This window comes from Coturnix japonica, chromosome 3 (assembly GCF_054131305.1).
Source record: "Coturnix japonica strain WE chromosome 3, WE-NBRP24, whole genome shotgun sequence".
Taxonomy (NCBI): domain Eukaryota; kingdom Metazoa; phylum Chordata; class Aves; order Galliformes; family Phasianidae; genus Coturnix; species Coturnix japonica.
In genome coordinates, this window is record NC_140665.1 from 46,277,573 (window position 1) to 46,329,241 (window position 51,669).

Sequence of the window (51,669 nt, forward strand, 5' to 3'; positions counted from 1 at the left end):
CGTTTCTTGAACACTCCCATGGTCGGTGACTCCACCACCTCCCTGGGCAGTGCATTCCAATGCCTGACTACCCTTTATGAGAAGTAATACTTCCTAATGTCCAGCCTGAATCTCCCCTGGCGCAGCTTAAAACCATTCCCTCTAGTTCTATCACTGATTACACGAGAGAAGAGGCCAACCCCCAGCTCACTACAACCCCCCTTCAGGAAGTTATAGAGAGAGTTATAGGTTGTTCTCATTGTGACTAAAGTTAGGAGTGTGCTAACTTAGGGAAGTGCCCGCTTCAATCTCCTAAACAAGCACAGCTGCCAATGCAGGGCACTGCAGAGCAGATGTAGGAGCAGAGAGCTGGGGCTGTGAGCTCACCCATAGCTCTTGCTTGCCCTGACCTATGGAGGCAGAGTGCAAAATGACCTTCGATGCAAACATCTGAAATGGAAATAGAAAATTAAGGCTGATTTGGGACAACAGGAAGAGAGAAGATGAAGGAGAACTATTCAGTTAAAAACAGAACAGGGGCAGGGAGAGGAATGAGTGTAAGTGTAGAAGCCAATTAGTGTGTGGTTTGGGACATAGCTGCGGAAATGCTCAGCAGCACCATTTCATAAAGAAATCGCTGCTTGCCGTATGTATATGCAGAAGCAGATGGGACCAGACAGTGATGAACAACTTTTCATATGCTTTTGAAATTCAAAGGCTTTCAAAATTCTAATGGGAGCATGAGGTGGGAGGGAAGGGATAAAACAGAAATAGTAGCACGGAAGGGTTTATATATAAATGTACAAGAGACTGAGATGTGGGTGAATGTGCAGAAAAGGAGTGAGAAGTAATGGGCTGCATGCTAAAAACTACTGGGATCTCCACATCAGAGCAATCACATAATGGCCCGCTACTGGCATCTCCCTGCCCCTTCCTTGGCAGGGCATGGAGGCATTGGGGAGGTAGTTGTACCTCTGGAAGGCAGAGAGGCCTGAAACTGGACATCTGGGGACTGAGGTGTCGATGCTGGTTTGGACAAGTGTATGGGAAATCACAGCTTGAACCTCTGATTAATCAGCTGAGGCAAGTGCTGGGTCAGCTGTGGGAGCACAGGTGAGAGTAATTTAGCTGTGCTCCAGGAAGGGGTGGACCTTGACCACCTCCTCTAAGACCTCATTTAAGGGCTGACCACCACTGAGGCAGCATCTCTGGGAGATTGGTCCTCAGTGGAGACTGCCTCAGCTTTCTAGTCAAGACATTGATGTTGGTGAGTTTTCCTTTGCTAATAACCTTTGACTATCTACCATCATCTTTGTTAGCATCTTTATATTAGCCACCCTTACAACAAGCGAGGAGGAAGAAGGAATCTTAAGTGTCAGAGCAGATGAAAATGTGCTGATGGCCAGAAAACACTTTAAAAAATTATATATATTTTTTATTATTATTCTAGCATAGAACACAGGCATTCTTTCATGGGTTTTTATTGCCAAGCATGCTCTTAATAGGTTTTAATAACAAACTCATGGCCTGGAGCTATACAGCAAAAAGTGCAAGTGACTCTCACGGCTGTTTAATGCACAGAAGGGTGCATCATTGATGCACTGTAGTTTTTGTGTCGTTTGAGCCCAATTGGCTTGTCTTAAAGTTCCTGGAAATCTGCACAGCCAAACCATTTCCTTCACACCCGCCTGTTACCACCCCAGATATCACTTCCATTCTTGTCACTATCTGAGAAACCACGCCAAGCACCGTGCCAATAAATGGCCAAGCTCAGCCCAAAAGCTGCAGGGTAGGTTTGTGTGTTGCTCTGAGATAAGGTTATGCTCTTTCTCTATTCTCTGACAAGCATAAGCCTAATTCAAGCCTGGTGCTGGGAGGAACAATCAGGCTGTAAGAAAATGGCTTCTCTGGTATTTCTGGTCTCCCAGGGGGGTAAGTATCTCTGGAATGCTTTTAAGCATGGGTCAGCTAGTTTGTTGCTAACAGCCTCTCTATGTGAAAGCAACGCAGCTTGCTCGCATCTGACAACAGAAAATGCCTTTTGCATTTAAAACAATGAAGGATTTTTGTTTGCGTGTGTTTACAATGTCTGTTTGTTCTTTGTACTTGCTGCCCTTTGGGAATTCTTATAACTCCACAGCTTTTCGCCTTCCTTCCTGACCCACTGGACACAAGGAGTCCCTGCATGCTGTGGGATGGGTTGCAGAGCAGTTTCCAGACCGTGCCTCAGAGAAAATGGATGCAGAACACAAAATGAAGCAGCAGATCCATCTCTAATATTACAAGGACCAGATGGGGAGGTGTGTGGGGATTCAATGGATGTGTGCAATGGGCAACTACCAGCTTTGCTCTGCAGGGAATGGTAGCCATTAAAGGCAATTCCTGCACTCACCTGAATGAACAGCCATGGGATGCAGAGCAGTGTGACGTGGAGATGGCGCTGTCTCATTGCTCCCAAGGTGGATTTTAACACAGAAGGATGTTATCCGCATCTCCTGTGGTGGCATAAAGGCGGTGTGTGTCCTTGTGCCTGGAGAGCTTTCAGACAACATGATATCTCAATTAATGACTGGCAGCTCATGTTCTCTAACGTTCATACCTCAAATTGCTGACAGGACCTGTCAGTTCCTAGTCTCATTTCCAAAGCAAACAACTGCTGCCTCACTGTGCACGTGCAAGATCAGAGCAAACCTTGTGGTATTTATTCCACTCCAAGCTAGCGATTTTGTAAGCCGGACACCTTTTAAAGGGAATCTAACGCGTGCAGCTTTGCCCTGTAGCAGCACAGCACGGTACGGCGGCAGCGCCTAGCCGCCACAGCAGCACGGTGTCCCGTCAGCCCACAGCCGCAGTGCCGCGCCACGATGGCTCAGCGGATCTTCCCGCCCGGCCACCGGAGCGCGCGTCAGCCGACCAATAGTAGCCTCCGACACGTAAGCTCGGCCCTCACGGGCTGGCTGCGGCCAATAGGCGCACCGCATGCAAAGCATCGCGCGCTGCGAGGCGGGGGGCGCTTCAGTAGAGCGGGCGCACACGGTGCGGAGCGGCGCAGTCGCAGTGCGTCTTTCGTTAACCCACCTCATAGCACCTGCCGGCTTCCAATCTGGTGTGCCCCGGTGGCGCAGTGGTAGCAATGCCGCTTTCAACACCGCAGGCCCTGGGTTCGAATCCCCTGTGGCGCAAGTGGTAGAAGTGCTGCTCTGCTACACAGGGCTCGAATCCCGGGGGTTGGACTCGATGATCTCTAAGGTCCCTTCCAACCCGCACCACACTGTGACACTGTGATTTTCGTCACCAACTCCCGTTAACCGGGGGTGCCGCAGCGCTGGGTTAGGCCGTTCCCAGCACATCAGCCGTGTCTCTGTGCACGTCCCTCTCCTTCCCCTCCCGTACGGTATCGCAGCGCCCCACCCCGCCGTGCAGCTCCCCCTCCACGAAGCCCCGCGCGCTCCGCCGGCGTTGGCGCATGCGCGGCGCTCGGCGCTCGGCGTTGTATCGGCGTCCCGGTGCGGAGCATGTCGGGCGCGCGGGGCGGTGGGCGCGTGGCCCCTCCTCCCGGCGGGCGCGCGGCAGCCGCGGCGGCGGCGGCGGGGGGAGGAGGAGGCGGCGAGGAGGCGGCGCCTGTGTCCGCGCTGGAGGTTGTGTCCTTCCTGGGGAAGCTGCTGTGCGCAGTCGCGGCGCTGAAGGCGGCTCTCTACCTGCTCCGCAGAGCGTGCCTCGCCATGGCCTGGAAGTCGGGCGGCGCCAGCCACTCCGAGCTCATCCACAACCTCCGCAGTGAGTCTGCGGGGCCGGCTCTGCCGCGGGGCGCCCGGTACCGGCCCCGCTCGGCCGCACGCGCGCGGAGTTCCCGCGGCGCGCCCGGCTGCCAACTGTCAACGCGCCGCGAGGGGGGAGGAGGCGAGGGCGGCGCCCGGCACGGGCTGTGCGGCAACGCGGCAGCGCGCTCACCGCCCGCCGGGCCGGACCGAGGGCGGCGGCCGCCGGCGCTGGGCGGGCCCTGAACGTCGGTGCGGGCAGAGATGCGGCGGGGAGCGGGGCGTCCCGCACGGAGCGTCGGCCGCGTTCTCGGTGCATCGGGGAGGTTCCGGGGGAAGCGGCTGCGTCCGAGCGGCTCTGCCCGAGGGTCAGCCGGGGCCGCCGGGGGGAGGGGGGGGGCACAGCCGCCGCCGCGCCGTCCCGTTGTCGCTCCGCGCCTTTGCGGTCGGTCCGTGCTGTCCCCGTGCTGAAGGCGGGCGGCGCTGTCAGGATGCTCCGCTGTGCGGTGCTTACCATAGGGCGGGAGCTGCAGGGAGGTCACCGCTGCGCTGCCACGGGCTAAGGGCCCGTGTGTTGCCCCGCACTTTGTTAGGTAGATAGTCCTGTGGTGTCCCTCTTCTTCACCCTCGGTCGTTCCCCTCTTGTTTTCAAATGCACAAATTCTAGTCATAAAAGGACGTATATAGACTTGGAGCCTGTGCTGTGGCAGCTGCCTCCTGTTTCAGTGCTGCCGGACCTTATGCAGCTTCGTCTACCGAGCCTCTTTGTTTAGAGATGAGGGAGAACTATCGTTCTGTCTTCTGTTGCTTATGAGAGGTGCTCTGATCCCGAGGGCTTTTCCAGCATTTTCTTTTGCCGCTATTGAGAGCTCTTCTACTTTACAGAGCAGTACTTGCTGAAATGATTTTTCCATTTACTAGGAGAGTGGTTAGGTCCTGGAACAGGCTGCCCAGGGAGGTTGTGGATGCCCCGTCCTTGGAGGTGTTCAAGACCAGGTTGGACGGGGCCCTGGGCAACCTGATCTAGTAAAGGTGTATGTTTGGTGGCCCTGCCAGTCAGGGGGGTTGGAACTACATGATCCTTGAGGTCCCTTCCAACCTGGGTCATTCTGTGATTCTGTGATTTGATGGTAAGAGCTGCCAGTTTAACAAACAGATAGTAAATCCTCTAGTTGGGAGCTGCAATGAACTGCCCCTCATCTCCGTCTCTGAGGGACAGAAATACTGCCTTAATGAAATTCTGGCATGAGGTCCCTTACGCAGCACATAGAATGGATGTCAGGCAAGGTTGTGCTGCTGGCAGGTGCTGTGTTGCCTTCAGTGGGACTGCAGTGATGATGTAGGGCTGTACCAGCGCAGAGCAGTTGTGGGACTGAGACCAGGAACTTGAACTAGGAGCTCTCCAGGTGAGGTGAGAACTTGTTGCTGGAAGCTGGGGAAAAGTTTAGAAGAAAGTACCTTTTTATATGGTATGTCCCTCAGTTAGGCATGTTTTTGCCAAGCTTAATAAGCATTGGTTGCTGAAAGGCTGAAGTGGTCTGGAACATTCTATTTGAATAGTAGATCCCTCGGCATATTTAACCATTTGCTCTAAAAACAGCTGAGCAGCGTAGCATTTCTGTGTAGAAATAATAGGAATCAGATAGTCAGCTTGATGTTCTGTGAGTGTGTGGGGTGTCGCGTGTGTGTCACTTAGTAACTGTGTCATTTGCGTCCATTAAATAACTCCAGTTGTAGTGACACGGGATGTTTTCTTCTGCAGCAAACACTGAGTAGTTCTTGCTCCTGCCCTTTTGCCACTAGTTGTCTCCTCCTCCTGCCTATAGAGCCACGTGTGGGGGAGGATACATAGTAAGACTGCATCTCTTTCGTACCCTTTTGTAAGGGTGAGCTTTTGTGATGTTCTCTTCTGTGAGGCAAAAAAAGAAAGAACAAAAGTGTTTTAAACTCCTCGATATTTGGAAGCTGCTGTAATGCAGTGCTTGGAGTAGTAAACTTTGCTGTGGGTGTAAGTGGGCCGGGGAGAGTGGGAACTTCTTGTTTTACTTCTATATAAAAGCATCAATGGGATACTCCCATGAGCTACATATTCTTGTCCTTTAAGCCAACTGTAAGGATTACTCTTTCATACAGGTTGTTAGTGATGGTTACTTATCTTCTATTTTGTGGCAAAAGAAGTCTAATTTAAGGAAGATACATCAATATATACTCATTCCAGTGTTGCCTCCACTATAAAATTAGGTTCTTCTATAGAGGTAACAAGAATTATATTAGAGCAGTGCTAAGTGGGTTTATAAATACCTGAGGTGTGGGAGCCACAGTGGTGAGGCTGGTCTCTTTTCAGTAGTGCATGGGGACAGGACTAGGGGTAATGGGATGAAAGTACAGCATGGGAAGTTCTGCACGAATGTGCGGAAGAACTTCTTTACAGTGAGGGTTACAGAGCACTGGAACAGGCTGCCCAGGGAGGTGGTGGAGTCTCCTTGTCTGGAGATATTCAAGACCCGCCTGGACGCCTACCTGTGTGAGGTGGTGTAGGGAGCCTGCTTTGGCAGGGGGGTTGGAATCAATGATCTCTAGAGGTCCCTTCCAACCCCTACAATTCTGTGATTCTGTGTAACTCGATGATCTTTAAGGTCTTTTCCAACCTGAGTAGTGCTAAGTGCTTGTGGTATTTGCATGCAGATTTAGGCAACTGTTCTTCACAAGCCTTATCTTTGCTTTCGGTCTTAAAAGAAACAAACTAATGAAGAAGGCCCTGGAGCTTGGAGTATTTTTTTAGTGCACAGTTAGAGACAAGTGACTGAAGAACATTCTGTGGCTTTTTGTTGTTTTGCTTTTAGCTGCTGGTTGCATTTTCTTACTCTGTTCATTTGTGGCAATGGGGATGTACAATTTGTGCACTACACAAAATAAACTTTCTTAAAAAGCCCTGACGTATCCAACAAGTGGCTGCCCTTGAATTCATCACCTTGTTCCATTAAGGTGTTGAGCTACTTTGTTTTTGAGTGCTTTTTTGTACTGATTCTTCAAGCATTACAGTTGTTTCAGAAAGCACTATTATTTGAATCTTTGCTTCTTCTTGAGTGGCTTCAAACTTGAGCAAACTTCACCTCAAGAAATATTTAAACCAAGTGTAGGCAGCTCTTTTGGGAAGTTATCTAATGGCACATTTCTGGAGAGCTATAGATCGTATTCAAGGTTGAAATAGTTGGTCGTGTTTCAATTCACAGCTATGCCCAAAGTTCCTTTTTGTTGTGAAGCTGAGCATATATGGATGCTGAGAATTAAGAAAAGACTTAGGAATTGATGGATGGCTAATTTATATTGCTTGGCTGAGAATCTTTGGATTCTAAATCTCTCTGCCCCCACCCCTCATTATCTCCTTTATAGCCGTTGCCCTCTCACTGTTGTGTCATTTTAACCCCCTTTTGTTTTTCATACTCAGGCTCTTGCCAAGTCCTGTTACTTTATGCACCAACATCTTAGAAATCAGCTTTTCTTTCCACCTGCAGAACTCAAAGTTTGGCTCCTGTCCATCTCACAATCCATAAAGTTAATTAGGTTTCCTTATCACACCTTTATTTCTCTCCTCCAGACAATATGGTGTGCTGCCATATGACAGCCTTTCTTTGCTTGCTTTTCTGCTTGTGTTGTGCCACTGCTGTTACAACCAGATATATGTATTTTTGAATCCACATTTTTGAGTTTAAATGTGAAGATTAATTAATTTGAATGTGACTAAGAGCTTCATAATGTTGTTAATCAGATTTGTGCTTGTTTCCTGCTATATTCAGTTCTCTCCTTCATCCAATAGATCCATAGACTTGTTTCAGAAAAGTTAGAAACTGTAATTTATGAGATCACAGAATGACCCGGGTTGGAAGGGACCTCAAGGATCATGACATTCCAACCCCCCTGCCTGGCAGGGCCACCAAACATACACATTTACTAGATCAGGTTGCCCAGGGCCCCGTCCAACCTGGTCTTGAACACCTCCAAGGACGGGGCATCCACAACCTCCCTGGGCAGCCTGTTCCAGGACCTCACCACTCTCCTAGTGAAGAACTTCCCCCTAACATCCAACCTAAAGATACGCTGATTCAACATAATTTGATAATCTGTTTCAGGGAAGTGCTGTGAACACGAAAGCATTGCGTATGGCCTTGCTAGGCCTAAGCTTGGTTCAGCAAGAACTGAGCGTAGTTGTTCCTCAAGTTTGGGTTCTGTGGCTTTGTTTGTTTATTTTCCTGCTGTGTCGTTTCCCTTCGGTCATCCAAACACTTTCCACAACTGACTCATTTTGCTCACAGAAGTGTAATGTAACTTGGATGAGCATGGACAAGGAAAGTGGCAAATAAAATAAATTGTAAATAAACCAATAAATGCACCCCAAATTTAATACACGTGACCTGCAAGCAATTATGCTGCCTATTGTTTGTATTCAGCTAACAGTTTTCCCTTCAGCATGTGCACTGTGTTGAGGCTTGAGTGACTAAGCATTGTAGTTCATGGTAGGAAAGCGGAGTACCTGGAAATCAGTTGGATTCAATGGAGTTATCGTGGACCAGTAGGTGCTATAGTGTAGAGTTATCATGGACCAGTAGGTGCTATAGGAACTTGTCACGGCGCTATCTAGATCAGTCTATGTCCATGACAGGGGCAGTAGGCCTGTGAGGCCCCTGGCTCCCAAAAGTGGGAAGGGAGAAGGGGTAGAAAGGTGGGAGCTGGGCTCAAGGAAACAAACAGAGCTGTAGGAACAATCTAAGGACAAAAACTTATTTTACTAACTATAATATTGGAATGCAAGATAACACAACATAATACAGTCTAATTGAAATTGAGGCTAATAAATCAAATAAAATGAGAGAGAGAGAAAGGTTTCCAAAGACTGAGAAGCCTGCTTTGAATCTGAAGGCGCCATGGCTTGGAAGCACACCCACACCCACCACCAGGCAGTGAGAGAAAGAGCCAGCATCACTTCTGTGACGTATTTTCCTCTCTGACCATGAGGTCCCCTGGGACGTGTAGTTCTTCTCTGAGCTCCACATGCTGTTATGATGTGGATACCAATAGCAAAAATTACAAAACCATGACAGGACTATATTCTGCTGTTCCTTCGCAAGACTTCTAAGGCAGATTTCATCACTGGGGAGCTAGTTAGCTCAGAATGGCAAATGATGCTTGGATGCCCTAGGAGTTCAGATTGTGCTTTACTGTTCTCCCGATTTTCCCTTAGTTTTCACATTGTACTTAGTGCCTGTTTTAATGAGGCTGCTTTCAAAATAAACAACAAGTAATGCATTATAGCTGCTAGTTTTGACAGCATTACTTTTTCTGAAAACAAGTGAGTAAAGATGTTGCATGGAATCTGTTCCATAAGGTACGAGGTATTCAACATCTGCTGTTTGTTCGAGATCTGTTAATGCTACTGCTGAAGCCTTGCTATGTGGAGAGCTCCCTGCCTGTCTGTCCTATACAGCTAAGTTTATCATAATAGTTTTTTGGTATTGCTTATGGTTGCTCCTGCTTTATATTGAACCCTTTAGTTTTGGCATTCCACGTGCATTTTAAATGAAACATAGACTCACACAGGCTTGGAAAGGACCTACAAGATCATCTAGTCCAATTGTCCTCCCTTTACCATATCTACATAGAACCACTAAACCATATCTCCTAGCTCCCTATCCAGAAGCTCAGCCCCCTGAAAGGTGGAGAGATAGAATGTGCTTTCAGGTGAAGTCTCACACTTGGGCTGTCAGAATTTATTGGAAAGTGCTGTTCCATGCTCTTGCAAGCTGAGCCCAACCATAAAATCATTCTTTCATGCATTCTCAATAGCTTCTTCACTTGGATTCTGACACAGATCTAGATGAACTTAGCAGTTCAACAGACCTGACTGTATTAGGGATGTTTCTTGTAGTAAAGATACACTGTAGCGCTACAGTTAAAGAAATAGCCTGCCTTTCTTTGTCGCATCCCAGGAGGAGAAAATTGTTGACATTTACTTTGCAACATTAGATGTATTGTGCCCTCCTACTGAAAACAATAGTTAAATATGCCTAATCTAGTTGTTTGTAGGCTTTCAGGTCCATGAAAATGAATAGGGAGCTGGTTATCTGTGATACCAAAATGGATAGGTTGGTTTGAAAATGATTAAATGGAAATGGAGTACTCCCATAAAATAGAAGTGACATTTTTGTAGGTACGTTTGTGTTTAACAAGATCTCGAGGATTTATTTTTGTTGCATTGAATTTAGCTTTTGCTTCCTATGTGGAATTACCTCTACATATTCTGAGCAACAGTGTTTATTTCTGGATTCCTAAACTCGCTCTGTTTATCCCTTCCTTCCCTCAGTATTTTTGTCACCATTCTCTCTCTGAACTACCCTCAGAATTGATTTCTTCTTGTGAGCTATATATAATATTGTTTGGGTACTGTGTTATCGCTATGACAAGGCTTAGAAATAGCAGAGCAGCAGCTGAACGTTTGAGGCAGATGCTCTGTAAGTTGTCAGCGAAGCACCAAGAGGTTTGTGTGTATGTATGAATGGATTAAAAAATGTTTGTTTCTTTAGCACAAAGAACTTTGTATGTTTTGGGGCTGGTGATCTTTATTGGATCTCAAGGTGCTGATCCAAGTGCATTAGTCTTGTTTGTGCTTTACAGAAAAAGCTTACAATGCTTATTACTGACATAAAATTCTATTAACCGAATTGCTTTCTTTCTCATATTTTTTCCTCCTTCTCCCCACCAAAAGGATTCCAACCTGAAAAGCTCAGTTGATGAGCTGCTTAGAACTAACTAGCTTTGCACTGTTTGAAAATCAAGATGTGATTCTCATCCAGCCTTCTTTCCATTTGGAAGTTGCTGGATGGTTTGTGCGGTTCACGTAGCGATGTCTGAAACTGTTGTCACTTGAGTTATCTTAATCTACTTGATTTCATCTTTTGCCATACAGTACTACGTGTGCGTTGTAGCAAATGTTAAGACTTCTGTATGATTTTAATAACGTCACCGTCAAATGGAAATGTTGTCTCTGCAAGTGAAGTGCTTTGCAGTAGGTGCAGTGAAGGTAATCTGTGGAAAAACTCAAGTGTGTGGATACTGAAAAAAGTCCCACTGTAGCAGTTTTGGCATCTGTGTGATTGTTTTGTTTATGTAAACTAGAAATAGGATGTGTTTGACCAGCTCTTACTCAGCTGTGCCAGACCATTGCAGCAGGACCAGTAAGATTTGTGTTGTAGGTGTGTGTGTGTGAGCCTCACCTTGAGCATTGAGTGCAGGTTTGGGTTCCACAATGTAAAAAGAACATAAAGTTAGCCAAGTCTGTGTGCAGGAAAGCTACGAAGATGGGGAATAGTCTGGAGGACAAGGTGTGTGGGGAATGGCTGAGGTCCCTGCGTTGGTTCAGCCCAGAGCAAAGGAGCTGAGGGGAACCCTCATGGCAGCTGCAGCTCCTCACAGGGAGTGGAGGGGCAGCGCTGAGCTCTGCACACTGTGACAGAGGGATTATATCATGTAGCGAGACTGTAAATCCATCTTGTCTTTCCAAGCTTTCAGCTTTTTCATTGCTTTCCAACACTCAACTGCCTGTTTTCCCAGGTTATGTTCAACAGTGGTAGTATTTACACCTTCAAACCTTAGGACTGCTGTGTGAGCTCTTTTCCTGTTCTCCCCGTGTTATTCATGGAAAAGAAGCAGACTAGAGTTTTCAAAACATGCTCCAATTATGTCAAGCTGTTGGTGCCACAGCTTCTGCGTGACATAACTTTTGAACTCTGCAGGTTGTGCTTTTCTTCTTAGTGGTTAATTTTTGGCTTTGTCCCTTTGGTTCTTGAGTTGTGCCAATATCACTAATAAGTAGAGCTTACATTTTATTTTAAGCAAGCGCACTGGTTTAGAGCTCATTTGCTTACAAGCAGTTAATAATTTAATGTGATTTAGTTTTAGTACTGATTATGAGTACCTCAAAGGTGAGCAGTTTGTTCAGCTAGCAAATCCTCTGTTCATGCTTATCATTGGAAAGGAAAATCGACCTCTATGTACATAAATGTAAATGTTTTTTTCTGTGACGTAGCTCCCTTCTGAGATTCAGAAAACATTTTACTTTGGAATGTTAATAATAAATAATTTAATTCTCTCGTGTTTTGTTTTTTTGCTTGTTTTTTTGTTTTTGTTTTTATATAAATATATATATATAATATAAAGATGGTGTGAAATTAGAATCCAGTCTCTGCATTCTAGTTAAGTAGAAAGATGACAAGAGCAGATGAGGGAACTTGCAGGCACATGGTTTTGTAAAAGGAAAAAGGGAGAGGTGGCATCAGGGCAGATCATGGGGTAGTGTGGAAAAAGAGGTTTTAAAAAAATCAGTGGTTCAGGAATCAGAGAATCACAGAAACACCAAGGTTGGAAAAGACCTAAAAGATCATCCAGTCCAACCGCTCACCTATTACCAATAGCTCCCACTAAACCATGTCCCTCAACACAACATCCAGTTGTTCCTTGAACACCCCCAGGGTCGGTGACTCCACCACCTCCCTGGGTAGTCCATTCCGGTGCCTGACCACCCTTTCTGAGAAGTAATATTTCCTAATGTCCAGCCTGAATCTCACAGCTTGAAGCCATTCCCTCTGGTCCTATCACTAATGACACGAGAGAAGAGGCCAACCCCCGGCTCACTGCAATCTCCCTTCAGGAAGTTATAGAGAGCAATAAGGTCTCCCCTGAGCCTCCTCTTCTCCAGGCTGAACATTCCCAGCTCCTTCAGCCTCTCCTCATACAGCCTGTGCTCCAGACCCCTCACCAGCTTTGTTGCCCTCCTTTGAGCACGTTCCAGGGCCTCAATGTCTTTTTTGCAATGTGGGGCCCAAAACTGGATGCAGTACTCGAGGTGCAGCTTCACCAGAGCTGAGTACAGGGGTAAATTATAGAGCGGGTCCTCTTAAAAACTGGAGGATGTTGTTTGCTCAATCACAAGATGTCCCTTGAGACTTTTATCAGTTCTTTCAGGCTGGAAGCTTCATCTGTTTGTTCTCTGTGCATTGGTTTCCCCAAGGTGCGAAAGGGAAGAACAGATGGTTACCAATGCATCTGTATGCACAGTGTATTATAAAGGAGTAAACAGTTGGTTTAGATTTTTCCTCAATGCTTTTTGGGTGCCTGTTTGTATCTCCCTCATCCCCCCCCCTCCAAACTTTTTACTCCTGTTATAATCAGCTTTCCTGCCTCTCTTTTCATTTTTAGATACACTTATTTTAGAAAAGCTACTTTCTTGGTGATATCTAATGAGATGCTAACTGTGTGTGTGTATTTTTTCTGCTTAGTTTAGTTCCCAGAACTGATATATATTGCTGATTTCAGGTGGTTGGGGGAGCTCTTTTTATTTTGTTTCTCACACTGTAGAAGTACAGAATCACCAACGTAGACCTCCAATATTATCCAGTCCAAACATCCACCTACCACCACTGTTTCCCCACTGAACCATGTCCTTTATTACAACATCCAAGCGTTTCTTGAACACCTCCAGAAATGATGACTCCACGTGTTCCAGTGCTTCCACTCTTTTGGAAAATAAATTTTTCCTAATGTCCAACCTGAATCTCACCTGGTGCAAATTATGGCCATTCCCTCTTGTCTTTTCATTAGTTATGCAGGAGAAGAGGTCAATCCCCACATCACCAACTGTTGAGAGTGAGTGGTAAGGTCTCCCCTGAGCCTCCTCCAGACTAAACAATCCCAGCTCCCTCAGCCACTCCTCGTAAGACTTGTGTTCCAGACCCTCCTCTAGCTTTGTTGCCCTTCTCTGGACATGCTCCAAGGCCTCAGTGTCTTTCTTGTAGTGAGGTGCCCAAAGCCATCTGCAGTGCTTGAGGTGCAGCCTCTCTGGTGCTGGCTACAGGAGAATGATCACCCTTCTGTTCCTGTAAGCTGCACTCTTTCTGATACAAGCCAGGATGCCATTGGCCTTTTTGCCCACCTGGGTCTATACTGCTGGATTGTGTTCTGCCAAACATCAGCCAGCACCTCCCCATCCATTTTTACCATACAGTCTTCCAGCCACTTTGCCGCAAGCCTGTTATGTTTCCTGGGGTTACTGTGGCCAGCGTGCACATCCTAGTTTTTAGTCTTGTTGAACTTCATCATGTTGACTTCAGCCCAGCTATCCAGCCTGTCCTGATCCCCCTGTTGGTCTTTCCTACCCCCAGGCAGATCAACACTTCCCTTCCAAACTTGGTATCATTTTCAGACTTACTGAGAGTGCATTCAATGCCCTCATCCAGGTAATCAATAAAAATATTGAAGGGGACAGGCCCCAGTACTGACCCCTAGGGAACACTGCTTGTGACCGGTCACCAGTTAGGTTTTAACTCCATTCAGCACCCCTTTCTGTGCCAACCATCCATCCAGTTTATTACCTGGCATAGAGTGTACTTGTCCAAGCCATGGGCTGTGAGCTTCTTCAGGGGAGTACTGTGGGAGACGGTGTCAAAGGCTTTGCTGAAGTCTAGATGGACTACAGCAACGGCCTTTTCCTCATCCACCAAGTGAGTCACTCAATTGTAATAGGGGATGAGGATGGTCAAGCAAGACCTGCCTTTCCTGAACCCATGCTGGCTGGGCCTGGTTCTCTAGTTGTCCCACACACACTGCGTGATCTCTCTCAAGACAATCTGTTCCGTAACCTTTCCTGGCACCAAGGTCAGGCTGATGGACCTGTAGTTTCTTGGGTTTTCCTCGTGGCTGTCTTACCCAATAGCACGCGGGCGCAGTGTTGATTTAATTTTTTTTCGTTTATTTTGGGGTATGATTTTACTTAGTATGAAATCACCTACGTTGGAAAAGATGTCAATTTATGAACTACTGCTTCAAGTACCTATTGTCTCAGATTAAAAAAACAAAAATTGAAACGAGGAGTTCCCTCTAAGACTACAGCATGCAATTCTGAATGAAGTCAAAGCACAAGGGATGTATAATGTATGCAAATAGCAGAGAACTACATCTTTGCAAATGGTCTCTGTTATTTCAGAAAAGCATCTGTAACTTCTGGGAGTATCTTGCTTATGATTAAGCTGTGTTTGTCATAGCTTCTAAGGTGATGATTCTTAGAGTACTAGAGAGAGTAAGGTAGCATGTTTTCTCGCAACGGTAGGAGTATATTAATGTATTTTACATGTTCTTGCATCACAGAACAGAATGCCTTCAATGTCATTTGTTTTATTTATAGAAAATGGAATAATCAAATCAGACAAGGTATTTGAAGTAATGCTGGCTACAGACCGTTGCCACTATGCAAAATACAACCCTTATATGGATTCTCCTCAATCTATAGGTAAGTCAGTTTCATAAAATGCTCTGTTCTAATTTGTGTAACAGTGACTGCCTTTGAAATAGTTGTGCAATAGAACTTATTTTTATATTTGGAAGCACCTTAATTCTTTATCAATTTATTCAGTCTCTGCTAACTGTGCATTTTGAATTTATGGAACACAATTGGCATACTTGGATTCATCCAGTAGATTGTTAATCGGCCAATATTAATGTGTAAGTATCTATGTATTTTTTACTACAGCAATTTGTAGTGATATTTAAATACTTATAAACCACTTGTATCCAATTTACTTCAGGAACACAGTCTCTCTTTACAGAAATGGTTCATGAGAGATCAATACAGCGTTCTTAAGATTTTTACATGACATGTTTTTTTTACACAAAAACGGGCTTTAAATAGGAGGATCAGTTGATAGGATGGTTGTTTAGGACACTAACTTCCCATCTGGATCTTAGGTTTATCATTACAGTGCAGGAATTAAATTAATGTCCTATATTCTTTTTTTTTTCTTGATTATTGTTTTTTTTCCTCTCCCATTTGTTCCTTGCTGGATGGTGAGTGTTATGAATAGTAATTGGATTTTATCTGTGTAGGGATACTTAAAAACAAACAAACAAACAAACAGCTTTAAGATATGTACTCAAAAATTTGTATATTTCTAGAGGAACAAATATAACACTGTATTCCTAGATTTATGTGCTGTCTGGGGGGACAAAAAAGTCATTGTTTTCAGAGGTAACCATGAGGTAACCATGTAAAGTCACTAACAACTCTGGGTTTTCATACACAGTCCATGAAGAAAAAGAAAAAAAAGAAATGGGGTTATTCTTGGAAAGATATCTCATCTGAATTCAACATACTTGATAAAATCAAGGAGTCAGAGTCACAAAATGGAAATTGTAACTGAGGTCAAGTATAGAACTGTATGTATTTCCTGTTCAGAGTTATGGAGGCATAGCTTACAGATGATGTACTTAACTCACTTCTGAAATAGAGTGCTTACATAACCATTAGTGTGTGTCTGATGTCCTGAATGAGGCTAACAGAGAAGATACTGCATATCTACAGTCGAGATCAATAGTGATGGTCAGATTTTCTTCTGCTTTCTTGTTTTACAGGCTTCCAAGCAACAATCAGTGCTCCACATATGGTAAGCTCTGAACTTGTGTAGAAGATTATTTATGATGATACAAATGTTCTCAAAATAAAAATATTTATCCCAACAAATTTAACTAGCAGTTGATGGCAGTAATGTGTTGTGAACTACCTAATGGGAGTGTGCAGAGAAGGCTGAGCCAGTCTTTTCCTGCAGGTGCACGGTGGTAGGATGTGGGGCAGTGGACAAGCAATGCAGTGTGAGAAATTCTGATTAAATTCTATCATGATGAAATCACACTGAATGTAGTCAAGCACTGGAACGTTTCCATCGGCCTTTGTGAAAGCCACCTTCTTTTTCCCTTGAGTAACTGTGTGCAGGCAGTATTAACTACAATATCATTTTTCTTTGATCCTCTAAAGCTAGTTTCTGTCTCAGGGTATTCAAGCATATATGGTGTAATGATAAGGTAAATGCTTTTAGGCTTATATCCACCAGAAAACTGAGAACCACCAGACCTGAAGAGAATTGAATTTATTCAATTGTTGCTCTCCACAAACAAGAAAAAAAAAAAAGTTTTCTTGAAGTAAAAGAAGTAATGGTGATTATATCACATAGCTAACTCCACTATCTCTGGAGTTTTTATGCTGTTTTTATGTAATGAAAACATCATTCTGAAATTTCTTGGGCTAATCTTCTATGTGTTGCCTCAAAACACTGAAGAAATGAAGATGTGTAGGATAAAATAAGCACTGTGTCATATTTTGAAATGTTCTGTCTCCTTCCCCTAGCACGCGTATGCTCTTGAACTTCTGTCCGATCAATTACATGAAGGAGCCAAAGCACTTGATGTGGGATCTGGAAGTGGAATCCTTACAGCATGCTTTTCGCGAATGGTGAGAAACCTAGTTTAATCACTGGTCCATCAAAACGGTTTGAACTGGAGCTGACACAGTGGGCTGATGTAGATTACACAGAAAATGGACTACTCTCCTGAGTGTGGCTAGTATGCACTTCTAATCATATTAATACTTGAGGCTTGAGTCCAGTAAATCCTTTAGTGGTAAAGAAACTGCCTTGGTGGGAAGTTTTTTCTCGATATAATGTTAGCTGTGTAACTTGAAGTAAGGTGGTGTTTGTCCCATTTAGCCCAAGTTTTATCTTAATTTGTGTGACTGTGAACGTTCTCTTGTGATAATCATTTTTCTGCTGTGATGAGAGCTTAATGAGACCTAAAAGAATCCTGTCTATGTGCATAAATGGTTATTGAAATTAATTTTATTTTTTTTCTTTTTATTGTATTATGGAAGTACCAGTGCAAGTACCTATTTAATCTCTTTAAAAAATAGTACTAATTTATATTCTTTTTACATCTTTTCCAAGTAACTTCATATCAGATTGTTCAGCATATGCTTGAGGAATTTCAGCAAATCTGTCCTATTTTACGTCACAATGAAAAAAGATGAAAAAATTTGTTTTATTGTTGTCTGTAACTACAGTTTTTCCTGACTGATATATCTGGTGGAATATGAGAAATTCTTCCTTCTCTGTTATAGGACTTTGCTTTATAACAAGCAGAGACCTTCGCTAAACTACCAACCTGGTGCTTTTTTTTGTCTTTCAGGTGTTAATTCGGAATATAGTGATGAACATGACAAATGCTCATTTGTTCTTTTATTTACTTAAATTTTACTGTTTTCAAGTGTTGATCTGCTGAATCTTCATGTCCCATATTAATAACTTATAAGAATGTTTAGCATTATATAATGCATTAGTGAAAGCCTTTGTGCATTTGTTCAAAAATTCTAAATACAATGTTAAAAAGGTAAATAATAAAAAAAAAAAGGTGAAATAAATTCATCAAACTGCTGTCTACAGGAAATACTAAATGCCATTTCTTTAACTTTCTAACTATTGTTTTTAGTCTAACTCTGTAGTCAGTCTAACTTAGATAACCATGTACAGCAAGTGCTAGTACCGTGCATAAGGAACTTGAATCCTGCAAGTGTTAATGTTTTCCTCAAAGATGTGTGTTTATTCGCTAACGATGAATGTATAAAATGTCATGTTAGATAAGATGTGACACATGGTTGTGAACTTTTTTTCTTTTAAAATAATTATATAAGAAAAGCTGAGAAAATATGGAGGAAATGAAAAGTCAGAATTAGCACAAAAAGTAAATCTCTCCAATTCTGCTGAGGTTAACCACACTTTTTATCACGGTGTGAATGTCGTGTTCTTCTCCTGAATTCCGCTGGAACTTACTTCTTGGTGGTACACTGTGGAATGCCTTACAAACACATGTTTTGTGGAGCATACTGAACAAATGCTTTTTTCTGTTCGATAGCATAATTACTGTGTAATACAGATCTCACTTCATCCACTTGAATGGATGTAGGTAGGAGTATATACTGCTCCGATTCAGAATCACAGAATCACAGAATGACCCGGGTTGGAAGGGACCTCAAGGATCATGTAGTTCCAACCCCCCTGCCTGGCAGGGCCACCAAACATACACATTTACTAGATCAGGTTGCCCAGGGCCCCGTCCAACCTGGCCTTGAACACCTCCAAGGACGGGGCATCCACAACCTCCCTCAGTTTTCTTCCTCTTTAAAAATTCTTTCTAACACTACCATTGTTCCAGATAAGGTACTTTCAAGCTTTAGTTAGCCTTTTCCTATCAGAATTCAGTTGGAGGTACACTTATAGGACATGCTCCTCAGTCTGCTTGAGATCTAGAATGAACGACTGGTATTTGTGGCATAAGCTTCTGAGTGCACACTGATGTCATGATAGCTTTACTCCTGTGAGAGTAGTCTCGTTTGTAGCATTCCTAGAGAGCATTTTACTTACTTTAGTGTGGTTAAGATGTTTGGGCTTTTTGTGTTAAACTACTACCACAAACTTAGTAAGTTGTATCCCTTGCAAGTAACTTCATTCACTTTTAAAGGTTGACGGCAACTCTAAATACTGGCATTACTAAAAAACAAAAACAAGTGGGATGTATATCTGTTTTAAAAAGTAACAATAACAAAAACCCCAAATGTTTTGCTAGTTTACTATTGCCTTGATAATACACTCTTTGAGGTTACAGGGCAGTAGGCAGGAGTAATCTAGATTGAGGAATATTCAGAAATTAGCATAATGGTCTATGGCATGCTGCTGGAGATGCTGTTACTTTAATTCAGGCTATTTCATACTATTATCATTTTGCTAAATCTTAATTTCTGTGGCATTATCCTGAAGGACCTATACTGGATGTTTTGCCATCTTTTGGTACATTCCTGCAAACAGCAGCCTCTGGCTGTTGTAGTGAAAACTTGCCCTGCGTTTTGTTCTGTTTCACATGCAAGGCCAGTCTTGTTCAGTTGAAATAGAAGAAGTAGTACTGCTCTTTCTGTGGTTTTTTAATGTAGGACTTGCTCATAAGGAAACATAAAAGCTGACCATTACTGTGATGGGAGTTTTCTCAACTTTTCATGCCTTAGAAAGATTAAGATGAAAGATACAGAAACATTGAACGTGCCAGTAAACGTGGCCATTATAAGATAGAGTTGTGTGACAATATGATCTGGTAGAACATATTTTGCCATTGAGTTCCTTGAACTGGGTCCTGCAAAAGGTTTTCTTACTCCATGATTTAGATTCTTTTTCCCCTCCAAAACTGAAATAAGTTTTCTGGAATAAAGACACAATTTCAGAAGGGAACGTTTTTGTTTTGTTTTTCCAGTGTGATACTCTTAAAGCATATTAATTTTGGAGGCCTGCTTCCCCTCAGGACTGTCTGTGAGTTACAAGCTCTCAAAACTTCTGCTCTCTTAGTGGAAGAGAGCTGTAGATATGAAATCACAGAATGGCCTGGGTTGAAAAGGACCACAATGATCACCTAGTTTTAGCCCCACTTCTATGTGAAGGGCTGCTAACCACCAGATCAGGCTGCCCAGAGCCACATCCAGCCTGGCCTTGGAAGCCTCCAGGGATGGGGCATCCACAACCTCCTTGGGCAACATGTTCTAGTGTGTCACCACCCTCTGTGTGGAAAAACTTTATCCTAATCTCTAACCTAAACCTCCCCTGTCTTAGTTTAAAACCATTCCCCCTTGTCCTGTCACTGTCCACCCTCATAAATTCATAAAATATTAATGAATGCAAGAGGTTAGATCGAAGTTATGTTGTCCCTAACTGTTAACTGTTGAATTTGCCTCTGAAAGAATAGGACCCTTGAGATAACTTAGAACAAAACATGTGACTTAACTATTTTCTCTGAAATAAGATTTTTTTCTTTAAAAGCAAACAAAAAACCAAACCAACCAAACAAACAAACATACAAAAAAACCCAAACAACTTTCAATGTAATTTTTAAGGAAGTTTACCCGGAATGGAAGGAAATTAGTTCCGGTGTTTGTCCTTGAAGTCCTTGCCTCTTATTGGATGTAATACATACACTCATTATATAATATGACTTTTAAAAATTCAGAGGAGAAATCCCCACTGATATTTTAGATTGACTGAATTGATTCTTAAAAAGTTTACTGTAACAAACATAAGTCTTAGCTGGCAGGCTTTAGTTAGTTGTTGCTTCTAGCAGTCAGAATGTGTAATTCTAAGCAGTGTTTTTAGTAGCGTTGTTAAGGTGCTACCACTTTGCTGATTTGTTTTTGTATTAGAGAAATGGGCTGAAGAGATGGGAATTCTGATTCTATAAGTAAACAGTAATTAGCAGAATTTATTCAACTGTACATTTTTATTTCAGGTTGGTCCCAAAGGACAAGTTGTAGGAATTGATCATATCAAAGAACTAGTAGATGATTCAATAAATAATGTCAAAAAAGACGATCCCACATTGCTGTCTTCAGGAAGAGTGAAACTGATTGGTGAGCATCAGACTCTGATATACTTATTAATTAAACTGATATTCTTTCTAACAGCTGGTTGAAAGTGACTAAAATTTGAATGTGAGTAAAAATTCTGATATAAGAAGTTAAACCAAAGAAAGAAGTGCCAATTAACTAAAGGAGGGAAAGCCGATTCTTTTGGCCTTCAAAAAATGTCATCTTTGCACCCTTTTGAGAATATGGCTTCTGGTAATCTTAAGGAACATGTACTCATTCTGTTATGAAACCTCAACATGCAGATGTTTTCTGATGAAAATACTTTTTATGCTGAAGCACTCTCATGTTAGTTTGCTTTTTAAAATAGGGCTTAAGTGCACAACTTTAAATATGCTGTCATCTAAATCTGAAAGCTTTAACCAAGCATTCATGCGTGTGATGTAGTAATTGAGAAAGCAAAGGGTTGAGCCAAAATGATACTGGATTGGTAATATGCATCACTGAAGCTTCCCAGTTGTTTTTAAAATGATTCTGTTTTAGGGAAGTGATTAATGGATGCAAACTAGTTTAAATCAGAGTTACTGGAAGAAATAATGCTGAAATTATGCAAGGAGAGAATTGTTATTTGCTACATGACTAGAAGGAGAAAGATACCTGTTTTTCTCAGTAGAGACAAAGCTGGCAGGGGGAAAGTATTTCCTTTGTTATCATCATTCCTTTGGTTAAGTTTAAAAAAGTTGAAGATCTGGGTTATTTTGGGGCCGTTCTTTCAAAAGTGCTTGGAACTATTATTAAGGTTTGTGATGGTCAGCTCTTACCTTAGTTTCTTCCATTTTGGTTCCTGGTTTTCTTATTTTTTAATTTTTTTTTCATAAATGATGGATTTTCTAAATCTTTGTAGAATAAGCACATCAACACGTGTACTTGGATACTATTTTAAACAATTTGACTTCACTGAAAACACGACTTCTTTTTGAGGAAATTTAAAGCATAACAGACTGAGGATTGAGAGAGAAGGGGATAACTTCTATTGCTGCTGTACAAGAGCAAATTGACCTAAGCTTCTAGTTATGCTTGAGACAAACTCTGATGCTCTCTGGAATCTGCAGTTCTAAGGAAACATCATCATCAATATTATGTTTGACTATGTAGCAGCATAACTAAGAGACTTCTGAATGGTTCTGTTGGGAGGTGCATTAAATACAGGGGAGGAGTAGCAGGTGTGTGAACTAGATGGAGAATAATAATGCTTCAGCTGTGCTGGACTCCTGGGAGTATTATCACGTGGAGCTAGAATCAAAATAGAGCTGTTTAAAACCAACGGACAAAAAAAAAAATTGAAAAGGCAGAGTTATTTGGTGGTAGGAACTGTATGAATTCAAACAAATGAAGTCAATGGTCAGTCTTTGACACGTTTATTTGAACCATTCTCTGTTGTTTTGTTGCACCTCAGATTTACTCTAATGGCATTTCGGAAGCATCAGTGTTACTTATCAACGCATCTGCAATGTAAACTGAGGAATAGGTATCCTTAGGCTATGTCTATGTTAGTTTGTGGTGTGCAGGCTGGGTTTTGTTTTGGGTAAGGAGGTTGCCTTTTGAGGTGAATCTTTCAACCGTTTCCACTTACCATGTTTTGTTCCCATGAAAGCATACATGGAGAGCAAAAACTTTGATTCTTTTTGGATGAAATTATACTGGACCATGACAAGAGAATATGGTCACATGAAGATAACAAGTAAGACTTGAACTAGACCAAAGCAGTCATTCTGAAATGCATATGTTGCACAGATATGAAGTCATGAGCAGAAACTGTTTTGCTGTGTGGATTTACTGCTGTTGAGCTTCAGTGTTTGCTGATGCTTCAGTCCTCTGTGAAACAGGTCTGTATAGAGACACTGAAGGCTTGAGTACCATTATAAGCAGATCAGATCTAGGTTTAAAAAGAGGGTACAAAACCCTTTCATGTCAGAAAGTAATTATTTCCCCTCTGTCCTGCTACGGTGATTATTTTAGCTCATTAACAAGCTGCATGTTAGGGGAAATCTAGGTGGGATGAGTGACATTTTTCAAGCTGTGAGTGCAAGCTCATAATTTGAACCATTTGTCCAAATTGTGAAGGACAGGCTTGTGCTGCTCAGAATTTGTGATGTGAGGAATGAAAGCGCTTCAAGGGGCACCTCAGCAACCAGGAAAATGTGCAGTCTTATTGTCAGTAAGCTTTGGATGTAAAACGTGCATGTGGAGTCTTGCTTCAGGACCTAAAATGACAGACAACAAACCTCTGGTTTTCACCATTTCATAGTGCTGTCCAGATCTTCCTGCCGTGATCACCACATAATTTTTCTCTTGTGATTTGATGGAAGGCAAAAAGTCAAGGTTCCAGCTTCTGGCAGAGGTGCAGAACTTCTTTTGATTCATTCAGCCTTTTTTACTAATCTCTAATGATAGAAGTCAAAGCTCAGTACTAAGACAGGAAACCCCAAACAACTGCCTGTGAAGATATTCCTCTGCTCAGCACTATTCTTCTTGCTTTTTCTTCTTGACTGATAACTAAGACTTTTGTACTCCCTGAATATGAATTTATGAATGGTTTGGTATAATTTGTTTCTTCTGTTCCTAAAGAACTCCAGAGAGAGAGAGCACTGTGTAAGGCCTCGTGTGAACTGAACTTTCTTTTGATTTGGTATAAATGCTATGGATATCATATTCACTTAATTTTACAAGTCTTATTCAGATTCTAGGCTGCCTTGTAACCCACAGTTGGAGATTAAAGACATTCCTTTCAACTTTTTTTTCCTTTTGATTCTGTGATGGTTTGAGATATCACATTGTAATGACTATCAGACTTGGCTGACTGTGCTACTCGCCTGTTCTTTCACTCCCTCTCCACAACAGGATGGGTGGAAAAAATAAGATGAAAAATCTCACAGATCAACCTAAAGACAGATGAATCATTTACTGATTGCTGTGACAGGCAAAGCAAACTACTTGGGGAAAAGTATTGTATTGCCGATTAAAAATAGAATAGGACAGTGAAAAGCTATAGCACCTTTCCCTTCCCAGCATTTGCTACCAAAGTGTTGCAATGTAAACCCAATACGCAGATTTATACCAGACTAACATAAATAAGGTCTTAGGAAGTTTCATTGGCTGTATTTCAAAGGAACCTATGGTTTCAGCTTTCAAGATTTCATAGATTAAGAATCAAGGTGTCTTCGTTTGCCTGATTCTATCAGTTCCAGGCTTATTTCTGACGAGTAGATTTCTGTAGAACTTGCCAGAGGTTAGAATTATTGAAACAATCTTGGGCTCTGATTTTTATATATATGTTTATGTATGTATATGTGGTTTTTTTTCCTCTCCTAAATAGTCTCTTCCATTCCGCTCTTTCAAGAATACTGGGAGTATGGCAAGCTTTATATGTATCAGTGCTAATATTTGTCTCACATATGAGTAACGGTCAATAATGATATTTATATTTATCTTGTGAGTTTTGAATGCAATAATTAGTTTTATTCCACTGACCTTAATGTTTTATCCAATTCATCATAGGCCTCTTGGTCTCTTTTATGGCGCAGGCCTTACTGTGAGAATTAGTACATACAGCACATGAGCAGATTTAGTGTGGTTTTCCACTTTATATTTTATGGCAGTTACTTGATGTGACCAAAGCAGAGGTCATTGGACTTTAAACAAGGAGTTTATTTTTTCAGTCTGAGCTCAGGTGTAACTCTGGCCTAGATCATCTAAAAACTTGTATCTTTCAACTTCCGGAATGGCTAATTTCATATAGGTCTTTACTTTAGATGTTTATATATCCTTAATTTAGATGAGGTTGTCAGCTGAAGCAGTAGAAAGTGAGTGAGAAGGTTTCCCTGTTTCCATATTTGGTTTACAGACAAACGAAAAAATTGAGACTAACTTGTTTGGTCTGTGCTGACCACTTGTATGGCACTATGAAGACAAATCCTGTAATGGTGCTTCCAAACAGAACTTTGTCCTGTACGTGTATGTGGGTGTCTTCAGAAGTGAGATACTCGTTTGTTGTAGTGTGTGTGTCTGTCCAGCACAGACAAAGGGGTGCTTTTCTGTGTCCCATTTGCTTCCAGCTTAATTCTTGCAGAGCTCAGTGGGGTGGTATTAATCACCCTGTACTAGGGTGCTTCTCCATGAACTGCGTCTGTAGCCTTTTGAATAATTTAGTCTTCCAACTGGTAGAGCAGCTACAGGTTTATAGTCCATATGAGTACTTAGTTTGTCCTTTCCTCATTTTAGGAGTCTTATACGTACTTCTGAGATTTAATGGCTGAGGCTTGTGATCTGCTTTATACAGGGACAGCACAAGCAAAAATAAGGCAAAGCATATTTTCTATGAGGATAAATGATGGACAAGTCACATCTATTGGAATGATAGGGCACATAAATGCTTAGGTATCTTTTCTGGATGGACATGTCTCCAAGAGCTTTCAGTATAAATCAGTGCTTTCTGATTTCATGTGCTATGCTACTTATTGTGTGTCTATGTGGTTTTTGTTGCACCTACTTTATAGCTATGTTAATATTTTTAAATGGACTTCGTATTACTTTGACTAAGCAGAATTTGAATTGAAAAACCTTTGAGAAGGTTAAAAAAATAAGTGTTTTCTTGCAGTGGGAGATGGAAGAATGGGATATGCAGAAGAAGCTCCCTATGATGCAATTCATGTAGGAGCTGCAGCACCAGTTGTGCCCCAAGCAGTAAGCCATCTATGTTTTGTGTGTGTTATTCATTAATCTCCTAGCTGTAAAAAACGTTTTATATACTTAAATATGTAAAATACTTCAGAGAGTTGTGCAGCTAGGAGTATCAGTGGGCAGGATGCTGTTAGCGTATGGTCTGTATCGGATTTCTGGTTGGTTTGCTAAAAGATGAATGTTCTAATAACCTTCCTGTAGACATATTTTAAACTGTTGGGTGTGTAAATCTGTGCTACAACAATGGAATATTTTCCTTAATAAATTGTACTTGATTGTTTTAATTGTTGTAATTGAATGGCACAATTTAAATATTTGTTTTACAGGTTCTGTGATGCTGGGCCTGTTGGAAAAATCATGTGCTCAGCTGTAGATGCAAAGCATCTGAACAGCTATAATTAACCATCTTCTTAATTATAAAAACAAAAAGAAGTTTCCAGACAGTTCTCTCACGTTCTGTGTTTCTTGTCACTTACCTTACATTCATATAGAATAGTTTCATTAAATGTTCCATTAACAGAATAAACGAAAAGCTTTTAGGTAATCCATGTTGTGTTGACAATTTCGAATTATTCAAGGAAGATAATGTCACAAATGTAAAATTGTGTCTTAAAGACACGAAGAGTCATTTGCCCCACAAAATGTCAGATGGTGAACCCATAGCAATCAATGAAAACTATCAAACTGTTTTATCTGTCATTTGAAAAAGACTTTACTGTAAAAAAATCATGTATATATTATTTATTTATTTATTTATATAACAACAATTCATGATTTTGATGTTTTTCCCATCTTGTGTAGAAACTAATACGGCATCTGACCCAAGCGATTATTTTACCTTATTTTGGAATTACATGAGATTATTGTGAATGTGTTTTGCAATGTAAATGTTGCCATGTTGTCGTGTTTCTCTCATTTTCAGTGTTTTTTATTAATAGAAGTAGTTGCCTGCTGCATAATAGCAGATAAACAAAATGTGGCAAAGCTGTTGATGTAATGTAAACAATGTTGGATCCAGCTTCTCTAAGTGGCTGGTTACATTCTAATTTCTGTTGTGTTCCAGCTTATAGATCAGTTAAAACCTGGCGGAAGATTGATATTACCAGTTGGTCCTGCAGGGGGAAACCAGATGCTTGAACAGTATGACAAACTAGAAGATGGCAGTGTCAAAATGAAGCCTCTGATGGGAGTGATATATGTGCCTTTAACAGATAAAGAGAAGCAGTGGTCCAGGTGGAAGTGATTTTCTGTTCCACTTACTTCTTCCACACACACGCAAGGTGAAAGGGTGTGAATTTTAAGCAGATAGACTGCAAGGCCTGCGTTTGCTGCTGTCATTGCTTTCTGCTGCTCCATACCATGAAAAGTGACTCACTTTGCGTTACTACGTCACCAAAAGGAGGTTATGCTAAGTTTAAGTTAAATTAAAAGCAGAAAAAAATATTGCATGGGTTGCACTTTGTCTCTTTTGAACTCCTGTTTTCTTTATATCTGGTGTGTTGAAGTTACTTTTTTTTTTTCTTTTTAGTTTTTTAAAATAGAATATTTTCTACATTTAAACTTCTCTTTTAACAAACTTTTTATAAGCAACTTGCCAAACAGAATCACTGAATCACCAAGTAGATTTAGGTGTGAAATACTACTTAAGAATTAATACAGTGTGAGTTAGTGGTAATTAGCTGTTCATTTTCTGTTTTTCTGATATGTCACAAGTTAAGAGAAAGCTGTGTGAAATCCCCTGGGAGCGATATAGATGATCTTCTTAGCACCTTTTCCTCAGCCTCTAAGTGGCAGAAAGTGTAGCAGCTAATCCCTTCTTTTGTGAAGCAAGTAATGCATTCCAGTAGAGTTCAGAACATTTTCTCAGACTTGTTAATAACTCTGTCACCCGTCTCTGGGGATATGTTTGAGCTCTGCAGTGCAGCAGGCTCTGAAGGCCTTTCTAGAGATAGTAGACCTTCCAGTGAGTTGAGCTGAATGAGCAGAAACACAGGCATAGCACAGCTGTCAGCTTAAACCACACTAGGCGTTTGTATGGCAGTGAACAAAGCAGCAGTGCTGTTTTGCTTCCTGCCAGAAAACACTTGTGAATGTGTTATCTGTTTTAATGAAGTGCACGGATCTGTGCTGAGCTCTGGAAACAGCTTTTGAGCTTTACATCTCTTACGTATTGATTATACCACAGGATATCTAGAAAAAAAATAGCTTATGATTTGGATACAAGAACATTTCAACCTTAAGTTATCAAAATGTCCATTAAAAAAGTACAAATAAAGCAGTTTGTATTACTGCTACTTGCCGAAACCCTGCTTTAGTGTTTGTTGGATCACTGTACAGTGGCCATATACAAATTAGAACATGAGTTCTAAATGAGTTGCTGCTTAGATCAGATGTTGTGAAACACGAGTGCTATTCAGATTTTCTGTACGTTATGCAAATTAATACTTTATCCTTGTATCTACTGTGTTCTGTCAGCATGGTACTCAGGGAGTTCTTGCCACAGTGTAAGGATTTGAAAGTCTCATTCTGTGATTACTTTTGTCCTCTGACAAAAGTGACAGACTTTATTCAAATCTGGAGTTCAGGCTTTGAAAAGGAAGAATATTCTTCTTGAGCTGTCTTTTTTTCCAGAGAGTTTAAAAGCATTTTTCTGCTTTACCATCTGGCCTAATTATAGTAGCAGTTGTTTTTCATAGCACCAATGGGTGTTTTTATAAATAGTGTTTCCTGAAGGATTTCTGCAGTGCGTGGCTGTGCCATGCTGCTAGTGATGGTATAGTGTAGTTAGGATCTTAGCATTCTAAAGTCCTTCTATCTCTTGTGCACAGTTCTATACTCTGTTTTCTCTGCTAGTGCAGGAAGAGGTAATGAGTTTTTTGGACTCCATTCAGTCCTGGGTATTGATTATTTGTTTGTTTGTTTTCATTTTTTTTTAAAAAGTCTTTGATCTGTTCTGAAATACTTCATGATTTATTTTATTAAGTGTTAAAGATATATTAGTGTTATCAGAACAGATAAGCTTGGCCTGATGTATGACCTTACAGTGGCATAGAGGTTTGTTCTTCCAATGTATATTTAAATTGCTTCAGACTTGGAAGTCTGTGAAAAGACATCTCTGAAGTCCAGTTATCATAATATCTCCATTCTTTAATTGTCACTTGGTCTGAAGAAAACTTTCATTCCCTTCCTGAGGATAACTGCCATTGTATTGTAGACTTCAAAGGAGGTGGTTACCTGTCTTTTTTTTTTACTGCTTTTCCTGATTGGTTAGACCAAAGTGCTGGTCAGCCAACTGCTGCTAAGGAATCTCCTAATAATTCACTATTTGCCATCTGTGATACCATCAAAGAAAAAAGAGGTGTGCTGTTTTTGTTTTTCATTTCTTTTCTGGGCTTTTTAGATTCCAGTGTATCTTTCCTAAATTGTTGAAGACCTGTGAGTAGAGATCAGTGAAAGACTCATTTACTCTTCTGAAAGAGCTTATTTAGATCTCTCTGTAATAACGAGCTGTAGTGTAAGAGAGGCTCCTGTGGCTGTAAATCCCAAATAAATTGGTTTTGAATGGTTTATATATATATATTTTAAGAGAACCTCAAGAATCCATTATGCTTAGCTTGGTTCTCTTAGTTAATGTCACATCAAGTGGTTTGATTCCTAAAGCAGGCAACTGTTTCATCATCTTCAGGATTGGCGTTCTTTCACAAAACAGCTTGATAGCTTCTGATTCATACAGTTGAGGCCAAAATCAATTGATGCTGTTTTGCAATGTGTATTTCAGTCTGCTAGCTATTTGCATTAGGTGGAAAGATGAGAATGTTTTTCTTTAACATTTATGTACACGCATACACATATACATATAATAGTGCACGCATGAGCTCAGTTTCTCCTAGCTGTAGAAAATAAGCACTGCATGATTTTAACACACATGATGGATTGTTTTGGGCTGGCGTGCTGTTGTTGGATTCAGAAGTAGTAAAGCCTGGGTGAAAAGTCTTGCGAGGGAGGCCGGTCCCCTTACTACCAGTGTATGTTTGAACAAACAGGATATGAAAATCTCTATTTTGAAAGTGATGTCTAAGATGTACTTACCCGTTTTTGTCAGGAACAGCTTAAAGCAATGGAAGATACCAACATTTGACACACTGTCACGTCAATATAGCTTGTTTGAATTCTAAGAACAAATTCCATTTTGTAAAAGAAAAAAACCTTCAAATACATCAAGCTAGCTGGCAAAAAAACTTTGCCAAAATTTGTAGGTGAGTAATGTGCCATCTTTAATACTTCCAGAGCAAGTATAGAGGTTCCCTTAGGCTTTCAGTTTTTTGAGGGTCTAGCTTGGGTATGAAGGATCCAGAAGTGTTTGTCACAGTAAAAACACAAGGCTTTTGCAAAGCTGTGTGAGTATGTGGTAGCATTCAGGATGCACATCACGTCAGCTATGAGGAGTGCTGAGATTAAGCCAGCAGTAACAGTAGTCATTATTTACATGTTTTTGGATGTAAATATCAACAGGTGGCAGAGCTTCTGGAAACATTAAGGGAAAATGGAGTAATTGGCAGAGAGTCACCTGCACTGCATTTTAAACTCTGTATCAGAGGTTCATTTATTTCATCTGTTTAAAGCAAACAAATACCTACTCCATGAAACATGCAAATACAGAGACCTTCCAGACATTTGGAGTGTCTGTATTTTGTCTTACTGCTGCCAAGATTTGTCCTCCCTTTCATTTTTTTACTGCTTTTTCAATTCCTGTGGCACTCTGAAGCTGTATTATCAGTACCTACGCTATAGAAGGCAGTGCAAAGTGCAAACAATGCAAATATTTTTCTAACAAATCATAAGATTTGTATTCCATCTGCATTAGATAGAACTGGTTACAGAAGCCTTATCAGTTGCTTTTAAAATGATGTGCATGTTGCCGTTCCACGCTCTATGACTTGTGAACAGTAACGCCTTTGTAATTTCAAAGCTTTTGCTTGTGTGCACGCTGCACTATATTTTCTGTGGGTTAGTTTGCATGATAGCTGGAAATACTGGTGTGTACTGAGCCAGCAATCACATTAGCGAAGGTTTTGTTAATTCAAACGTTAGCTTTGGCTAATGAGAGTGATGCACTTACTAAAAGAAAAAGTGCAGTAAACTCAGTTTATAGATTGCTTGCGCCTTGTAGGTGAGGGGGGGGGGGGGGGGGGGGGAAAGAATAATTCCTGATTAAATAATCCAACATTCATAGTGCTAGTGCACAGCTTTCAGATTTGATGGACATCTGGCACTAAAGCTAATGCTTTGGGAATATTTAAACAAATCACTGATATAATGTCACAGTTGGAATATGGGTTCTATGGGTTCCCTGTTTCAGCATGTTTTATATAGGATGTGTAGGAACAAAAGCCTGCGTTTTCCTTTGTCCTCACAGTGATTTAGAGACTTCTTTGAAGCATCCTCTCCCCTGCTTGAACCTCCTTCTGATGTAACAGCTCCCAGATGATACAGTATGATTTAGTGCCTAAGTCCTTCAGGAGCTAGTAGAGTTCCTCTGAGAAAGAAAGAAAATAGTTGATGCAGACTTTATGATGTTGATGTGAGGTAGATGGTCTGGATGATCTTTCTTGTCAGCATGGAGCCAGTGAGGTTGGATGACAGGCAGCTGCGTAACTTTTCTTAAGAAGTTACTGATTTTGGTGGTGTGGGAGACGTTCACTTAAGTAAATGGTCTATTTGAAGTAGAGGAGGGACTTGTATTTCACAATAGGTCACATAATTGAGACAATATGGGATTGCTGTTGCCTTTCCTTTTTGATTAAATGCTTGAATGGATTGTTGAAATGCTGCTGGTTTGCTTGAGCCCTTAAATGTGTTCTGATACAGTAAGAAGACTTTTCAAATGTGATTTCTAGAGGGAGTAAAAGCATAACTGTGTGTGCTTTCTTTCTGCAGGGATGAACTGTAAAAGCTACATCATCTTGACCCAAACATAGTGTTACAGTGGACTGCTCATCTCCAGTTCTAAAAGCTTTTTGAAAACCAACAGCATTGCAGCTTGTTTTGGACTTCGTTATACCGTTGTTATCAGCATGGAAAAGCGTGGTGTTTGTTTTATTTTTTTAGATGCTCAAGGCAAATCTGATAAAGACATGGCGGAAAAGTTTTATGTGGGCACTGTTCTATTTAACATGCCTTTATTTTACTTTCATCTGTTCAAAGTGAATTTCTGCAGATGAACTGCGGATGAAGATCTATAGCTTGTGAACTCTAATTTTGATGGGGGTACTTGAACACTCACTTCTCTTGGCTCCTGTGTCCCTTGGTAAAACTGCTTCTGTGCACCTTATGACACTACATAGGCAATACCAGGTTTTCTGTGTTCCGATGTCTGCTAGATGCTACTAAAAGGAGATGAACTTCTTTTTTTAAGCTTTTGACATGGTGTCATAGACTAGCATGTAGTAGATACAATCAGCTGCTTTATTACCTTAAAACCAGGCATTTGTATATATTGAATTTCGAAACATCAAAGTTGGCTGCTCTTACTAAACGTTGCCGTTTGAGTTGGGCATAAAAGACGTGGTTTATCCCATTCCTTCTAAAATTAGTTAATGAAGACTTGAAACTGTTTTGGTTTACAGCTCACTGCTGTTACGGTAAACGTAGATTTACTTCCAAAAATACAGTGCGAGCTGCATCCCAGTCACTGGGGTAATAAAGCTAAAAGTGGGAGGGAGATTGTGCTTGTGTGGAGGACTAGGATCAGTATGTGGCGGGCATACAGATCTTTGCATTATTTAAAGGTAGGAGATAGATCAATGTCTAGCCTGGTTCAAAGCGAAAGCTGCTTTTGACAAGGCCACGTGCTGAATTCATGTTCTTTCTTCCTGACTCTGGGCACTCTGGAAAAATTCCATTCTTAGGAAAAGTAAACTATTGCTATACAAGGGAAACTCGATACACATAGAATGAGTAGCGAATCCTGGACTCTTAGCTACAGTTGTTCAGTTTTCGTATAGAAGAATTGTTGGAAGGCTTTGTATCTCTTTTTCTGCCCCAAGTTGTTTTCTTGTTTTGGTATAGGAAAATGCAAAGCAGCACAGCAAATTGAGCTGCTTTGGAAGAGCGGAGAATCACGTCTGATCCTTCTTGCTCAGATCTGAGCAACTGGGAAATATTGTAGGCAGTGTGTTATTATTTTCTTCTTAATGATAAAAAGAATTATAGAGTAAGATAACCAGTGTAAACACAGCCATCGTGATCACTGCAAAATGCATTTGGATGTCTGTGGCAGAACAGCGATATTTTGTGATAGGATTGATCACTGAAAGCACAAAGGTTATAAAAAAATTCCAAGGCCTCTGGATCTGAAAGAGGTAACATTAGAAATAACCTTCCCTTGGAAGGTCAGCACAGCCTCATTCCTGTGTGAAAGCGATGTGTCAATTCACGCTGATGTTTGGAAGTCGATGTATCACCTCCTGATCAGACCGCAGCCTGGGAGCGCACACACGAGGATTAGCCTTAGAAAGGAATTACTACAGCGTGTATTCTAGAAAACACAGCTCGGAAAAAACCCATCTGCGTCTGACGAATTTGTACTAACCCACAATCAACTGTGAATCTCGTTGTTGGTGTTGAAGTGAACTATCTTAAATGATGCATGCTAATGTTCAGCCTTTTGGTCACTGTATCATCAGTTTGAGTTCAGCTTTATTTACGTCATCTCACTAATTTAATCGATCAAAGGAAAGATAAGAGTTGAGCTGTTTCCAAATTCTTATATCTGGACGCAGTGTAACAAGTGAGGCTGAGGCAGGAGAGGTGACAGAGCTGAGACCTGGCGACGGCTCTGTGGGGAGAACACTTCAGGGACCAAGGCTGCGACGAGGCACCTGTTCTGCAGAAGGAATTGGTGGCAGTCGGGGTGCTTGGGCAGAGCGGAGCATGCAGGGGCAGCATTTAGGAACTGGGGAATGAAGACCCCTCCATGGTGGAGCAATGGTTCTGAAGTACGAGCTTCTTGGGAGGACAAGCTGGTGTGCAGAAGAGTTGAAGAGCTTGAATAAATGCTGTGTGAAATGTCTGAATTGCTACTTTGCCAAATAAATTGAAAGGAAACTGTATGTAGATGTCCGGGTTTCTTTCTTTTATTACTAAAAATCTTTGCCTTCACAGGACTTTGCACATCCAAAAAGAAGGCAAACCTGTATAAGAAATGCTGAATGACCACAAATGTGTCCGTTTTTAGTTTGTTAATGCAGCACATGGCAGCAGTTCCCAAGTCTGGTGTGTAAGTGCAGTTGTGTGGTGCTTCTTGGGAGTTTCTTGCAGTGGAAACCAGCGTGTTTGGAGAGCACGTGAGCAGGTTCTCACTGGGCCTGTGAGTTCTGTGTGTGTGCAGTGTTGTTTCCACCTGCCTTCTGTGGCTGAGGGCAGCTGCCTGGGCCTCCCAGTGGTAGGGTTGTAGGCTTTTCTCTCTAAATACAGGGCTGCTGGTGGTTATGGGCACTGCTGATCCCATGCAGTTGTGGGGAACAACATGGCTGAAGGAAGTTGTTCCGAATTTAAGTGTTGTCAGTGCATCTCCTTTGCGCATTAGGAACTAGAAGGTATGAAAAACTATGTTAACATTTCCTGCTCTATTGCTTAAAAAATGGGTTTACATGTTTTGAAACCTATAAAAGCTCATTTCTGCTATGGCTTTCTGTGGTGGCTCAGTGCTTGCAGGCTGCTCTGTGCTCCAGAGGTCCAGAACAGCATTCAGTGCCCCGCAGGTGTTTCTGTTGTATTGGACATGTACTCATAGCTCTGTGTTCTTGCACCCTACTCGAACTAACTACCAGTTGGAAAAATGTATGGTGAACGTAATTCTACACATCATTCCCTCCCCCAGATATTCCCTGTTTACAGATAATTTTGCCTTTTCTTACTTTGGTCAATGATTGTTTTTTTTCTTTCACATTAATCACCATGTATTAATTGCCTCTGTGATCTGACAGCTCTCTCTGAATCTTTTCTAGTTATTTTCCCATTGCTTGTACTATTTCAGCTTTTGCCACTAGAAAGCAGAACAATGGGTTCCTGATGTGGGGAGGCCTTTGTGTTGTGTTGCATTTGTGGTGCCCTGTTCCCTGCCTCCTGCCTGCCATGTGCAGTTTGGACTGGAACTTTATGCTTTATTTAGGGTTTAAAAACAAGTGGAGCTGTCTGTCTCGGCACTCTTGTTTTGCAAATGTGCTTCTGGAACTTACGTGTATATAAGTTTGTCTGAAAGGCAGTGCTGGGAAATGCACCCAAAGCAGGTGTGCTGTATGGCTCAAGCCTTGCTCTTGATGCTGGCAGTGGCTAAAGAGGGGAGCTCTGTCTCTTCTTCTCAGCCTTCCTGCAACAAAATGTCCCTACAGTTCCCCCGTACCACACATCCCAGTTTCTTTTAAGGCCACTTCATAGAGGCTGTTCTACACGCTTCTGTCTGCCCACAGTATCATACTATTGTGCTATCCTACCTGCTGACAGGAAGGTAAGAACATGTAGCTGGTAGCTGAAGGTAAATTCACTGCAATAAATGTATGAATAAAATAGGTTTATTAGAGCTATTTTCCATAAAGTAATCAGGACTGAGCAACTCAAAGAACTATTTGTATACCATGGCAGTATTCTCGTAGACTTGAAGATACCGAAGTAAAAAGACGACATACAAAAAGATGCATGCCTCGTCTTGCCTCCATTTCTATTGGGACCTATGATGAATGCAACATCCTTGGACAGTCAAACAAAGTAGACAGCATGGTGTCTATATATATATGTGTATATATAACATGTACTGTACACAGTTTACTGTTAACACGTCTGAAGTTCACTCACACATACTGATTACTTGCTCTAATTCTATGAGAATTTTGCTGGGATGGGGACACGTTGCTGAAGCCTTCAAGCTTTGCAGGGAGCTAAGAATTAACCAGCATGAATCCCTCACTGTGGGGGGAGCACAGCCGGGTTTTAATCACTGCCAGAAGCGTCAGTCTCACTGACTGTGCCCATCTGCCTAGAATTAACTTTGGTTTTTACTCAGCAGAATACCAGTGCTGCTAACCTGTTTGTATAGCAAGGCTGGGGCTGGTGCCTTGAAGAACAGCCGCTGCCCAGTGCTTTTTCACGGGGTGGAGCACGTTGAGCTGCGGGTGCAAAAGGCTGAAATCTGCCATATGGGGAAAGATGCAGCTCTGGGATCACATACAACAGGCTGTCGGGCACTGGTAAGTCCCAGCTTTGAGTACTTGCCTTTTTCATTTTAGCATTTAGTAAGCATGACTTTGTAAGCTGCTCAGAGGTTTAAACTACAAATGAAAAATGCGTTCCATTCCTTAGATACCAAATGTCAATACAAATGCTGGTGCTTAGATGGCAATTGCTTTTAGTTAACAAAGCAAAACAATTTGTTTTTTATGGTAACATTCCAAGTGTCAGAGGTGGAAAGTGCATGGATCCATCTCTGCTGGATGGTACACTCATGTTGGTCCACAGCATCCCAGTCCCCAGTGCAGAGCGTGCTGTTTGCAGCAGGGTGGTGACAAGCTGCCCTCTATCCCTGCTAATGCTACGGGGACCTGCTGGCCTTGGCTGCCCCAGTGCTCTGGCCCTAGGGCCCTGGTAGCCATGGGGAGGACGAGGGCATCCCAAGTCCCCTGGGGGATTCTCCACCTCGTGGCATCTTCAACAGCCAGCTGGAGCTACCCTCTGGAGCCTGAACGCTTCTGAATACAGGCACCCACCCACATCTGTATTCATCACTGAAGGGGGGAGAACATGTTTCCTTACCGTGGAAGCTTCTTCTACATTTGAAACTTAGCTAAAGATTTTGGTCCTTTTTTAGAGGCAGAGGTTCATGGACACGAGAAAGGGGAGAAAACAACAGACCTAACTCTGATTTTTAGAGATACATCCCGTTGATGAGGTAATCGGACTCCTCAGATGTAATGGGTCGAGCTTTTTTAAGCTTCTGTCTCACCAAACGCAGTCTGCAAGCAACCATAAGTAGCAGTAAAGCAGTGATGGCCAAACCTAAGGCCAAAGGTAGTACAGCACCTACAGAAAGGGTAAGAGAGATTATGCTTAATACCATGAAGAAACAGTAGAGGAAGAACTCAGATTTTTCTATAAAAATACAGCTGGTCTATCAGCTTGGTGATAACGTTCGGTGCAGCTCACACTGAGAAACTAAAATGCGTGATCACGTGTGCTGAGAATGGTTCAGAGCATGGAAGCACACTGTTCAACTCTTGACTGTAATACCTGGGTCTGTGTTATCTGACTGACAGATTCTGATGTAATTCAAAATGACTTCATGTGGTCAGAACTCACCTGTTTCTGGGACTGGACGACCATCTCCGAGCTGATCTCTCTTTGGCACGATGACGCCATTTCCATTTTTATCATTTGTTTTTTTCCCTGAGGAGCTGTTATCTGCATAAAGTCAAGCAAGACAAGTGAAAACTGATTTGAATCTTTGAAATGATGTGAAGTTCATTTTTAGCGTCACAAACCACACAGTGCATTTCAACCGCTGAAGAAAAAAGATGTAAATTCTTCTTTTCTAATATTTTTATAACAGGGTATGGGCCAATCAATATGAGCTAAAGCACACTAAAAGCACTTGCATACAGCTGAAAATGAGGCCATTCAAAGTTATGTTACCTTCGTCCTTTTAGCTTATAAAGCGGGTAATATATAGCTGCCCAAACTACCTTCATTTTGCCTGCTATCTGCCATGCAGAGAGGCAGAACTGAAGTTCTTGGAGGACACAAAAGTCTGTTAGGAAAATATTTCAAAGATGATGAACTAGTCCCAGCTGCGCATGGAAGAGAGGGTGCAACACAACATTGTAACAACGCAATATGTATTATATATATATATTATATGTATATATATATTTAATGTAATGATTGTGTTTGGCCCCTTTGGCTGCGATGTGAACATTTCTTGGAAGATTGTTTTCTCTGCAGTGACAAAAGTGGCAATGTTGTGCTGCGTTGTCAGAAAACCATTTAAAGGTGGGTGTTGAAAAGGAAGCGTTTAGTCAGTGAGCTTGAACAGGCAGCTCATCTACCTCCTACCCAACAAGAAAGCAAGAATATTGTCTCATCAGGGTAAGGAGGAAGTACAAAAACCTTTCAACTCAAGCCAAAGTTATTCCATTGCTGCAGGTGTGAGGTTAGTACTCATGTCCCCATACTAAGACACAACACAGCCCTCCAGGCTCTTGGTTTTGTTGGGCTGTCATTAAGGCAAAGCGTATATGAGCACCAACATCACGTGCCAGGAAATGCCTCAGAAATAAGCTACAGTCCTCCTCTTCCTCCTCACTTGAAGGTTTCTTTGAGTTCTGTGGGCATGTGAAAGGATATAAGGGAATGCCAAGTGTAAATTGTGCTGGCTTTAAGGTACCAGTGCTGCGTGTAACTGAGACCAAAACCAGCAGCTGTTTTGCTTCCCTAAATGAATTACATGAATATTTTTCTTCATTTTGGAAATTCCCAGAAGGTATCAGCTTCTTTTTAGAGCCGCTCCTGTCTGTATAACAAGACCAGGTCAGAATGCAAATTTATTTCCCTTCTGTTTGAGCAAGGGTAACATTTAAGCCAACTGCTGGTAAGGATCTTTGGCAAATATACCTAAATGGGAAAAAAGTGGGGAAAAATTGAAAGAGCAGAAAGATAATAGAATCCTTCCAGCTAATCTTGCAGCAGTAAGTTTTGTTAGGATTTAGGGCTATTCCTACAGGACTGGAGGCTATTGAGGGCAATACCATTCAACATCTTATCTGTTCATCAAATAGAACATGGATTTACCCAAACAGGTTTGGGAGCCCGACAGCACGTGTCTGCACCCATTGGGCAACAGGTGAAAAGGAAGAAGAATGGAAGTAACTTGTGAGATTTTGTCTAGGGAGTGAGAGAAAGGAGAAATAAGTGATAAAAAGTGATTTAACTTTTACACAGTTAGGCTTCTTGCCTGCTTGCTAAAGCACGTTATGTGAGTTTGGCTTTATTTTTACTTTCTCTTTATTTTCTACTCTGTGTCGAGGAAATTGCAGTTTATAGCCCGTTCCAGGTGCCCTAAATTTCAGCTCTAAGTAACAGCTACTGCTGTTCATGCCTCTACAGTGAAAACATGACTAATGCTTGGGCACTCAGTCAAGTGTTGTAATCCCACCCTGAACAGTACTGCAGAACAGCTGGTGTGGGCAGCCTGGAGTGATGCATAGACCCTGTGCCAAGGGAAAGCAAAGCTGTTACGGTGATTTATACACTCCAGTTCGCTATGCTGGCAAGTGAAAATCTTCAGGCTTCCTATGAATTTAACCTGTCAACAATGAGCATGATGGCTAGAACGGCTGGTGATGCTTAGAACCTGGTCCATTGCTGCAACTAATTTTTTATTGAATTCATTTACAAGTGCAGTAGTGCCAAACACTCATTTTGGCTGGAGAGCTTCCCTGGGAATTGATGCCAGGGCACTTTGGAGGCAGCCACGCAGAACTGCTGTGCTGGCCTTTGGAGGAGATGCAGTCAGGGTTACCTCACTCTGGAGGTATGTCTGCAAAGGGAAAGGACTCCTTGATTGACATCAAATTCCTCTTCCTGCATCCACTCCAACTATGGAATAAAATATTTGGTCTTCTAGCTTGGATGAAAGTAAATCATGAGTCTGTTAGAAAAGACTCTGCACTTGGCTCCTAAGGTAGGCTCTGTGTTGGCCTTAGCATTCCCCTGGAGTCACACTGCTGTAAAGGAACCTCACTGGAAATGCAGGCATGCAGAATAGGGATCATCCATTGTCAACAGTGAATGACCTTTTATTTTTATAACTCCACTGTTACTAAATCCCATGCTACGTCAGGTAGAAGTTTTAGATAGTCCTTACCTTGCACTTGTACATTTTCACATTTTATATCAAAGTGTAACTCTTTACCAAAAAACCGTACCAAATCAGAGCCAAATTTGAGGGTCTAGTAGAGCAAAGAAAGCAGGTCGAGGGAAACTGGGAACAGTAAAATTATTAGGAGGATAAGGCGTTCTGGAATAAATTTCCCTTAGTACTATTCTCCTGTACAGAATCACTTAATTTAGGGGTTGGAAGAGATCTCTGGACGTCATCCAGTCCAACCCTCTGCTTAAGCAGGTTCCCTACAGCATACAAGCACAGTGGCTATCTGACTTTCAGCAATCGCTGGCTTAAATATACATACATGCCTTCAGAAAGGACCAGCAGTCAGACACCCAGTGGAATGTGTGCACCACTAAGAGAGGGTTTTGACTTCTGCTTTCCACTCTTGTTATTCTAAGCCAAATCAACCATCCTTCAGGCTACCTTCAGAGCAAGAACAGTGCAAGTTACTGTGCAAAGGTCAGACACTGAAATGACGGCATAGAGGCATCACTCTTACGTGATTCTTCTGATTATAACATTTGATTGAAATATTTGATTATAGGTTGCCAAGCTTAGTGACCTCAATTTAGTTTACACGAGCCCAGTGGCTTTTAAGACAGTTAGCAGCTGGCTTTCCAGTAGAGTTTGCAATGCCCTTTGGCAACTTGACCTCTGTTTTAGGTAGGCTTGTATCAGGTGTCACTCAGAACTATGAGAGCCAAACAGGTTTGGGGCAGACTGCAGTTTTAACTCACTCTGATAAGGAACAATGTTTTACACTGGCAGAAAAGGTGGGAACACTTGGAAGAATGTATTGCAGTAAGTTTCTAAATGTTCTCTGAAGTAAACAAGTTCTTGTTGATCGTTATTTTCACACCCTTTGCAGACTCCACAGATGAAATTCAAGAACCTGAAGATACAAGTGTGAACCAGAGAAGTGCCCTTTGTGAGAGCCAGCAGCAGAGGGCACTAAGCACTGCTTTGTTGTAAGAAGAAAATAATCGGCTGCATCCCGAGAAGCAAAGATCTGTCCAAACACTGAAGAAATAGAAGTGGGAGGTCTTGCACTTATTTAAGGCTCCGCGCACAGATCTGCTTTCATTCAATTGCCATTTCAGGTCATTTAATTTACCAGCAGGAACCACCTGTATTTTGGCTGCCTTAAAAGGCACACCAATTTCATTGCAGCTTCTGGAGCTTTACCAAGGCAATGTTTGATGACTGGTGCCCGTAATCTCACTATACAGTGACTCACAACGGGCTTGCAGCCAGTAGGGAGAATACTACTGGGGACTTGGGGTTGTTTGCTACCAAAGACCAAACCTACTCTGTAGTGATGAAAGATTACTCCTGCCCTGGAGGTACAGCTCATAAAAAAGTTCCCATAATAATCAAGATGCGACTTCAATGAAAAATAAACAAGCAAACAAACAAAAATCATAAAAAACAAACCATCAATTAGTGCCAGAAGAGATACAGTTACTTTCACTCAGGTTGAATAGTGCTTTGTTACATTTTGCTGAAGGTACCATGCTACAAATAAAACATCAGTGTACACAGATGAACCTGTGGAGGACAGAGCTTATATTTAGCTCACTGCATGTTTTGCTCCTTAGACTGTATTTTTTGTGTGTGGCATTTCTGCATTTAAGCTTTCTCTTTGCATTTTGCATCTAGTAAGAAGCAGACTTGAAAATTATAAAGCAATACCCTCTGGTAATTTCCCTATTGCAAGCTTCTTTGGCTTCTTTTTCTTTTTTTCTTGCAAAAGTTTTCTTTCGAGCAGACACCTGAAGCCAGTTTAATTTAGATTAGGGTAATAGACATTTTCTTCCTCAAGATAGGGTGACTTATTGAAACCGATGCTTTTCAGTTCTTACCTGGCACAAATCCACTGTTTTGTGGTTTTGGTCCCTGAGAAAGCGATTGGTTGGACAGGTCTGCATCCAGTGAAACGAGCAGTTGATTTCTGACGGTGGCTTTCAGGGTGTTTTCTGCAGATAAGTTCTCGTCTGTTTTGTCTGTCAGTCCTACGGTCCTTTGCTGAGTAGTGCTGAGGGCTGAATGAGTCACTGTCTTCCGTCCTGGGCTGACTGTGTTAATAGAACCAAAGACCAAAATTGTTATATTCTGATGGAGAACTCTGCAAGTCTACCTCAAGAGGTAGACTAAACAACTTCACTAGGTTCAAACATATGATGAAACATGAGTTCCACGTACTGAGCACGTTACCACTTGCCCAAAGTCAGCTATAGAGCAAGAATATACCCATGAACTCTAAAGTGGAATCCAGCAACTGTCATATCCACGAGCATGGTTAGCCATCATGACAGACAGTTCACTTGCTGATGATTTTTGTTCACTCTGTTGAGCACAGGCAGATGAAGGGGGCAAATAATGAAAACTAACAGAACAACAGTGATACAACTGGTTCTCCTGTGCGCTCAAATATCCAGCATTTCACATTCTAGTGAGGGACTGAGCTGCACTTTGAAGCGTACCTCTGAGATGCTCATTCAGATCAAGACAGAAAGAACAAATCTTTTCAGTTTTGAAAACTAACTCAAAATCTGTCATTTGGAGACCTCTGATCGTTTTTATATACGCTGAAAGAAAATGGAATTGATTTCTGAGCATCTGCTCTATGTGGATCTAAATCTTTCTCACATATTATATCCAATGAGTGGTTCCATGCTGGTACCAAGCTGCTTGTTCATGAGAGGAGAAACCATGGAAGGGACCATCATTTCCCTTTGTTTGTACAGTCTGCAGTGAGTTCCACACTCAGTGTTATCCCGTGTGGATAGAGACTTACGGTTCTGGCAGAAAGTTTCATCGGAGCCATCGGGGCACTGTTTCACTCCATCGCAAGCAAATGTGATGTCAATGCAGCAACCATCATCACAGATAAACTGGTAGCGAGAGCAAACCCCGACACAGGCTGTTGAGAAACAATGTTCAAATTACCAAAAGCCAAATCCAAACAGTAAGTACTGAGTCAATGACTAAAATCTGCAGCACCAAAGAAAACCCCAAACCTCCTTCCAACAGCAGTGCATTTCATCACTTTGTAAAGCACTATCAAATTCAGTGTTGGATTACGGTTCTAACAGCAAACCAATTTGCATAAGCAACTGACAGCCTTTGGTTTTCATACTGCTATGCACCACAGCAACAACATTAAACCTCAGCACTGCTAATGAAAGTATGGCAGGAACGCATGAATATGTTTAAACCCCCCCCAAATCATACTCTGGAAATGCATCTCATTAACTTCAGTCCTAATAACAGTACAGGTCCTGTGTGCATTGAGGCACTGAGCACTGGTTTAGCTGTAGGAGTAGTGCTTGAAGTGCAAGCATAACTGGGGGACCAGGAACAAAACAAAAAGCAAATCCTTTACATGTTCCACTCAAGAGATGCCACAGATGCTCAAAGCAAAAAAATAAAGAAATCAGCAAACTTCTCTGTCTGTTTTTGCTGAATTAAGCATTAATGAATAGAACTCTATTGCCCATTACTGGAGCACAGATATTAAACAGATTTGTAAGCGGTTTTTCATAATACCTATTTATTGCCACTGGGACAACACTACTCTCATGTACTGATATTGCAGTGGTGCAGAGCTTTCACTGGGTCAACTGAACGCATTCATGATGCCAGTTTACCCTTTATGCTGTAGCAGCAGATCTGTACTAGCATCCTGCTAATTACAACATAATTATAATTAAAGAGCCCCAAACTGACAGCCACTGAAATCTGCCTTCTTTTCTACCTTTTAAGTTTTTATATTTCTCTCAAGCTCAGAGTTTAAAAAATGGTGGGTCAGTTCTAGTTTTGCTTTTCACAATAACATAAGGCTTCACTGTTTAACAAACGTTACACGGTAAAGCTGAAGTGCATTGGGTCTTCCCTATAGCACAAGCCCTGTCCTGTCCCAAACCCCTCTTGATCACACAACAAGCAGTTACAGTATGTCTGATGGCATATGACAGTATTTCCAACCCTACCTGCTTATCAGCATTATAAGTATGAATGTTTAAAAGCTTGAAGTATTACTGCACTAACAAACATGATGTTTGCTTCTTCAATTTGAAACAACTCAACATGGAAAGAGATGTTATTATACAACAAATAGGGGTGAAATAATATGATGGAAACAGAGAATAAGATTTCTGCCTCCATCAAGACCCTTGCTCTGAGCAGCATATCCTGGCTGTCATATGGGCAAAGGCTACAGTCAGTTTCTCACCTACTGCAGAATGAGGCATGGGAAGAACAGTCACGGAGATGTTATCCATGCTCCGCTGACCAGCGGTGTCTGTCACGGTGAGCTGGAAAATGTATGTGCCTTCCTGAAGATGAGACAGCTTCAGCGTTCCTGGCTGTGGTACCTGGCAAAAGAAACAGTGAACAAATATGGGACTGGAGTAGAGCAGAGCAGAGCAAAATAGAGTGAAACATGATACAGTACAATATAATGCAATGCAATAGCTCAGTAGGAAGGGACCTTCAGAAATCCGTTCCAGCTGTCTGACCACTTCAGGGCCAATCAAATGTTAAACTATATTATTGAGGACATTGTCCAAATGCCCTCTGAACACTGACAGCCATGGGTCACCCATCACCCCACTAGGAAGTCTGCTCCTGTGCTTGACTACACAGTAAATAAATCTTTTCTTAATGTGCAGTCTGAACCTACCCCGGTGCAATTCTGTGCCATTGCCTCATGTTTTACAAGTGGTGATCAGGAAGAAGAGACCAGCATCTCTCTCTCTTTCTCCTCCTCATGAAATTGTAGGCAGCAATGGCTTCACTGCTCTCTACAATAAAGGATCTGTCTACAACTTGTAGGGCTAGGTCTATATTATTTCTACGCAATGTTTTTCACACAAAGGGAATTGGAATTTGTATGTTAAATACATTAAAAGAGTCCTAGGCCTACCTTTATAAAGGTGTATATTGATTAATTCATTTTTTAATTCCAGGAAGTTAATTTCCTAACACGAAATTTCTTTCCATCTGTGTTTACTGAAACGTACTGTAATCTCAGCTTTCTATTGATTACCTCCTTTGGATGGATATGACACTGCAGAGTGTTTATTGTATTACAGAACTAAATATGCTCAGAAAGGCATCTGCTGTCCTTCGCCATGACGGCTGGGAGAGCAAGTGTGGTATTTAAAACCCATGAACTGCAAAGTGCAGCTCTCTTCTCAGTGCAGTTCCAAAGAAGCACAGCTGTCTTCAGAACACGCCATCCCTGTGCTTTCCTTTGTATCTCCAGTCTGCCTTGAAGGATGCCTCACTGTACCTGCTTTGTTCCAAACTTTGGCTCAAAACAGAACTTTCCAGATAATCAGCATTAAAAAAAACCAACAATCACCCACAGCTGCCACAGAGTTTCTCAGCTACATCTAATCAATCATCTCAGCAACCTGAGAAGCACAATATCCTTAAGCTAAGAAGTCACAATACAAAAAAAAAACAACAAACCAAAACAAAAAACCCACTGTCTTTTCTCTACAATACGATAAGAGCTCTTTATAGCAGTCTTTCCATGTCAGCTACTTTCTGTTTACTTTTGGTACTTAACTACAAAGCAACAGGTGCCAGTTATCATAAATAAACACAATCCCATTTTCCCTGGCAGCTGTGGTTTCATGTACAGTCTACTAAGAATAGATCACAAGAAATCCACCGGCATCAAGACGACAACGAAAGCACCGAGGATAACAAACTGAATGCGTATGAATGATCACAGCTATCCACGGATCTCTAAAAATAAAGCTGCAAAGGACAACCATCAGGGTACGTACCTGTGGGAGAAATCCCTGCTCATTTGAACACAACAGTATGAGCACAACGGAAAAGCATCTGTTTAATCAGAAGCCTCTCAAAGTTGTTTTTATTTATTAAATATGAAGAAATCACCGAGATGAATGTGAGAATTTTACAGGTTTAAATAAATAAACAACTGGTCTCTGTTTAAGGACCTTACAAACAGGCAGAAGACTTATGGTGGCTCTTGGATATCGGGCTGTTCCTGTTGCTGATCCTGTCCTGTTTAAACTCTTCCTATCCATCAGCAGCATCTCAGCAACAGTGATGTCTATGGCACACACCCTTTTAACGGTGTGCCCTGAACACCACAGCCTGTGCTCGGGCTGTGAGTTGGCACTCTCGGTTTGAAGCATTTCTCCTTTCCTTTTCTGTTGCTCCTATAGGAGCTGTAAACAAGGATAGAATGGAGAATCCCTCTCCTGATGGTTAATTTTAAGCTGAAACCCAATTGCAGGTATAATAGAATAGGATCTCGTGATATCTTACAAGGTCTATATCACATATTTCCTTGCAGTTTTTCCACAAGCACTGCTGGTGAAAATACCTTGTTCGTTTCACTAACTGAATTATTGAAGCGTCTCTAACCTGGATCAGATAGGCTGAAAAACAAGTTCAGTGAGAACAAACAACAAGAAAAGAAAGCGTAGCTGAAACATGATGCAACATCGGAACCTACACATTTACTGCTGATTGTTACATGCCACACTGGATACGGATGAACTACAAAACCCACAAGAAATAAAAGTCCAGGCTGTGCTGTCTTCCTAATCCTGGTGCTTGTTAGCCATACTCATTCCAACACAATTAATATTTTTAGCCCTACATTTAAACCTGAGCTACACTGAATACAACGACCTGCAAATAACTGTCTACATGTGCGGTTCCATGTGTACCTTCATTTCAACAGATGAATCACCTTGCAGCAACGTCCATTCATACTGCACAATTCCGTGGTCGTCTGAACTTTCGCGACCATCCAAAATCACCCAGTCGACAGGTGACTGCAGCACAAGATCTTGTCCCGCTTTGCACACTGGAGGCTCATCGAATTCTTCTTCTTCAAATTAAAAGGAAAAAAGAGAGAGGCTTGGTCATTCATCAAAGGGAATTCAATAAGTATTTACATAAAACATATTTCCCTCTTGGTTAAGTTATTGATTCACCACTGTGCAGGACAAACACTACTCAGCACTCAGCAGCAATCTTCCCAAGTCTCATGGGAAGACCGTGCAGTTAAACCACCTCAGCACATCTGCATCTGCTCACTGAGCGTGCTGTCAGATGGTGCTCCGATGCTGCCCTCCAAACCTAGTGCAGGTTGAAGAAGAAAAGCTCTTCAAAAGCTAAGCTTCGACTAAGGAAACAAACTCATGTCTTCTCATTGAAACAAGCGTATATATTTTGGTTCACATCTTCAGGAAATAGCTGTTACCTTGCAAGCAGGTGGCGTGGAAATCCTTCCCATGGGTAGTTCCACCCAATCAGGACAAAAGCTTTTCAGGTTAGGCTAAGAAAGCTCGCAGCCTAGAATGCCAATGGTATCCTGGGTTTCATCAAAAGAGGGGTGGCCAGCAGGGTGAGAGAGTTGATTGTCCCCCTCTGTTCTGCCCTCATGAGACCCCATCTGGAGTACTGCATCCATGTCTGGGGCCCCCCAATACAAGGAAGATGTGAGGCTTTTGGAGAGGGGCGAGAGGAGGGCCACAAAGATGATCCAAGGGCTGGAGTACCTCTCCTATGAAGACAGGATGAAGGAACTGGGCTTTTTCAGCCTGGAGAAGAGAAGGCTGTAGGCAGACCTCATTGCAGCCTTTCAGTATTTAAAGGGAGTTTATAAACAGTTTTTGACTGAGAGAGTGGTGAGGTGCTGGAACAGGTTGCCTAGGGAGGCTGTGGATGCCTCATCCTTGGACGTATTTAAGGCCAGGTTGGATGGGGCCCTGGGCAATCTGATCCAGTACTTCATCTAATGGCTGGCAACCCTGCCTGTGAGATAGATGTTAGAAATTAATGATCCTCGAGGTCCCTTCCAACCCAAGCCTTTCTATTATTTCTAAGAAAGCACATGGTACCTAAAGGGAAACAGCCTGAGAAATGCGGCTTAAGTAATTTGTCTGCAGCATTCAGGAGGTGCAGGGAAGAGAGGGATATGATCTAGTTCTATACATCAGCATTCTATACTCTAGCTACAAGATCTTATCTTTTTGCAATTCCCTGACCAGCTTTCATTCATTCTCTGAGCACAGTGTATTCCTGGCACACTGAAGTGGCACAGTGCTTTCTGGTCTTTGCTCTCTGCTTCCATGCAAGCAATCCACACAGCTCACTTCTTCAAACTACACCAGATTTACTGAAAATAGAACTTTCAGGCCTAATTATCTGCAGGAGACATCTTCCTTCCATTATTCATGAGGATGAACACGCAACAGTCAGAGTATAGAACAAGTTGAGTGAAGAAAGTAGATGCAAAGAGCATTGACGCTCACCTCTGAAAAGCAACTCCTAAACCCATGCCTGTAAATCCTCTCCTTGGGTAGAGCTGCATGAGGAAAGACAAGGTGTTTGCTACCAGTGTGGGGATCTGCCTGGCATGCACTCCTGCCCAGTCTCAAGAACCTGCCCAAGTAATGGTACACATTACTGCCACTGACAGAAGAACAGACCCTCTCTCTATTGCTTTTCTCTAAGACACTCTAATGAAACCTTCAAAGAAAAACAGATGAAACCAAAACCAGAAAATTCCAATGCAAGTGCCTTAACACAGGAAAATGTACAAATAACTTAAAACAGAATCTGATATAAGAAAATATGAAACAGTTCTTAGTGCTCCAGCTGGCACAGGAAGCTTTGCCTAATGTTTACACACACAGTTTATAGAACCAAGGATGTTTAAAAAGCACCATTTAGGTGCAAAAAAAATACACTTCCTAAACACCAACAGTGTGGTGCCAGGGGAACTCTTATTTGGTATCTATGAATTATTCAAAGTTTTTACAAGTTATTCACTTTACTCATCATTGTCCAAAGACGATAATGATTCTGACTGACCTGGGGCTGAATCAGCACTGCTCGCTCCTCTGCCTCCTAGCTGGGAAATGTTTGTGTGCCACCTGTCTGCTTTACACGACTTGATGTTTTCCCTTCTAACTCTAAGAAAGAGCCCTGTCAAAACGCAAGACAAAAGTACGACTGCCAGACTAAAGAAAAAATTGATCTGAGAGGGACTGTAGCATGGAATAGGGCAGCCCCATGATCTGAAAGGAGCTGTGACTTTATAAGCAACTCCTTCTTCATAAGCAGGGGGAACACAATAGGCTTGATTTGAAGGTCTTTAACACAAACAAAACCAAACTGCCATAGCGATTGCCATACCCTACTGCTCAGAAATACTTCTGAATTACAGGGACACCATATTCATGGACAGGCGTTGGTTTGGGACTATCAAAGAGAAACAGAAAACCCAACACCACAGTACTGTGAAAGAAACGAGCAGGTAAAGCACGATCCCCCGGTGACATAACATCTTGAAACCAAAGATAATTTCCCCAATTCAACCATGTGGTGACATAAGGGAAAAGACATCCATCCTCATCACATTGTCCAGATTAATTTTCAGTGTAATTTAAGACTGCAGCAGTAACATGATATCAAACGGCTAAATAATTTCATCTTAATTTTATTTATCTTTCGTGGTTTATGTCACGGCTGGCAGATGTTTGAGTAGAAGCTCATTCTCTTTTGTGGCTCTGCTTCAGCTCCGACTTAATTGCATGGAGGAGTCATAATCTCCTGCCTCTGATACCGCCTGCAGGGCAGACTCCTAAATAAACCCAACAGGACACGCAGCAATTTGCAAGAGTTCAGATGCAACCATTCAACAACGGAACGTATTTGCAATGAGGCCGGACAGAGCACAGGCTCTATTGATCAGATGTTAAGAAATCGACTTCATGCTTCTAGATACAGGGCTGTTTGCACTGACAGGGTTTTGCTTTGGATTGTTCTCAAATATCCTTCAGGGCTGATCAAACCGCTGCTCTTCTTGTGGCCTGGACACGGATCTCCCACGCTACCTCCAGTCTATGTGAGAAACCACGTCCCCTCCCTCAGCCTGACCCCGGCAATCTAAAGAAGGCTTAATCCCAGATCGGGCGTGCGGGAAACGTGCGCAGTGCGGTCCCTCTGGGGCTCCACACGGGCAGCCCCGCGGCCCTGCCCTGCCGTGCCCTCACACCCGGGCTCCCCCCGCCCCGTCCCGTAGGTGCAGGTGACGCTGCCGGCGGCCGCCGCCATTTCCGCGCTCGGGTCGCCGCTGCCCCCGCACGAATCCGAAGCCATCTTGGCGAGGCCCCCCCCCCGCGATCTCCGCGTCCTCTCCGCACGGCGTCCCTTACCCGTTGGCAGGTCGGGCGGGACGAGGGCCGCCCCGCGGGACGAAGCGGCGTCGTCGTCGTGGTGCGGCGGCGGGGCGAGGCGGCTGTAGGTGCTGTAGCCGCGGTGCGGGGCGAAGCGGCAGACGGGCCGGCCGCGGTGCGTGCAGTTGAAGAGGAAGCAGCCCAGCTCCGCCGCCGCCCGCGGCCGTCCCGGCCCCTGCACCACGGCCAGCGTGCAGCGCGGGTCGGCGCAGCAGGCGTCCAGGCACTGCCGCCAGCCCGACGCGCCGCCCGGGGCCCGCAGGAACGTGGCGCCGGCCGCGATGGAGTCCTTGGTGCGGATGATGGAGTCGGGCCTGGCCGAGAAGCCGCCGCTGCCGCCGCACCGCTCTGCGCCGCCCCCCGCCGCCGCCGCCGCCGCCGCCGGTCCCGGCTCGTCCTGCTGCAGCTGCCGGCGGAACTCCTCCAGCAGCGACTCCACGCCCGAGATCTGCGAGCGCAGGTCGGACAGCGGCGCCGCGCTCCGCGCGCCCGGCAGCACGGCCCGCCCGCCCAGCGCCGCCAGCAGCACCAGCACCAGCGCCGCCATGGCCCCAGGCGGCGGCGGCGGCAGCGGCGGGCCCGGCTCCCCCCGCCGGCACCTTCGAGCGCGGCGCGGGGAGGCGCCGGCCCCGCCCGGCTGGCTGGCACGGCGCTGCTCAGCACCCGCCGCCCTGAACAGCTCCGCCGGGCGGGGCCAGCGCGGGGACCGCCCCGCAGCACCCAGCCCCAGCGCGTTGGGCTGCGGGCCACGTGGGGGCTCCGAGCGGAGAGTTGGAGCCGCGGGGGAACGGGAGAGTGGCGGCCGGGTGCTGTCGGCCTGTGTGAGTACGGAGGCGCTGCCGCAGGTACAGCGCTGGGAGCCCCGTCCCCTACTTAGGTAACTGCCCAGGAACCACACATACAGTTTATGGCTTGGATTAGGGTTTTTCACTGAATGATAGAACTGTAAAATGACTCTAATTGGAAGGAACCCACAAGGACTGTTGAATCCAACTCCTGGCTTCACACGGCACTGCCCAAAATCCTTCACTCTTCCTTTGCCCGCAGCTTTACCCCACATCCTTCTTCCCGTACCTTTCATCCTCTCATTCTTTACCCTGCACCATTCATCCCATCCCTGCCACCATGTCCTGCACAACAAGGTGACATCCATGACTTTGCAGTGGGATGTGCGTGGGGACATCTGTCTGGGTGAGCCAAGCCCAAAGGTTTTGGGGTAATTGTGAGGGCCCTGTGGTAACCCTAATGATGCCTGGCCATGCAAGCAAAGCAATAACCTCCAGGAGCTATGGGGCTGGAGCTGACTGAGCACAGCTGTGCCTTGTTGGTGGCCCAGGGCAGGGTCTGACCCAAAGCCTCTCAAACTCTGCTATGAGTCTTGAAGGGCATCACAGGGAGTTGTTGGAGGTGCTTGGAGGCTTTCTGCCTGGGCAGGAGGCTGCTTGGCTCGCACCCTGATGTTCGGGGTTGGCACAGTGATGGTGCTGGGCTTCTACTCTGATTTTTTGGTTGCTGGTTTCTGCTGGCCTCCTTTGCCCTGTGTTTGTTTTTTCTTTTGGAGCCAACTGTCCCTGCCAGGCTTACTTTGCTGGGACAAGAACAAAGTTGCAGTTCCTGGGCTCTCATGCTTTTTGAGACTGGTGTATGGTGGCTGTTGCGGTTACCCCCACCCTGCTTGCTTTGGAGCTAGTGCAGGGCTATGGCTGGGTTCCCTTTGCTTTTACAAGTCTGCACAGTGCTTTTGCAGACTGG

General features: G+C 42.9%; 2 protein-coding genes across 10 annotated transcripts; one reads left to right on the forward strand and one right to left on the reverse strand.

The window, feature by feature from the left end:
* The first annotated feature begins 3,338 nt into the window (after window positions 1-3,338).
* On the forward strand, window positions 3,339-33,851 carry PCMT1 (protein-L-isoaspartate (D-aspartate) O-methyltransferase). 9 transcript variants are annotated; one of them, XM_015858117.3, is made up of 8 exons: window positions 3,339-3,756; window positions 14,968-15,072; window positions 16,191-16,222; window positions 16,960-17,064; window positions 20,925-21,045; window positions 25,658-25,743; window positions 26,804-27,020; window positions 31,678-33,851. In XM_015858117.3, the coding sequence occupies exons 1-7, from the start codon at window positions 3,495-3,497 to the stop codon at window positions 26,981-26,983; spliced, it is 891 nt and encodes a 296-aa protein (XP_015713603.3). In that variant the 5' UTR covers window positions 3,339-3,494; the 3' UTR covers window positions 26,984-27,020; window positions 31,678-33,851. The 9 variants fall into 9 exon arrangements, 6 of the variants coding, with proteins under 6 accessions (XP_015713603.3, XP_085399599.1, XP_085399598.1 ...); XR_014944785.1 differs by having other exon boundaries at window positions 3,450-3,756; window positions 26,804-29,996; XM_015858116.3 differs by having other exon boundaries at window positions 3,450-3,756; window positions 26,804-26,973.
* Window positions 33,852-35,296: 1,445 nt separating this feature from the next.
* Window positions 35,297-50,603, reverse strand: LRP11 (LDL receptor related protein 11). Its single transcript, XM_015858115.3, has 7 exons — window positions 49,897-50,603; window positions 46,396-46,559; window positions 43,911-44,052; window positions 42,474-42,599; window positions 41,539-41,751; window positions 37,090-37,191; window positions 35,297-36,813 (listed from the first exon to the last, which is right to left on the reverse strand). The coding sequence occupies exons 1-7, from the start codon at window positions 50,462-50,464 to the stop codon at window positions 36,659-36,661; spliced, it is 1,470 nt and encodes a 489-aa protein (XP_015713601.2). The 5' UTR covers window positions 50,465-50,603; the 3' UTR covers window positions 35,297-36,658.
* Between the last annotated feature and the right edge of the window lie 1,066 nt (window positions 50,604-51,669).

What these genes read in the sequence shown, in the direction of transcription:
- PCMT1 (XM_015858116.3), top strand. Translation starts at nt 3,495, where the DNA reads ATGTCGGGCGCGCGGGGCGGTGGGCGCGTGGCCCCTCCTCCCGGCGGG. An exon ending in GGATTCTCCTCAATCTATAG is followed by an intron (nt 15,073 to 16,190) that starts GTAAGTCAGTTT and finishes CTTGTTTTACAG; the next exon opens with GCTTCCAAGCAACAATCAGT. An exon ending in CAGCATGCTTTTCGCGAATG is followed by an intron (nt 17,065 to 20,924) that starts GTGAGAAACCTA and finishes TTTTTATTTCAG; the next exon opens with GTTGGTCCCAAAGGACAAGT.
- LRP11 (XM_015858115.3), bottom strand. Translation starts at nt 50,464, where the DNA reads ATGGCGGCGCTGGTGCTGGTGCTGCTGGCGGCGCTGGGCGGGCGGGCC. An exon ending in TGAAACTTTCTGCCAGAACC is followed by an intron (nt 41,752 to 42,473) that starts GTAAGTCTCTAT and finishes CTATTAACACAG; the next exon opens with TCAGCCCAGGACGGAAGACA. An exon ending in TCGTCCAGTCCCAGAAACAG is followed by an intron (nt 36,814 to 37,089) that starts GTGAGTTCTGAC and finishes CCCTTTCTGTAG; the next exon opens with GTGCTGTACTACCTTTGGCC.